At 52.6% G+C, this 61,693-nt stretch overlaps 2 protein-coding genes across 2 annotated transcripts; one reads left to right on the top strand and one right to left on the bottom strand.

Annotated features, from left to right (window-relative positions):
- The first annotated feature begins 20,472 nt into the window (after nucleotides 1–20,472).
- On the top strand, nucleotides 20,473–39,985 carry DMBX1 (diencephalon/mesencephalon homeobox 1). The gene is made up of 5 exons (XM_036257181.1): nucleotides 20,473–20,509; nucleotides 35,158–35,323; nucleotides 38,023–38,201; nucleotides 38,466–38,814; nucleotides 39,531–39,985. The coding sequence occupies exons 2-5, from the start codon at nucleotides 35,170–35,172 to the stop codon at nucleotides 39,983–39,985; spliced, it is 1,137 nt and encodes a 378-aa protein (XP_036113074.1). The 5' UTR covers nucleotides 20,473–20,509; nucleotides 35,158–35,169.
- A 15,642-nt stretch (nucleotides 39,986–55,627) lies between these two features.
- Nucleotides 55,628–56,167, bottom strand: TMEM275 (transmembrane protein 275). Its single transcript, XM_036255297.1, has one exon. The coding sequence runs from the start codon at nucleotides 56,165–56,167 to the stop codon at nucleotides 55,628–55,630; it is 540 nt and encodes a 179-aa protein (XP_036111190.1).
- Nucleotides 56,168–61,693: the final 5,526 nt, after the last annotated feature.

The raw sequence follows: 61,693 nt of genomic DNA, 5'->3' as shown, positions 1-61,693 counted from the left end.
AGGAAAGCCTCTCAGCCTCTTTTCCTCTATAAACTGTTCAGTGTGTGTGATCAGTGTGTGTCCAGGGAACATACATGGTTTTATGCTTGGTGCATGTTCACAGTCTTTGTGTATATCCATAGTAATATGTATGCTTTTGGACAGTGTTTGCTTGTGGTCATTGGTATGTGTATCCCTAGCCTCACATCCCTCACACAAACATCACGGCCACACAGTAACTGGGCATATACTAACCACAGAAAGGTATTCATCCTGGACACACAAAGTGCCCATGGACATACACACTCTTAACACACACACACACACACACACTCACAGGCCACGCCTTTGAGAGAGGCCAATCCTTTGCACAGACAGACAGTCAACACTAAATGGAATCGCTTCCTCAGTCCCCACAGCTGCTGCCAGGGTGGCAGAAGGAAATTGTTGGGGTATGGAGAGCACCCCACCCCATGCCCTAGGCAGTGATAGAGTAACCCCATGTCTGACTCAATCAATGGGGAAGAGGAGTCAGAGTTAATGAGTCTTTAGCAAGCAGAGCACAAGCTACTGTCCCCAGCCTCTGTGCTGTGTGTACATGTGTGACTGTGTCCATCACATTCACTATTGTTATCACTGGGAAGAAGGTATGTGTGAGAGTTATCCTCCAAATCTGGGATCCACCTTGAGGTGGTCCAGACTGACCCCTGGTCAATGTGAGGAGTGGGGTTTTAAGGTAGGCTGAAGGTATGCTCTGGTACTTCAGGCTGCTGGGGATGGTGGGATATTCTCCTCCCTGTGTAACCATGTCCAAGCCCTGACCCTGACTGAGCCTGGTTCCCTCATTGGCCTTCCTGCTCCAGCCTTTCTGGTCCTGAATCCCTTGGGGAAGAAACTGGGGCAGTCAGACCCTCAAGAAAATACTTTCCTGGATATCTCTGATCCACTGAACAGAACAACAGGCCAGTTGGCCTGGTCCCTTGCCTGCCTTCTTCAAGGTGCCTGGCTGCCATAGGGCAGTCAGGTCTGATTTGACACTCAGGGAGGATTCTCTAGCCACCAGTGGGGCAGATGTGATTAGCTGGCTGCAGGTCCCAATCTGCAGCCAGGCTGTGAGGAAGGGCCCCCTAGGCAGGAGCCCCCCCTTGGCGTAGTACAGGGGGAGGCCTGCATGACTAGAGGGAATGAGAACTGAAAAAAGCATCTCCCTACAAACACCCAGGGGGCCTCCAGGTTGGGGCTCAGAGGCATCCCAGTGGTCTTTGCTGGGCTTGGCCCTTCTTTTCTGAAGCCTGCTCTCATCCAAATCCTGCTGTCCCACTTAATAGATGTGAATTCTTGGACAAGATACTTAGCCTCAGTATACATCAGGCCTCATCTTTAAAATGGGGATAAAATAATACCTTCCTCATAGGATCTATACAAAGGAAATGAAGCATGTAGCAGATAGTAGGTGCTCAAGCTGTGGGAACTTCTACTGTTGTTACTATTATTATTAGTTCAGAAAACTAGTCTTTCTAGGCAGACCACAGAAAGAATCCAACAGCTAATGATATCTTGACACCCCATCCCCCAAAGGAGGGGGCCTGGGGAGAAGGGAGACCTTTGGGAGCCCCTATAATTTCCCCTGCCCCATTCAGGCTTATTACCTAGGAGAGCACAGAGGGGTTGGGTAGTTAGTCTGGGCAGCCTGCCCTCAGGAGAGGGGGACCTGAACTCCCCTCCCACCCTTCTACCCCAGTCCTCCAGCCCCCAAGTATGTGTGTATGAGGAGTGGGTGGGGAGAGGAGAGGCCAATCTGAAAAGGCTCAGTGGCTCAGTTGTTTTAGGCCAAAAGCCATTACCTTCTTGGAGAGAAGCCCATGACCCACCTGTGGCTGGGGGCAGAGGCAAGGGGGGTCCAGATTGAAGTGAGACTCCAGGTCTGCCTGGCCCTCCTTGCTTCCCTCTTTCTCCTCTTGACCAGGTGAAGAGACAAAGTCCAACCTGCGTTCTCTAGTTTGGACATATTCTGCACTGGCCCTTGGGGTAGGGGTGGGGACCAATAAAGAGTGAAGGGTCCCTGCCCACAGTAACCCCATAATTGATGGCACCTACTGTGTGCTGGGCTCCCAGGGGTCTCCTGTTTACTTTGTACTATGGACACAGCTGGAAACCAACAGGGATCTTTTCAAGAAAGTCATCCAATTATCTAGCCTGGGGTGGGGGTGGGGGGCAAGACATGGTGGTGGGAATCAGAGGATTTCCATACAGGGGAGGGGGCTACAGGGGTGGCTGACAGGAGGGAAGGAGGGCTGGAGACCCTGCCAGGTTTGCACAGCAAGCATGCTGTTCTATGAAAATTGCCTGCTTATTTAGGGTGGCTTGGGGAAGCTGGTGATTGAGGAGAGGCCTAAAGCGTCGAGCCCAGGGAAGGCATTCAGACTCTACCAAATTCCAGGCCTAGAGCCCACTTGAACTCAAGGTGATGATCTCCTGAGTCACCTCCAAAGTAGGTAGAGGGACAGAGATGAGCTTAAGCCCTGGACTTGGGCGGTGTGCATATTCTTACCCAGAAAAGGAAGTGTGCCCAGCAGACTCTTTTATAGGGCACCTAGAGCATCCTGGGAAGGGCTGCTTTGGCTTCTTCAGTAAGAACCTCCCCCACCTTTGCCCAGTACTGTGGATCTTTTGAGTTGGGCCTGAACAGGTGCTTCCCTGCCATGCCAGAGAGTCCTCTTCTACCTCATGCCCTTCCAGCTTCTATTTCCTGCCTGTGCTGCTCTTGGTCTCTCTGTACCTCTATTTCTATCTCTGTCTCCCCATGTCTGACTCTGTCTCTCCATGGGCCTCTGAATCCATGTCTCTGTCTGCCTCTGTATCTCTGTCTCTGTCCCTTGCTTGTCTCTCTTTGTCTCTGTATCCTAGTATTGCACAGTCTGTCTCTGCCTCCAGGCTTGTCTTTCAGTCTTGATAAGTTTCTATGTGGCTCTATGAGGTTTTTATGCTCAGGTTTGAAGGCCACGGTAGCGCACAGCTGAATGGAGAGGGGAAGTTGGCCTATCCCAGGCTGGGAGACAGCGCGTCCTGGATGCTCAGTGTCCCCTCTGGTGGGCTTTATCCTCCAGAGCCTGCACTTGGACTCAGTCTGGGTCAGGCCAGAGGCACTCTGAAAGCTTTCAAAGACTTTAGATTGTTTCAAGGGCAGAACTTCATGTCTATTTAGACAGGTAGTCATCTCTCTGTACCTTCCCACCTCCCCTTTCCTCCATTTTTACCCCATGAGAAGCAATAGACATAGATTTTGGAGTCAAAGAAACCTAGGTTCAAGTTCTGGATCTGTTCTTAACAAGTTCTATGATGATGAGTAAGATTATTATTATTTTTATCTCTCCCAGCCAGGGATATCCTCCTCATCTGTAAAATGAGGATAGGATCAATCCCTATCTCTCAGGATTGTGGGGAAGATAAAATGAGACCATAACTGTAAAACACCTAATACAGAGCCTGACCCAAGTACTGAAAGTCACTTTTATTGCATTTCCCCATTTATTTGTTTGCAGAGCTCAACACAGGCCTAGGCCCATAGAAGTTTTGTTGAACAGATGCAGATTTCTCTTTTGTTCTTTTCCTTTCTGGCTCCATCCCCTCCTGTATTTCTTCATCTCTATGCTTGGAAAGGGGGGATAATAAGAACTGCTTGAACACCCTAAATGTGCCTTGATCCTGGCTCTGCAAATGGTGACAGGCTCTGTAAACCATGATGAAATCTAAATGTAGGGTTTGGCTCTGCAAATAGAGATGGTCTTTGTGAAGTCTTGGGCTCTGAAAGTACTGTAGTAACATACTCTGCAAATTATTATGGGATCTGTAACAGTGACAGGCTCAGAAACTAGTGATAAGATGTGCTCTGCAGATGGTAATGGACTCTGCAAACTCTGATGAGCTTGGCACATAATTTAAGGCTCTGCAAACAATGATAGACTCAGCAAACAATAATGAGCCTTGTAAATAGGGACAGACTCTGCGAATGATAGTGGGCTTTGCGAACAGTGATGGGGGTGGCAAGTTGTGATGGGCACTGGAAAAACTGAAGACTAGTTCTTACCTGTAAAGGACAAGAGGGAACTTGTGGGTCCCGAAAGAGCAAGGCTGTCTCAGTACCATGGACAGCAAGACCCTCCCTCCCCTTCCAGCCCCAGCTAGAGCTCATCTGTCCATTTATTCATTGGTGTACCGGAAAAGAAGTGGAACAAGAAGAGGAATGAGGCTGTGTCCCAACCCTTAAGGCTTTGGGTAGGTTGAGAAGACAGATTTCTTAGTAGCCAAATGGGGGGATTGTGTCTGTGTTGACAAATCTGTCCTCACCTCAGCTATTTGTGAGATAGAAGGTATCTTTCCACATCAGAAGCTCTGGGAATGCTAAAAGGGTATTTAAACCATTCTGGGCTTCCTGGGGGGGAATTGAGAAGTCAGCTTTGAAAAGCACATCTTGCAGGCTCCAGCCAACCTGAAATTCTAGCTGGCACCTGAATAGCTCTGTAGTAATTAAAATTTCTCTTTCTATCCTTTCCAGATCTAGCCACATGAACAGGCCTGTATCACAGGGAACATTCACACCTCTCAGAACACAGGGCCTAGGAAGACAGAAGCAATCATCTGTTCTGGGTGAACTGTGAGAAACAGTGCTGAGACTCTGATGGTGGTTGAGAATGGCACGATGAGGATGGTGATCATGGAGCCGGAGAGAGCCATGGAGGTGGTGCTGGTGCTAATATGCTAATGGAGGTAGGGAGAGAGCTGGGGTGTTGATAGTGGTGGAGGTGATGGGGAAATGATGGCAATAGTCAAAAGGTGGCAATACTGTAGGCAAAGAAGAATTTGGCCTGGATTTGACTTCTGGTGGTCTGACATTGGTTAGCTGTATGACCTTAGGCAAGTTATTTAACTTTTCTGTGCCTCAGTTTCATTATCTGTCAAATAGGATTAATAATAGTGCCTACCTCATAGAGTTGTCAAAAGGGTTAAGTGAGTAAGTATATGTAAAATACTTAGAACAGTTCCTGTCATCTGGTGAATCCTATGTAAGTGATAATGGCTATTACTATTAAGGAAGGCCCTGGAGGAGGTGATGATGAGGGTGGAGCTGGTGATGGTGAAGTTGATGGTGAGAATAGGGATTATAATAGTAAGGGTACAATTTATGGAGCACTAACTGTATGCCCTGCACTATTCTAAGCACTTCATATGTAGTAACTTGTTTAATCATTTTTTTCTTTATTGCTTTTAGAGAGAGAGAAAGGGAGAGGGAGAGAGAGATAGAAACAATGATGAGAGAGAACATCTACTGGCCGCCTCCTGCATGCCCCCACTGGGGATTGGGCCCAACCTGAGCATGTGCCCTGACTGGGAATCAAACCAGTGACTTCTTGGTGCATGGGTCGACGCTAAACCACTGAGCCACACTGGCCGGGCTTGTTTAATTATTTTAACCTTATGAGTTAGCTAATATTATCCCCATTTTAAGATGACGAAACTCAGGCACAGAGGGGTTGCAATATGTGATAGAAAATAACACTCTCGTAGTTGGAGGTGCCCCAGAGCCTGTGTTCTTGACCATGTGCTGAGTGGTGATACTGATGGGGCTGGGGACAGTGAGTGCTGTGTACTGTGGAGGCTGGTGATGGAGGGGGCCTGAGCAGTGATGGTGGTGATAACAGAGCGGAGGGATGGCAGCAGCGGTGGTGGTCCTGAAGGAGCACAGGGGCAGGGAAGTCCTGCCCTATGAGTGTCCACTGGCCTCGATCTCAGCAGGCCTTGTGCCTACCGAGAGGCAGGCTCTGCCAGGTTTTTATGGGCAGGGGTGAGGGTTCCTGGCCTTCTGTAGGGTTCTGCTCTGAAGGCAGGTAGAAGAGCAAGGACCTCCCTTTTTGGTCAGCAGCCGGGGCTTTCGGTCCCAGGCAGTGAAGTGGGATGGAAACAGGCAGGCTCTTGGCATGGCACAGAGTGGCAAAGGGGTGAGCTGGTACTTCCCATTTGTCCTCCACCCCTGCACCCCTGGGATTTGGCATCCTCTGACTCCATCACTACCCGTCCTCCAGGTCTCTGCCAGAGCCTGGCCTGCACGAATGCAGCAGACAGCAGCAGGGGCAAGCCCCACATTATGGAACTCTCTGGGCCTTGCTCTCCTGCCCGGTGCCAGCTCTGGCCTGCCTCCCGTCTGCTGCTGCGCTAAGGGGGGAAGCCTTAATAGAGAATCCGCCTCTGCGCCGCAGCTTCCCGCCCGCCAGCCTGTCCCTATTATCAGCACCATCAACAGCAGCAAATGACACTCTTGGAATCTTGACTCCAATCTGATGCCTGGTCCCCGGGGCCGCGGAGAGGCGCAGGCCGGCCAGGCTGGGGGGGCTAAGGAGGGGCTGCACGGTAATAGGATGTGGCCGCTGAGGGTCTATTAGCAGCGTTGCAATTGCTGATGAGTCCCCTCCCCAGCCCCTTGGCATCACCATCCCCGCTCAGCCAGGCGAGGCTTAGAGGCCTAGGGAGGAGGGGTGGCTGGAGGGGGGTGGCTGGGCCATCTTTAAACCCAAACAACAGGCTCCCTTGGGAAACCTGGGGGTGGGGGGGAAGAAAGTTGGAGAAATGAGGCCACTCAGACACTTCCTTTTGACCATGTGTCTGGGGAGAAAGAGGAGTAGGGAGCAAGAGGTTAGTCTGAGGGTGGGTGAGTTTTCTCATTCTTATCTGGGAGCGGCCTGGGACTCCAGGTCTGAAAGGATCGATCCTTAAGGAGCATCCCATCCAGCCTCCTTCTCTAGCATCTTCTTGAACTCTGGCAGGCACGAGAATCTCAGCACCACCAAAGCCACTTGTTTCATTGCTTAGTGCTTCCTTATTTGGAGACCTGATTGGCCTTTCCTGGTGCCAGGGCCCTGAGACCCCTTAGGAGAACTTGCCCACCACCAAGACCACCTCATAGGATTTGGAGACAGAGGGCCATTTCAAGTCTGCTTACCCAGGACCTCACCCCTCCTCACAACCACAGGCCTTCTGGCCTTTGTATAATGTTTGTGTGGAAAGGGTCTAAGAGGCTGGGGGTGGGGGAGGGCAGATAGATAGGCCTCCACAGGACCCTGAAGAGGCAGGGGAGTTAGTGGGCAGAGCTCTGGATGAGTATAGGTCCTAGCCCAGCTTGTCTGCTGGGTGCCATGGGAGGGTTCCTTACCACTCCCTCTAGCCTGTCTCCCTGCTTCCCCCCAAAAGGCCCTTGCTAAGAAAAAAAGATAATGAAGCTATATTTTTTCCCCTCAGGAGTCTGGGCAGGAAAGTGCTTTGGGAGACAGAAATCATGAATTTGGGACTAGATAATCTGTAAGTATGGTCTGATTAATACCTCCTCCACCCATGCAGGCTAAGAGCCTGAGAACTCTGGACTCCAGCCCAGCAGGATGGGATTCCCTTCTGGGCTTCACAACAGGAGAGAGTGGCTGGGCCTGCCTGAGTGAGAACCCCTGGGCCAGACAGATGTGCAAAGGAGAGGAGCCCAAGGCTTGACTGAGAGCTACAGCACCCCCCACCCCAGGTCTGGGCCTCTGACCACAGCAATGAACTCAGTCTGTTCTGCCACTGCCCACCATGCGCCATAATCCAGAGGACAGAGAAGTCCAAGCTATTTGTCTCTGCGGAGTGCTTGCCCTCAATGCCCTAACAGGGTCCTGGACATCAGTCACAGGGCTGGCTGGACACTTAGGTCTGGGTGTGCATCAGTGGATGGTAGGCGACAGGGGGCACCGAATCCTGCTCATGAGCCCCTTGGTGTCCTCTGTTCACTCTGTACCTTCCCTGCCCCTATTGCTCTTCCCCAGTTCACCTGTGTCCTCACCTGTGCACATCTTTCTCCTCATCATCTGTGCCCACCTCACCTGTACTGTTCACCATGTCCTCCCACCTGTGCCCCTTTGACTGTCCCCTCTCTCCTTCCCATCAGATTCCTATCTCCTGGCCCCTCCTCTCCAGTCTCTGGGTTACAGTCTTCCCTTCTCTTTGCCAGTTTTCTGTGTTAGTCTCTCCTGCTGCTCAGCCCCTTGCAGACTAAAAAGCCAAGATTCAGCCTGTGATACTCCATCAAGCCTACAACTGTCCCAACCAGGACACCCCCTTCTCCAGTCAGCTGCCAGTGGGCAGTTGGGACTCCAAGGCAGAATGGGTTCTTTGATCCAACCAAGGGCATCCGGAGGTGGGAGTTGAGAGGAAGAGGCCTTGTGTGATTAGGGGTACATAAAGATCCTGGCCAGGGCACCCTGAGTAGAGACGCAGTTCTGGAGGTCAGACAGCAGGGGGAGCTCAATCCTTTCTCTAGTCTCGGGAACCAAGGCTGGAATTACCCATAATTGGAATAACCCACAGAATCTTGAGTACATTCTGGGTGGGAACCTAGAGGGTCCTCAGGAGCCTGGTATTCTGCCTCTAAAATAATCCCACTGGGGGAGATAAGGAGTGAGAGTGTTCTGTCCAGCCCCATGAAGAGTTCTCCCCTCTTATCCATAGGCAGTGTCCTCCCTCCAATGGACTGTCACACCTACACCAGGGGGCAAGGTAATGGCATCCCCAGATCTGTCTGGTGCTCAGTGGTACAGAGGGGAGGGAGGGGGCCGAGTGGGGTGGCCCTTTCCTGGGTGACAGTGTGATTGTGTCTGTAACATGTTAATAAGTAGTGTGTGCATGGGAGAGAGAGAGGTTTGTTTTGTTCTTTTTGTTGTTGTTGTTCTTTTCTTAATAAACTCTGAGACAGATGCTGCAGCCCCCACCCCAACACACACACACATGCACACACACACACATACAGAAGGTCTGAGCCTGAGCCTGGGTGTGAGGTCAAAGCAAGAGTGTGTGACATTGACCTCAACTAGATGGAGTAGCTCCTTGGGCCTGCACCACCGCCCTCTTTGTCCTCAGGGCCTAAAAGCTCATCATTAAATATTTTATCCTTAGGAATGAAGGCACTACTCCAGACTTGAATAATATCATAGTTATAGCTGGGATGGGACAGCATAAGGGGCCCAGAAGTGGCTTGGAGAGAACCCAGGCATCTGGAGACAGAAGGTGGCAGGACAGATTTCCTGAAGAAGGCTGGGGAGGGGTCTTTCAGATAGCCTGAGACCTGGGGCAGGCAGGAGGGATGGCCTAGTACAGTCATTTCAGGGCCCATAAATACCTTTCTGGGCCTCCAGTTATATTGGGAACTGGAACTGAGATCCTCAGTGTAACACCCCCCTCTCCCCCAAGCAGGCCATGGGAGGTTGGTAAATATCGTAATCAGATTAGTGGAGTGGAGACAGCAGAGGCTATGGTGGGAAAATGCTCTGGGCTAGCCTGGCCCCCACCCCTCTCCTGGGAATCTAACCCTCTTGCCCTGCCATACTCCTCCCCTGTGGGCCCAAAGCTATCCTGGCTCCTTAGTGGCCTCTGCTGGCCTGGGTGACCCCACCTGGCATCTGGTTGTCTCTGGGTCTGGTGGAGATTTCTGCATCTGGGGTCTCAGCCTTGCTGCCCTCCCCCTCCCCGAGGAAGCTAACCCTCTGGGCTGCTTTTCTCAGACCAATGAGCCCAGCAGGGTCCCCTGCCCTTCCTCTGGCTATGAGGATGTGCTTACCTGTGAGACTGGGATGAAGCATCAGGATTCCAGGGTGATCACAGCTGGAGGGTGTAGCTGGAGGGTGTCTCCGGTGGGAGGTGCGGTTTTACTCAGGATTAAGTCAGAATCATTTTCCTCCCCAGTCTTCTCCATAGCCAAGCTGAGTATAGGTCTGGGCAGAGCGTTGCTGGGCAGCCTGCTCAGATGGAGTAGAATGGGGCAGAGACAGCCAGATGTAACCTGTGGATGAGAAGTTTCAGGTCAGACTGGGAGGGGAAGGGCTGGGAGGACAGGAGTTGTTGGTGTTCTGTGGAGGCTGGAGGTGGGGCTGGGGGTTGGCGCTGGGGGCCTGGGAGACTGGGGAGTTAAGGATTGGGGCTGAGAATCTGGAGAGTGGAAATTGGGAAGCCGAGGGCTTGGGAGTCTGGGAGTTGGGACTGGGGGTGAGAAATTAGGAGACAGAAGATTGGGAGCTAAAGGATTCGGGTCTGGGATACTGAGGATTAGGATATTGGGGGGCTGAGAATTTGAGATATTGGGGAACTTAGGGGATGCAAGTTAAGAAGCAAGGTGTTGGGGAACTAGGGTATCAAGACTGAAATATTTGGGGCTGAGGAGCTAGGGCTCCAGTGGAGCTGAACATGGGGAGAAAGGAAGTAGTGAAACACATCCCCATGGACAGGACGAGGTGTCCCTGGGTGGCCAGGAGGAAGGGCCCAAGGTCCCAGGCCAGGCTTCCTTCATCCCCTATGGCTGAACTGGGGCCACTGGATGGGCAGTGAGCGTCTCCTTTTCAGGCTGTCAGAGTGGGTTAGGCTCCAGGAATTGGTTCTCTGGATCATCTCCCGGGAGCCAGCCCCTCCTGGCAGCTTTGTTTGGCGAAAGCACAGGGATTAGTGGGGCTGCCCCCACACTACCTCCCAGCCGCCAGCTCCTGGAGCTTTCATCCCTGAAGGTCGCTAAAGCCTCAGTGCTTTGAGATTAGGCCCCACAAAGGGGCCCCTTGTGCTCAGCCAAGCCTTGGGGGCAGGGCAGGAGGGGGTCCCAAGAACTCAGAGTAGACAAATACTTCTCTCCTTCCTTAGTACATCATGAAGGTCCCCCTGGCCAAAGGCCCAAGACCCCTCCCATCTCCCTGCCCCCAGCTTAGACTATGTCTCTAATGGAGCCTGGTGAGGAGGCATTTAAGGCCAGTTAGAGGTGAATCCCAGGCCTAGCTTGCCACCCCCAGCATATCAACACCTACTTGAGGTCATCTCAGGGTGGGGATGGGTGGGGGAGTAAGGCAGGGAGAGCTGGGAGGGAGAGGTCCTAGGGTGGAAGCCAGAGCAGGTCTAGATCATAGAAAGAAAAAGAGCATCTGTTCAGTCTGCTCATTGAGCAGATGGGACCAACCAGGGCTGGGGAGAGAAGATGGCCTGTCCTGAGTCCCACCACGTTGCTGGCAGAGCTGGGGCAGGAATGTGGTGAGCTCCCTTTTTCACCCTGTGACTGAGCCCAGGCCAGAGATCAGCAGGTACAATTGATAAGGTGGGGATGGTTTTGTGTTTCCCGCATAGAAGACAATGAGATTTTTAAAATGTGGGTTCCAGCATAAATTTGCCAGCTACTAATTTTGCCATATAAGAGTACTGGGGGAAAACTACCAACTGCGTTTGACATCATTTCATAAAAGCGAGGATATGTTAGTGTCAAAAAGGTTAAAAGGACATAATCCTAGAATAGAGAGGACAGAGCTTCAACTTTAATAGATGTAGCTTTATGAACAACACTCCACAAAAACCAAAGTTTTGCCTGGCTCAGTGGATTGAGTGTCATTCCATGGACTGAGAGGTCCATGGTTGATTTCTGGTCAGGGCACATGCCAGGGTTTTGGGCTCAATCCCCAGCTGCGGTGTGCAGGAGGCATACGATTGATGTTTCCCTCTCACATCAATGTTTCTATCTCTCTCTCCCTCTAAAAAAAAAAAAATCAATAAAAACATTTAAAAAAAATACCTTAGTTTTCTCTTTATTTGATGTTTGGGTGAAATGACTTGGGACTCCTAGACCAGGATGTCTGCCCCAAGGGACTGCAGGTCTTAGGTCCTATGCATCCAGGTCTGCCTACTCCTCTGCATGGGGTAATTGTTGCAGGTCTGGCACTGGGGAGGTTGAGGGAAGAGGCCTTGAGACCAGGCTGCTCCTGCTCTCAGGGACTCTGCTCAGAGGGCAGTCTACACAGAGTCCCCGCCTTGTCCCTCTCATCACCAAAGAGACTTCCGAAGAGGAGGGGGAGGGAGCAGACCTGACTGCGGTCGATAGAGAAAAATTTCTTTTTGTCCTTTTGCTCATAAAATGTTTGTGGCCAACATATTGCACAACATTCCCAGAGAGGCCACAAAGGCAGTGCTGGGCTGGCAGGGTCAAATGGAGCTCATGGAGCCCAGCCTGCCTGCTTGGTCCCAGCCTGTGGGGGTGGTGGTGGTGGGTATATGGGGTTAGCTTGAGGAATATCACAGGTGCTCAATAAATCCCTCGTGAGAAAGTGTCTACAGGAAGGGGCTGCCAATATGAGGTAGGAATTGATAATGTTTATTAGCTGATACTTACATGGCATTCACTACATACCAGGCACTATGCTAAATGTCAACTCATTTAATCTTCATACAACCCTAAGCAGTTGGTACTGTTATTTCCCTTTATTAATGAATTAAAAAACTGAGGCAAAGAGGTTAAGTGACTTACTCAAGGTCACACAGCAATTCAGTGGCAGAGTCTGGATTTGAACCCAGGCAGTCTAGGTCCAGGGCCCATGCATTTAATTACCGAGCGTGTTATACTTCTATACTGTGGTCCTCAGCAAGGGTTGCCTCTCTCCAGCATCACCTGGCCATCCCCTCCCCACTTCCAGATGCTCCATGGTTTTCTTGGGATTTGGAGTCATTAAGAGGTACCTATTATTTTGCAGACCCTGGGTAGAATAAAAGTGTCCCCTTGACTAATTGTGATAGTTTTAAAATATGTGCACAGCCCTGGCTGGTTTGCTCAGTGGTTAGAGCATTGGTCCATGGACCAAAGAGTCTCGAGTTTGATTCTGGTCAAGGGCACATACCTTGGTTTGTCCGGCCCTGGTCATGCAAGAGGCAACCAGTCGATGTGTCCCTCTCACGTTGATGTTTCTTTCTCTCTCTTCCTTCCTCCCACTCTATCTGAAGATAACATATCCTTGGGTGAGGATAAAAAAAATAATAAAAAATTAAAATAAAATATGTCCACAAATTCTTTGACATTTCTTTTGAGTGGTGGAGCTTAATTTCCCTTTTGAATGTGGATTGGACTTAGTGACTTGATCATAATGACAAGAGCATACCAGAAGTGATGGGATGTTACTTTTGAGGTTAGGCTGTACAAAGACTATAGCTTTTATTTTGACCTCTTCTCTCTCTCTCTCTCTCTCTCTCTCTCTCTCTCTCTCTCTCTCTCTCCGGCTTTCCTCTCTCTCTCGGATCTCAGCCACTGTATGATGAAGACCAGGCCATCCTGCTGACAAGGCCACATGGAGGAGAACTGAGGCTCCCCAGCGGACAGCCAGCACCAACTGTCAGCCATGTGAATGAGCTTTCTTGGGAGAGGACCCTCCAAACTCAATCACAGATAATGTAGTTCTAACCAATGTAACTGCAACCCATGATGGACCCCAGGCCAGAACCAGCTAAACTGCTCCTGGATTCCTCACCCTCAGAAACTCCGGTATATAAAAAAAAAAAAAAAAAGAAACTCCGGTATAATAAATGTTTGGTTTAAGCCATTTAAGTTTAGGGGTAATTTGTTAAGCAGCAAATGATAACTGATACACTTGGCTAGTCTCATGTTTGGAGTCTTACCATCAGAGCTTCACCTGTGGTGGGTTAAGTCACAGTTTCCTCCACGTTTCTCCCCAACCCTGAGATAAATAACAACTGGCTAAGCTGATTTGCTGAATCGGATAATGGCTAGAGGACACCTCCAGGCTCCTTAAGTAATGCCATTCTAGGACTTGTGTGTGGCCACTTAATCATTCTGAACCCACCCAGGCCAGGGGTGGTCACCAAAGAGCAGTCTTGGGACAGTTAAATGACTCACTCACAGCTTTCCTACATGGTTGGCTTCCAGAAAGACCATCCCCTACTTTAGTTGATAGAAAAGGGACAGAGCTGTCATAGGGATAAGGGCTTGAGGAGAGCTGAGTACTGACCAGAGTAGGGCCCAGTTTCCACAGATCCCATCTATGGGCCCTGACATCCCTTGGTTCTCTCCATTCTTTGCTCAGTAGTGGCCATAGCTACATTCACGAGACCCTCTCAGCATCTTTCAACCCAGTTCAGGATCCCCACAGTTGGCTGGCCATTGACCTAGAGTCAGAATTTAGCACAATATGACTGTGCACATCTCAGTGTCAAGGTGTACACGTGTGTGAAGGCATGGGGTGAAAGATATTTGGGTGTAGAAATGTATGCTGGTGGCTTTCATGTATCTTGCACTCATGCCCATGCGCATTTGATTTGTGGGTTTCTGGTTGGGGAGGAGTGTGTATGCTGCTATATTTCTATGAGTACTTGGGACACTGTATGAATACATGTATGAGAATCTGTGTACCTGCATGATGGCTTTATCAGAATGGGGGTCTGCACACTTCGGTTAGTGTTTGTTGCAATTGGGATGTGTGTCTGTGTGTCTGGCTTTCCACAAGCAGGTACCAGTGCTAGGAGGGCCTGAGCTGCGGTACTTAAAGGGTTAAGGGAAACAGGCGCCGCCATAACTCTTAATCATAGCTTTGCAAGCTTAGCCAGTGCCCCTGTTGAAAAATGTTTCAAAAAGCAAAATAAATGATCTTTTAGTTACAGAAGTATTGATTTTGCCCACATCTAGTAATAAAGAGCAAGTCACCTGTAGCTAAAACTCTTGTAAAATATATTTTATACTCTAATAGTCTGCAGATAGAGTCACCCGCTGAGCACAGATGACAAATCTCCCCAGCGCGGCCTGCGCCCCCCATATTTCACGTCAGGGACGCAGTGGTGGCACAGGCAGCGAAAGAGCTGGGCCTCCCCGCGGGTGAAGACAGGGCCTGTTTGACCAGAGGAAAAGAAAAAAGCCAGGTTCCTGGCACATGGTCCATTCCCCTGCTCCTACCTGGGCTCTTATCACCAACCTGGGTCCCGGCAGAGGTGGAGGCTCAAAACCGCCTGCCCTGCAGACAGTGCCCCCTCCTATATCCAGCTCCCTCAGAAGGCACTCCCCCAGGCTCTCAGAGCAGGACCATGTCTCTCCCGCCACCCAGCTTGGAGGATAGCAGTTTGGGAATGTTCAGTCTGGATCTAAGAGAAGAGTGAGCAAGGGGGTGGGAGCTCCTTCCTGTTTTGAATCCCAGTTACCCTGGGTGAGCACAGACACATTCACACATGTGCCACATGCTGGCCCCTCCCAGGCCTCCTGTACACACAGAGGGACACACTTAGCCCCCAATGCACATGTACATGTAGTAACCTGCACATATATTCAGAGAGAGACACTAGACGCTTCCCTGCCCTCCCACTTCATCTGTGCAAGTACACACAGTGCAACACTTGGCTTTATTCATGCACCCAGATACACACTCGGGAGCTCACCTAGTGCACAGTCAGGCCCTTCACACACAGACCTGCCATGTATCTAAAGAACCAGACCACATCCACACTACCCAGCGAATTCTCTCAAAAAATAGACTTCTGTCAGAAATGACCAAATAGTTACTTTGCTTTTGGAGATCTGAATGTGTGCCACTCTCTTCTCCCTTACTATCTATATATATGGAGGAAGAGAGAGAGAGAGAGATCCAGCCAAACACACCCCCTTGCACATATAGCTCTCCCCACCCCTCAGTGCTTGGTGGGAGGCTGGGGTGCAGCCAGGGATAAGACCAGGCCTGGGAAGTCACACCTGGTTCCAGTCCCTCCTCTGTCCTGACCTGCTGTGTGGCCCTGAACAAATCCCTGCATTTCTCCGAGCGTCCCTTTGGACAGGGTCCACCCTTTCCCCTGGCATTCATAGCCTTTCCTCAGAGAGAGTCCACCAATTCACCATGTCACATCACCCTTGGAGAAGCCAGAGTGTCCTCCCACCTCCATAACCACCCAGCTGACCTTGGGCCACCCTCCCTTTTATAGTAAGGTCACCTAGGGGCCAAAGTGGAAACTTGGGCTGCTCAAAGGCACTGTAGGAGAACCCCCTACCCCCAAAGCTGGACATAAACAAGGTTTCCAGTCCTTGATGGCAAGGGGGTGGGTATGGAGGTGAGAAGGGTGGGGAGTAGAAGTAAGGGGACCTGCTGGAAGTAAGAAGGTAAGGGATAAATTAGGTAGTACTGGGGGACAGGCTGAGAGATGGTGGAAAGGGGCCAGGAGCGGGTGGGACATTTAGGGGCTGGTGGGTACAGGAGTGCACTGGAGGGAGGGGCTGAACAGGTAGCCACCCCAGCTAGGGGAGGAAGGAATTCTCTGGGCAAAGAACGGGGTATAGGTGTGGGGATACTTTGAGGTGGTCAGAAAGCGCCAGCGACACGCGGGGTATCTCTGAGTGGTGTGGGGCAGTAGTAGTCCGAGGGAGGGGACAGAGCAGGTAGCTGCCCCGCACTGGGGTTGGGGCGAGGGGAGGGCTCTTTAAGAGGCGGCCGCGCTAATAACCTGTCCAGGAGATGGCTCGTGGCAAATTGCTTTGTTAGTCTTGTCAGCGCGGCCGGGGCCGCCGTCAGCGCGCGCCATGGATCAAGATGATGAATCGCCGTGGACCGCGCAGATGCGGGCGGCCCGCGGCCCTGCCCGGGGGTGGGGGTGGAGGGGGCCGCGGGGGGCCCGGCCGCGGCCATTAACTCTCGAATTAGCTCTAAGCCGCCCACCACCTAGTCACTGCCGGAGGGAGTGCCAGCCGCCCGGGCGGGAGCGGGCCGGGGATGAGGAGTTGGACCCGCGCCCCCTACCCCGAACCAGGACTCGGAGGAGAGTGGGCCCCGGGGAAGGATCGTGGCGGAACACGGTCTCAAGTGTCCTGGGCAAGCTTCTACGGTGGCAGCCCGGCGTTCTGCAATTCAAGGGTATCTCCTGCCCCACGGGGGCACCTGCGCCCTCCCCTCTCGCGCAGGAAGCGGCGAGGAGGCTGCGAGTTCCCTTTCAGACGTGTGCAAGGGTGGGGGTGGGGCGGAATGGGAGGACTGGGTTTGGCCCAGTCCATTACTACTCGAAACCTAGTCCAGAGCCCAGAAATGGCAGGGCTGGGGCCTACCCTGGGACTCTAGGGGAACCACGGACCCTCACTTCCCAGATCTTTCCGCACAGACGGCTGGGATCCGGTGGTCTAGGAGTTTCCAGGCCTGCCTGAAGCCCCGAGAACATCCGGTTTTCCCAAGTACCCAAGTTAACTCATCCCTTGCCTACCACCACCTCGGTTCAATTTAGAAATGTCTCCCCAATCCCCCCGCCCCCCCCATACAATTTACATCGTTACCGGTCTAAATTCACATATTGCATATTTAAACGTGTAGACACGTGTCACACACAAATATAGGAGTATATAATGTAACTACTCATGTACATGTACCTCACAGAATAATGAATTCGCATAAACATACAAACACATGCCGAAATGCACCGCTGCCTCCTCCAGGGCCCAGCAGTCCAGGAAAGTCTATTGGGGGCGGGTCCCCAGCCAGTCTGGGGACGCTTTCTTCTTAAGCCCTTTGAAGGTGTCAGCCTCAGCCCTGGGGCAATGGGTGGGGAAGCTCTAGGAGCAGGATGAAGAGGGAGGCCCTGAATTATTTCCACATAGTGCCTGTCTAGACGGTGGCACCATCAGAATCTTTTTGTTAAATCAGTAAAACCCACCCAGCTTGTGGCATGCCAAACTCCCTAAAGGACACCTGTCCCTTACCCCTTCTACCCTGTTTTCCTCTTTCCATCCTAGCAGGTGCCAAGGATTTTGCATCCCCCTCTCCATAAATATCCACAATCAACCTGGAGCCCAGCACTGTGTTGCAGTGACCGTGGAAGTGCACCAGGATGGGAATGTGGCTCTCTGCTCATGGTGTCCCCATGTATGGAGGCCTGTGCATCCTTGTCAGAGTGGATGTGGCTGGTAGTGGGGACTGCTCCAGGTGTCTGGGAATTCTAGTCTATGGAGGCCCTGTGTGTACCATGGGGCTCGAGGCATTTTGGTCACCCAGCCATCACCTCCAGATTTCTGGCACTGGGACAGCTGGTGCTGACAGGAACCTGAGATAGGAAGCAAGCAAGGATTTCTTCAGCTGGGCTCAGAGTCTGTGTGGCAGACAAGTTTCTTCAAAGATCAGATGCCTAGTTATGCCCTGTGCCCCACAGCCTGGAGCCCTCAGTAGCCCTTTAGCTCACCAGCAGAACCTGCAGTATTCTCAACAGTCCTACCCCCACCCCCAAGTCTCTGCCTGGCAGGCCTGGCCCCAAATTAGGCCCAGACTGGTCGGGATCCTCATCCCTCCAGTCTGCCCAGCAGCCTCTGTCCTGGAACTGGGAGGAACTGGGGAGGAATGTGTTGGAGTTGGACTCCTGGACCAAGAAAGATGATGCTCCTTTCTGCTGGAAGGGGAGCTCCAAGTGAAACCGAATTCCTCTTGGGGAGTAGGGGGCATGCCCTCAGCACCACCAAGCAGAGATGGCTAAGGGTAGGGAGGGGCTTCACATCTTTGCTACCATGGAAGGAACGTCAGTGACTCCTCTTTTTTGTGCATCTCTAAATGTGAGCCAACATTTGTGCATCTGTATCCAGGTCTGTGTGTGTGTGACTGAATGGCTGTGTGTGTGTGTGTGTGTGTGTATGTGTGTGTAGGGGGGTTACAATTTTCTCCAGGATGATCTGTGTACATGTTTGTGTGTGGAGGGAAACCAGGTGGGGGTGCAGTGTCCTTTTCACCATTTCGCCAGCATTTGGAGTGCCCTGTCGCTGTCCAGATTCTCTAAGCTAAAGAGACAGCCTTCGCTGTTCCCTTCCCTTCCCTTCCCTTCCCTTCCCTTCCCTTCCCTTCCCTTCCCTTCCCTTCCCTTCCCTTCCCTTCCCTTCCCTTCCCTTCCCTTCCCTCCTCTTTGCTCCCCTCCCTCACAGGGCCAGATCTCTGAAGGGAAATTAAAAGGTTATTTAAAGCCCCCACTCCACCTTTCTTGTCCCTTTAAATGGAGCCTAAACGGTTTTGCTTTGGCAGAAGAAATCTTTTCTGGAGCTATGGTGTGGGGGTGGGGGACCCTGGTGGGAGAGAAGGGTCTAAGCTGCCTAATCCTCTTACCACCTCCTCCTCTCCCCTCCCTTCTGAGGCCCACCACTCCCCACTTGTCCTGAGGCGCTCAGCCCCTAACACTGTCTGGGGATCGACCTTCAAATCTGTTTATGGCCCTTTCTGCCCGCCCAGGCCAAAATTCCTGACCTCTTTAACCCAGGCCAGGACTCTAAAACCTACTGGCAGCATGGGCCAGACAACACTTCGCACCTCTCCATGCCTTCGTTCCTAAGCAAAGGACCAGCTCCCAGGAACTAGACCCAGGAGCTTTACTTACCAGAGGGAATGTCAGAATCAAGGTCCAGCTGCCCTGGTCCCCAGTGTAGTACCCTGTGCCTGTCCTGTGTCCATCCTGTACCCAGCCATCTGAATTCACAACCATACTTGAACTTACAATTGCACAAAGATTGGTTATACACACAAAAAGAACTTACAGTCATATGAGGCTGTACAGGTACACACGAACTTGTGGGCATGGGAGCACTGGTCACAAGGACACACTCCACATATAACTCACACTCGCTGCCACCGTGGCCAAAGGCAGGCTGCACAGAATCCCAGCCATACAGGGACACACACGATATGCACCCCACACATGTAACACATTTGGCTAAGTCCCTCTCCAGTCACCTCCATATAGCTACGCACACAGAGCCTCAATAGAGTCACTTGCCACTTTACATCCTTGCAATGTGGGTATTAACCTATCCCTCTGGCACACACCTCAGATGCCTCTCAGGAGGTGGTTTCCAGCACAGCATGGCCCCAGAGCCAGCTCCAGAACATAGTCTTCTTGTGAACCTGTGAACCGGTCCTGACTGGAGAGAGTGGGGCACTGGCAGGAACTCGAGGTACCAGGCCCAGGATTTCCCCTTTGTGGGCCAGGCACCGTGTGTCTGTCCCTCTTGAGACAGGTGCCTGTGCTGCCTGTGAAGCTGAGTGTCACACCTGCAACCTCTCCAGAGACTTCTAGCTTTCAGACAGGTAACCGGCTGCTAGGAGCGCCATTCTGTGTAGGGACTGAGTGTGTGGGCAGTGAGCTCTGATTTGGGGTTGTGGGTGGTTTGGTGGTGTGGGGCTGGCAAGGCTGTGGGTGGTGTGGGACTGATAGGGAGTGTGTGTGTGTGTGGGTGCGTGGGCGCGCGCGCGCGCGCCAATCTTGGAGGGATGGCGAGGTGGGAGTCAGTCAGGGAGCCCCACACTGTCGCTACGGACCCTAATGCTAAACTCCACTCCCCCAGCCGCGGGTGAGGCCTTGGAAGGGAAAGGTTTCTCAAGACCCTCCCTCGCCTCAGGGGTCGGCCTGTGGCTTCTGCAGACACGAGAGAGGCAGAGATCCCGGTTGGGAGAACGAGAGACGGGGATTCGGAGGAGGTGACAGACGTTGGCCGGGCCCAATGACCCACCAACAGTCGGACCCTAGCTGCCTAGGCCGAGAGCCACTCGACAGCACCGGTGGGGCGGGCCGGGGGCGGGAGCTGCGCGTGATTGGCAGCCACCAGGGCCATTAGGGAGCGCATGGGCCCGAGCCGGGCGCCCGGGAAACGCTGTTTAAAACTCCAGCCCCGGCTTTGACGCGCGTAGATGGCAGCGGCGGCAGCGGAGCTGGCCGGGGAGACCAGGTGCGAGCGGGCGGGGCCCGCGGGGCCCAACTGGGAGGCGCGCCGGGAGGGAAGGCCGCGGGCCGAGAGCTCAGGAACTGCCTCCCCTCTTGCGGTCCTGCAATCCTGTGCTAGCTAGAAGGATCGGAAAGTTTGCTTGGGGCCAGGGACTTGAAGATAGACAGGCTGTGCAGAGACAGAGGAAGCGGGGTGGGGGGGTGGGGGGAAGGCCAGAGAGACAGGCAGGGAGACACCGAGGGATACAAACAGGGAGAAGCGGAGGGAACGACACCCAGAGTAGAGAACGGAGTCAGAGAGAGCGAGCAACCCAAAGACAGAAAGAGCGAAGAATTCTAAATTCCGAGGGGAGAGAGAGGAGAGCGAGCAGTGGGCAGAAACTGCGCCGAGGCCGAGACAGGAGTCTCGGCCCGCGAAGACGCAGGCACCCGCAGAGGACGCTTCGGATCCGTCACGGTTTTGCCTCATTTGGAAGATATTACTTCGCCCCTGAAAAAAAAATAAATACAAGAAAGGTTTGGATATTGAGCGGAGACAAATCCTTCTCGGTTTGGAGGGGGTGGGGAGGAGGTGGCCGGGGTAATGCGGAGCAGATGCGGCCCGTGGCGTCGTGGAGCCCGGGGCCTGGGCTGGGGAGAGGGTGCCGCCCGCCGCCCAGGTCCCCGCCCGGGAGCGCAGTGGCCGCCCATGCCTCCCCAGCTTCCGAGTTCACACCGCCTAGAGAACCCCGCGATGCCCGGGGCATTGCCAGGGATCTGGCTTGGGTCCCGCCAGCACCGCTCTCGCTCAAACTCTGCCGCCGACGAATGCGCCTTTTCTCTCGGTTGGTGATTCCGCACGAATTCTCCAGTTGTGGGTGGTTCAGCGCTCAGCCAGCCTCTGTTCTCGTAAATGCGGCCTTGGACTAGGGTCCCCCAGGTGGGTGTTTGGAGCCCAGTGGACCTAGTCCCCTGGAATTCGTTTTACGTCCTGTGACCTCGGCTGGCGTGGGTTAGGGGAGCTCGGGTGGGAACCCGCAGGCCCGGGCCAGCCCTGGAGCTGCCCTCGCAGTGCACCGGGTATTGCGGTCAAGGGCTGGGGGAACTGCGAGGTCTCACTTCTCTGGCCCTCCCACCCCTGGTGGCTGTGACCCCGCTCCTGGACGGGAATGGGCAGTGTCTCGGACACCACCGGCTGAACTTTCTTTTCCGTCACAAGTTTCCGGACTCTGCTCAGGGTCCGCGGCCGCCCTGACGGTGCGCGCGGGGGAACGCACGGAACTTCTCCAAATTCCCTTTGAATCAGGAGCCCGAACTTCCTTGGATTCTGGTGGGGGAGGCGGGCTCCTCAGTGTTGCGATTTGTCGGACGTGGGAATCCGGATTGGGTGTGGGAGAAGGCTGGGATCCGCGGCCTTTTCGCCCTCTTTCCTTGTTTGAACCCCCCACCCCCACCCCTAGGAAACCCACGGAGCTTCGACCGCGGACTCAGGTCCAGTTCTGCACGGGATTTTTCGTTTTAGAAAAATCTTTAGAGGCTGTGGGTCAGCTGGGCCGGTGCTGGTTTTCTGGGTGGCTCTAGTTTCAAGGCGTTGGGGAGAGAGGAGAGCTTTACTGACTCATGGGCCTTGGGGGACAGAGGCTGTTCGCACTGCGGAGGTCGTTGGAGCCGCAGCCTTGGAAACTATGCAGGTTCCCAGTTTGTCGCCGAGAAGGCCGGTAGCTGGTGTCTCTTCCCCTCACCCGAGTTCAGGATCCTGTGCGCTGCAGGCAGGTTGGCCAGACTGGTGTCTTGCTGGGAAGTCCTGTCGCCTATTAGTGTTAGGTGAGGTGAATTAAGAGTTGTTTTAAGGTTTTTTTTGTTTTGTTTTGTTTGGGGGGCGGGGGGTCGCGTTTCATTTCTCAGCTTTGCCAGTCGTCCCCCAAAGGGGAAGGCACTCTGACCTAAGGATCAGTGAATTTAGTCCCTACCTCCCCTCTCTGCGAACCAGCTGGGTTAATGTGTGTGTAGGCGATCAGGAAGAAAAAAAACAAAACAGAATTTGCTGCCTAGTGAGAGCAAATTATCCGGATAATTGGTTCAAATTCTTCTCCTCTGTGGCCGAGATAGAAAGTCTTCGGATAAGAAGCAGTGAATCGCTACTCAGGAGGGGGTAAACACCTTTCCCCCAGCCCCGCATACTTTTAGGGGCACGAACTCCTTCGAGGACTCTCGGGAACCTGGCTGCCGCTGCAGAGATACCTCTCAACACCACCCCTTCCGAATCGGAACAGAAGGGCAAAGGTGCAGAGGAGTGGAAACCCGCCCTGGGCGAAGGCAACCTCGAAGGTGAGCACACTGGCCTGAGGATGGGCTCCTCCTAATGGCAGGCTTTCCAGTCAGCTTCAAGGGTGATGGAAGTATTCGGGGGGTGGCAGAACCTGCGTTCCTGCCACATGTGGTCTCCCCTGTCTTGGAGAAATTGAGCCATTTCTCTGTTCCCATATAAATATAACTTGCACTGGGGACTCCATCCTCACCCTCCCACTTACCCCTGCCCAGTGGATCTTGAGCAGAAAACAAAGTTTCTAGAGGAACCGGGGCTGACAGTAGTCTGGCCAGGTCAGACCAGGAACAAGGAATCATCCACAGCCCTCTGCCCGCAGATAGGGTTTGTCAATTGGAGAACCTGAAACTGGTGGAAGATTTTGGGGCAACGGAGAGAACCTGGAGGGGCACAGCCCTCATCTTTGATTTAATCCTGAACACACACCCATTTTTAGGCAGTCTAGATTGATGAACACACTGGGACACACACAGACGCACAAGCTGGCCACCACACAGTCAGATGCATGGGTTAATCACTTGGACTATGGGTAGCTCACTCAGGTACAACCAGGTGAAAAGTCACATACACATAGGAGCACACAGGCAGATCTGCTGGACACACACTCACAAATCCTTCCAATAGACACGGACGCTGACAGAAATCACACGCAAACACCCCTTCCCCGCCAGGGCAATGCTAGGAGGTTAACAGCCCCACCTCTCACACTGGCCCGGCACAGCCCAAAACCCGGCGCCTACAACTCCCGCCTCGTCTCTGCGCTCCGCATCCCCGAAGCTCTCTCCCGGCTTCTTCGCTCACTTTCCTTGTCGGGTCTCTGGTCTTCCAGGAACCAGCCCCCCCCCTTCCCCATTCCCCATTCCTCTTCTCCCTCCTCCGCCCCTCCTTACGGTCCCGCTCGGCCGCCCTGCGTTGCCCATGTAAATGACAGCAATAAATATCTAATCAAGGCCCGGGGCGACGCCGCCGCCGCCCGCCAAAGCCCATTACCAAGCGGGCGGAAGAGTAGGGAGGGGTGCTGGGAGGACGTGTGAGCATCCAGTGGAGCTTGTGGTCCGGTCTGGACGTTCGTCTTGCACTAAGTACCCCTCATCTCTGACCTTGGGTAAGTCAGTGCTCTTCCCTCGCCTCAGTTTCCCCTTCGGTAAGAAGGGCACCGGGCTGGGTTCTTCGTTATCCTGTTCTGTCCTCCCGTCATCCAGCGATCTTTTTCGTTTGGTCACCCGTCCATTCTGCTGACAGCCTATTTGACTCGGCCTCAGTGCTGCTAGATGCCCCAGATCACACAGACCCGGGACCCCAGCTCTGGCCCCAAATGTTCTTCTGGCTATAGCCGCCTTACCGGCCGCGGCAAGTGATAGAGTCCCCTGGATCCGCAGTCACCAGCCCAGGGTGCATTTCCCGGACAGGGTCACTCCTTGTGGCCAGTCTACGGCCGCCGAGGATGCTGCTTCAGTGTTCCCCAAGGTCAATGGAGCCCTCCGGGTCCCGCGGCCCCTTCCAGCCTCCACAGATTTATCCGCCAGGGTTTGTTTGCGTCCCCGCTGCCGCCGGGCCCTGTATCTAACTGTAAGTTTGTCGGCGCGCACTGCAGGGACGAGGCTCTCGGACCCGCACCACACGCCCCTCCGCGAGTTCCTCTAGCCGTCCGAGGCCCGCACCGGGGCCTGGAGCAGCGACTCTGCAGGGACTCCGCAGTCCCTGTTTCCTGGCTCTGCCCTGCCTGGGTCTGGATGAGCCTGAAGTGACTCAGCTCGTTCCTGCGGGCGTCCCCGGCCCGGGCGAACCGAGCGAGCGAGGCTGCCTCCTCCACGCCGGTGAGAAGCCAGGAACATGCTGGTGCATCACCCTGAGCCCTGCTCCACCCTGGCTCCGTCCGACTCCTCCTTCTTCGTCTCTGGCACTCCAGCTGCATCTATCCTGGGAAGGGAGAGGAGAATCAAGCAATTATCTCGACAGTTCTACTCCTTGGGCCTGGGGTCAGGCCTCCTTCAAGAGCCGATGCTGGATGGGATTCGAGAAAAAACAAAAACTGGCCTCTCTCATCTTCTCTCCCTCCTCCTGCCTCATTACACTGTCTGGAGAAAAAAACAAAACAAAACAAAACAAAAACTCCAGCCGCCTGATTTCTTTGCACCCCCAAATCCCAAATTAAGGACCGCGAAAACCCGAAGACGTAGGCGGAGGAGCCTCCCTCAGTCTCGGCCCATTAGCCTGCGGGGGGCTAATTACCCCAATTAGCGGCTGATTTATAATTAATGGCTCGGACCGAGGGATAATTGGATGTTAATGGATAACAGTTTGTGTAGAGAACTAAGCGCCTGGGCTCCTCAAGAGGGTCCTTGGGGGCGGGGTCTGTCTTGACACCCACCCCAACCCAGGCGCTCTCTCTGCAGGCGGCCCCCTCCCCTTCATCCCTGAGCCAGGACGGGAGGTAAGAATCTACTTTGAGGAACTGAGCTCTAGGTGTTCCGAGTCTAGCACCCCATCTAATCTGACTCTTGCAAAGCCACTCAACTTGAAGCCCACCTGTCTGAGGTCCTTGGCTCCAACTCCAGGACCACTTTGCCCCCCCACCCCCAGTTCATTCCCTCCCTGCATGAATCAGGCAGTGTGGGGTTAATGGCAGCAATGTGGGAGTCATGGTGCCTGTATCAATGTCACTGAGGCATCAGTGGGACACCGCCTGGGTGAGAGCAGTAGCCAGGGCTCAGTTGGGGCTCAGTCTGTGTTAAGGGCTGCAGCTATGGACAGGAAGAGGCTTGGCTTTTGGTGGGGACATAGGGTCTTCTCTGCCTGCTAGGGTAGGCAGGGCAGGAATGGCGAGGAGGACACTGGCACACTCAGCTCTGGGCTCTGCTGCTCTTCACACATCTCCCAGGGCTAGTCTCTCCTCATCCAGGGCATCTGGCTATCTGCATTTCCCCTAGAATCTGAGCCCTGGAGCTGGAACTCATTACACTATCCCTGAGTCCGTTGCCTGACAAAAACAGTGGCTCTAGCTTTACTTCTGGAATGACTGTGTAATGTTCCCTGTGCTGGGTATAAAGTACTGGCTGTGGAGCCAGGCTCTGCCCTACAGAAGGTGAGGTTAGGTGAGCACTGAGTTCACGCTTCGGAGTTAGACTCCCTGGATTCCCTTGGCTAAGCTGCTTGGCTGTATAGCAAGTGACTTTACCTTTTTGGGCCTCAGCTGTCTTATCAATCAAATGGGAATTATGAGGTTGTTGTGAGGATTACATGAGATGCTACCTATCAGGTCTCTAACAGGATGGCTGGCAAAACTGCTTACTATGTTTTAGGCAAATGGACAACTACAATTTGGTGAGGTAATGCTATGATAGGAGTTCAAAGAAGTCACCTGACAGCCTGGGGTATATGGGGAGGCTTCCTGGAAAAGAGGGTGCCTAAACGTAATGTAAAGGATTAGGAAATGCTGGTGGAGGGACAGTGTTCCCAGAGCAGGAGGCAATAACCTGATGAAGTTGGAAAGCTGTGTCTCAGTGGAAGGGGGTAGGGGAGGAGGGTGGTGGCGTAGTGGGTTAGGAGTGAGCAGGAGGGGAGGAAGTGGAGATGACTAATTTGGAAATGCCTGTCAAGAAATTTGATTTGAAGGGACCAGAGATAACTTGTCTGAGAGATAAGTTCATTTGTTTTAAATGGGGGAGATGGAAACAGGTTTAAACATTCACTGATGGAGCAGTGGGACAGGTTTGCAACCCAGGGGGCTGAGGATCTGAGGAAAGTGGATGTGCCTCAGGCTCCCCGCTCTTAGACACTCAGAAGTAAATGATGCCACATTTCCAGCCTTTAGCCCTTATATGTGTTTAGACTGTGTCCTTGGTTATTCTCTGTGGCCTTGCTGGCCACACTGAATCACTGAGTTGTTGGTGCCCTTACCCTCTGGCGGGATATGGCTGAGAGCAGTCTGGTCTCTGGCAGGGGGAGGAAAAGGCTTTTTTTTTTTTTTTTTTTGGCTTTCTGCACTTTTGAGAGCCTGATACTGACAATAATCTGAGAATGGAACTGGGGCTCTTGGAACTCCTGTAAAATAAACAGGATCTGAAAGGTTGCAGCTGGGATATCCTCATCTCCAGTCCTCCCCAGAACTTGTGCCTGCAGCATCCTTGGTCTGGGTAAGGCAGGGCTCTGGGTACCCCCTTACATCATATACTCTCACTGCTGATTCTTGGAAATTTAGGACTAAGGACAGATGTGGGAATAAGGATACTTATTGGGATTGGGACTCAGCCTTCCCTATTCCCAAACAGCCAAGGGTGACTTGTTTTTCTTTAGCCTCAATTCCTCATCTGTAAAATGGAGATAATAATACTGCCTCCCTAATAGAGTTAGGATAAGAAATTAATGAAATTACTATAGTTGAGTCTCTGGCATGTGCCAGGAACAGGCTTCTCTCAAAATCTTGAACCAACTAGCTCAGAGCTGGAAGAATTCTAGGTTGTCTCGTTCAGTTATCCCCAACACACACACACACACACACACACACACACACATGCACACACATGTGCACACACATACATACCCATGAAGGAATCTCTCCTCCTAGGCTTCCCTCAGCTGTCTGGCCAGCTCTGGGTGACACCCTTCTCACAACACAGCTTTTTCTCTCTCCTGGGGCAGCCACTGGGTCAGTGTCATCGCAGAAGCCAGAGATGGTAGGACTCTTGCCAATGTCACATAGCAGCCTGGAGTTGGGCAGAAGCTCTGGCCTTTCTCCTGGCTTCATGTATTCTTATTCTTCCCACTGAGCAAAAGTCCTTTTGGTATCTAACTGCTGGTTAGGAGGGGCAGCTGCAGGGTCCTTTTCTCCCAGGTGGTTGCTGGGGGAACATCTAAGGCTGAAGGATCTGCAGCATTTCTCGGGGAAGGAAGCCCATGGCAATGGTCTACCTTCAATCCCTACTGCTACTATTGACACCCATGACTAGTCCTTACCAGGGCCTATCTCTTGACCACATCCTGGAAATAAATACCAGATAGATTCTCAGTGACCCGTGGTTCCCATCCTGCCTCTACCACTGACTCACTGTGGGACCTTGGGCAGGTGGCTTTAGTCTTTAGTCTCAGTTTTTGCATTCATATAATGGAGATAATAAGTCCTATCTAGTAAGGTTGTTTTGAGTGAGTAGAAAAAGGCTTGGCTTATGGTAGATGTTCAATAAAAGGCAGCTGTCATTGTTAGATAGTGTGTCTGGGACCACGTTTGGAACAGAGGAGGCAGGCTGCTCAGAGAATTTTGGTTCCTTCCCCTCCTGCTTCCTTTCCTTTCCTTTAAACAAAGTTGTTCTGCCTTGTTCCCACTGTGTGTGGGAATGAGAAGGGACTGAGGGGAATTAAAAGTTCGGGAAAGGTGAAGAGAGATGTGGTAGGCTTGTGAGGTGACTGAGCCCTGTGTGACCAAAGGAAGGGTCCACTTTCCTTTTAATCAAAGACGCCTTGTTTGTGGTTTCCTAGCAGTGCTGCTGTTAATTTATAAAAAATGCCCCCTAATAAAATTCTGCTTGATTCTTCGATTGGCTGGGCATTAGGCCGCAGCCAGCAGCGACGCGGGGACATAACGGATGCATTTGCAGATTTGGAAAATTAAAGCCATCTATATGGCGCCTGTGGCGGGAGATCCGCCGATCTGCTTGCTTAATGAAATATAAAGATTCTTTTAACCAATGTAAGCACAATTCGACAGCTTGTGAAACGCGGCCGCACCATGATGGATGGCTCTCCTGGCTTGCCAGGAATTGCGGGGCGGCACCTTTTAAATATATAATTGATTCTGTTTGGAGTGTGCAGTGGGCTGAGCCCACGCAGGGCCCGGCCTGGGGCCAGGAGTGCAGGGCTCTGTTTAGAGGCTCCCGCAGGCCCTGCAGGACTCCAGACTGGGCAACTCTTGGCCTCCCTGTAGAACCTACAGCCCTCAGAACTGGACGTGGTTGGAGCCTCAGCTGCTGGGCCTGGCTGAGGACCCCAGGGGCAGGTCTGGACTGCCCCTATTGCTGGAAAAGGGCCCAGTGGGTGGGTTCGACCCGAACCCAGGCTTATAGTCCTAGGGACAGAGAAAGTGGTGGGACCAGGGCTCTGAGTGTCCGTTCTGCCCCGAGGACCGTACTGGACTGTGGTGGCTCTGCCTCCCTCACCACCTCTTAGCCTATTGTTCTTTCTCATCCATTCAACATCTATTATTTACTAAGCACTGCCTGTGTACCAGGCTCTGTGCTAGTGCTGCAGAAACAAACAAATGGATGAGGTAAATCTATTTTCTCGGTGTTTATTGGTCTTTCTATCACTGCATCAACTCCATCTCCTTGCTCTTTTTCTTTCTCTTTGTATTTCTTGTTCTCTCTCAGATCCTTTTCAGGGCCACATGATTTCTGAAGGTACCATTTAGTGTACACTCCTCTGGTCACACACACACACACACACACACACATACACACACACACAGATATGAATAACCAGATACCTACATAAACTCAGACGCATACATGGTTATGGTTATGTGGCCAATCGCAGTCAGGCTGCATGCAGACATGGCCACACATGAACAGTGAGACGAGCTGCAGACAGGTGACTGTGTAGTACCACATGCATCTAGCTCAAGTGATAAGTAGCATCCACATACAAGGGCCCCTCTCAGACCTCAGAGGAGGCCTGGGACTCTGATGTCCACCTGGAGTGAGGAAGAGGAGTGTGAGTCTGGAGAGAGAGGATCTCAGATGGGAAGATTTGGGCTCACACACACACATAACCTCATCTCATAATACCCCCCACACAGGTACCCACGAATATAGACACCAGGGACATGTGCTTTTTCTTTGCTGTTGTCCTATTGCCTTGGGTAAAGTCAGAGATGTTAGACATCGGAGAATGGAATGTGTTGGAGTAAGAGCCTGGGTGACTGGGGTTAGGAAACACTAGCTGGAGGGAAGAACCTCAGAGTGGAAACATGTTCCGCAGCTTCCTAGCGACGTGGCCCTGATGTAGCAGATCTTCCAGTCTTTCTCACCTTCCACTTCTGCATCTGTCAGATGGGGATAATAATAGTTCCTACTTCCTAGGGCATCGGGACAATTGATGGCGATGTCTGATCTATCTTAATAAATAGTTGTTCTTAATTAATTCATCTGATCCTCATTTCCGGAGCCTGCCTATGTGCCAGACCTTGTGATTTGGGCTGAGGTGAGGAGTCCAGAAATGCATCAGATACACTTTCTGCCCTCAAGGAGCTTTGTCTTGAGAAGGAGAAAGCAGTGTCATTACACTACTCTAACTCAGGTGCTAGAATTAAGAAAATTCATGGAAGTTGCTTTGTGTTCAGTAAATGGTAGCTATTATTGTTGTTGTCACCATCATTTCTGTGATCTGGAGCCTGGAGAGGGGAGAGATGCCTTCTTACAGATGACTTAGGGAAGGCCTCACGTCTCAGGAGGTATCAGTTGAACTAGGCCTTGATGGAGAGGGAGGAACTGCTCAGGTGAAAAGGGAGGGAGGGAAATGGTGTTCCAGGTGGGCGTCCCAGGAGGATCAAAGGCATGGAGGTGGTAAGAGGGAGGGGCAGGTTATCGGTGTTGCTGCGGGCTGGGGATGGGCAGAGCATCAGGCTGGAGGGGTGGGCAGAGGAAGACTGCAAACTTTCCCAGGGCCAGTGGGCTGGGGGAGTTGTGGGGTCCAGAGAGGTACCTCTCTTGGCCTCAGTTAATAGACGTGTCGTGCATCAAAAAACCATGGGATCAACAATAATGAAGCCAATTAAAATGTTACTACATTAACAGCAGTGAGTTTCAAAGCAACAATGCCCCAGTGTTTGGTGGGAGGGGGGCATTCCAGCCTAGTAGGGGTCGGGGAAGGGCTGAATAAAATTACTTCTAAACTCTGCTCCCTCTTCCCCACCTGTTTTGGAGTCTGGCTCCATCCCCACATCCACTGGATCACAAGGATAACCCTCCGCATCCCCACCCTCAAAAAGGGAAAGAAAGGATATAAATGTGAAAATCACCTGTAATCCTATCTGCTCTCTCCCTGAGATAACCTCTGTTAACATTTCAGGGTATAACCTGCCAGGCTTTTTTTCCCTATGGGTTTTTATACATACATTACAAAAATGGGATCACATCATGCATACGGTTACCTTTTTCTCCCACTCAACAATGTATTGTGAGCATCAGCACATACAGATGCACATCATTGTTTTACACTGTGGCACCACAGTCCACTGCTGGCATGGCTGTACCCCCGTCTGCTGAACTAACCCTCTCAGTGGCCAGTGAGGTCTCCAATTGTTTGCCATCATAAGCAGAGCCGTAATAAATATTCCTGTACACACATCTCTGCATACTTGAAGGAGAAATTTCTAGAAATGGAATCGTTGAATCAAATGATGCTCTCTCTGAAGGCTTTTGATGCAGGAACTAAAGAGCTCTTTTGTCAGCAAGGTAGGGGACGGACCATTTTCCACCCCCCTAGATAACGATGGGTAATAATTTTTCTTCATATTTGCTAATCTGATTGGTGAAAAATGCTTTATTATTTCTATTTTTATTTCTTTGGTTACAACTGAGGCTGTGCTTTTTGTCATATATCAGATGGCTGTTTGTGTTTCTTGCTTAATAAGTTGTCTATTACACAGCCATCTTTTATCCAAGGTGATCATGTGTTTTGTTTCCATATAAGAACTTTTTTTTTTTTTTTTATCCTCACCCGAGGACATTTTTTGTTCAGATAGAGTGGGAGGGAGAGAGAAAGAGAAACATCGACGTGAAAGGGACACACCGAGTGGCTGCCACCCACACAACCCAACCAGGGCCGGGGACAAACTGCAACCGAGGTACGTGCCCTTAGCGGGAACCGAACCCGGGTCTCTCTGGACCACAGGCCAATGCTCTAACCGCTGAGCCAAACTGGCCAGGGCTCCATATAAGAACTTTTATATATTATAGATAGTCTCTTTTATTTTTATTTGCACAATTATTTTAAAATCAATTTTGGTATGTCATTTATATGGTAAATATTTTTCCAGGTTTGTTGTTTATGGTATACTCTATTATACAATTTTTAAAAATTGATTTTAGAGAGACAGGTAGGAGGGAGAGAGAGAGAGAAAAAGAAACATCAATGTGAGAGGGAAATATCAATCAATTGCCTCCCATATGCACCCTGACTGGGGATGGAACCCGCAACCTGGGTATGTGCCCTGACTGAGAATCGAACGCACAACCTTTTGGTAAATGGGACAATGCTCCAACCAATTGAGCTATCTGGCCAGAGCTGTTATACAATGTTTAAACACCTTATGTTGCTACATTTGTCATTCTTTTCTCTTAGATCTCTACCTTCGGGAGTCATATTTATGGTGCATAGAGTAGGCTTCTGTAAGTAAAAGTGTTTTCGTAGCTGTTATGTGTGAGTGTTGACTCAGAAATCTGTAAATCTATCCCTTAGCTCCCGACTTGTATGTCCAACTGCCAATTCAATATTCTTACTTGGAAGTTGGATCCATATTTCACACTTACCATGTCCCCTCAAAACCTTGATTTCCATCTCCTCCTCCCAGACCCAGACCCACTTCTCCTTTAACCGTCCTTATTCAGGAATCGACTCATCTTTACTCAGTTGCTCAAGCCAAAAGCTTGAGTGATCCTTTTTTGTCCTCTTTTCCACACACCTTATAACTAACCTACCAGCAATCATGGCAATTCTGCCTTCAAAAGATGTCATGAATCTGACCACTTCTCACCACCTCCACCCCACTGCCCTTCAGGTACTTCCATGGGTTGCTGGCCTTGACTTCTGCAGGGCCTTGGTCTCTCTGCTCTTCTTCTTGACCCTCTGCAGTCTGTTCTCCATGCAGCAGCCGCAGTGAGCCTTTAACAACAAATAAGATCATGTTACTCCCTATTCAAGACCCTCCAGGAGCTTCCATCACACTCAGGATAAAATTCAAACTCCTTACAAATGGAGCATGAGCCCTCTGGGGTCTGACCCCCTCCTCTCCCTCCAACCTCTCTCTTCCACTAGCTCCCTCCCTCTGCTCCAGCTCCCCTGGTTTTCTTCCTGTTCCACATATATTTCAAGCTGTTCATGCCTCAGGGCCTTTGTCCTTGCTGTTCCTTCTGTCTGGAAAGCCTTTCCCCCAGAGCTGCTCATGGCTTATTTCAGATATCAGAGAGTCCTTTTCTGACCACGTGTTCTAAAATAATCTTTTCTTTTTTAATTTTCACCTGAGGTTATGTTTATTGATTTTTAGAGGGAGAGGAAGGGAGGGAGGGAGGGAGGGAGGGAGGAGAGAGAAAAGAGAGAGAGAGAGAAAGAGAGAGAGAGAGAGAGAGAGAGAGAGAGAGAGAGAGAGAGACATCGATTGATCACTTCCCATATGCACCCTGACTGGTGATTGAACCTGCAACTAGATATGTGCCTTGACTGGGAATTGAACCCACAGCCTTTTTGGTGTACCAGACGATGCTCCAACCAACCAAGCCATCTGGCCAGAGTTTGCCTTTTCTTCAGAGCAATATTCCTGTCTGACATTATTACATATATTTATTTGTTGTTACATAGCCCTCCTCCCTTGGAATATAAATTTCACAAAGGCAGGGGCTTTGTTTGGTACTTAGTAGATGGGTGCTTAATAAATATTTGTTGAGCCCTGGCTGGTTTGGCTCAGTGGTGGAGCATCAGCCTGCGGTCCAGAGAGACCCGGGATCAGTTCCCGCTAAGGGCATGTACCTTGGTTGCAGTTTGTCCCTGGCCCTGGTTGGGTCGTGTGGGTGGCAACCACTCGATGTGTCCCTTTCACGTTGATGTTTCTCTCTCTTTCTCTCTCTCTCTCCCTCCCACTCTAGCCGAACAAAAAAATGGAAAAATGTCCTTGGGTGAGGATTAAAAAATATATATATATACTTGTTGAGTGAACATGTGCAATATGTGAATGTGTGTGACGTTGTGTGTAGATATATCTGCTGTATTGGTAGGTGTCTGTGAGAATGTCTGTGCGGCACTGTGGGAATGGTGACACTGAATTTGTGACTGTTGCTGAGCTTGTGCGTGAATGACTGCTTCTGTGAATGCCTTGCCAAGAATGTCTGTGTATGTGTGTTTGTGCATGAAATGTGTGTGTGCTTGTCTGTGCATTTGCACACAAGCACTGCAGATGTTTATCAAATGGACCTTCCATTGCCTTCCCCCACCACACCCAGGAAACAGGAGACATTTTGTGTCTTTGGGAGCCTGCAGACATTGAACCATAGTCCAAAAATGACAGTTCAGGCCAACACAGGGTGGGTGCTCAGACCAGGACTGTGAGGGTCTGGAGGTGACTTGGTGCTGGTGAGACATTGGCAGCCTCATGCAGATCTGAACCATCTCAGTAGGAGGGATGTATTTTCTGATGAATTGGCTGAATGAGGCTGAAGCAATGTGGGGCAGGGCAGGCCCTGGATTGGCTGTGTGGTTTGGACATGTCACTACTCTTTCTTTAAGCCTCAGTAGACTCATCTGTAAATGGGGTTCATTGTTTCTGGTTTGCTTACTTCTTGGGAATATGGTGAGAATGGAGGGAGGGAATGGTAGTGAATGTATAAAAGCCATAACAATAGCGTTCTTATGTTTTGCAACACATTAGGGTTTTGGGGTTTTTTTTTTTTGGTGGTACGTGCCCCTAGCAGGAACTGAACCCGGGACTCTCAGGTCCGCAGGCCGATGCTCAACCATTGAGCCAAACTGGCCAGGGCTTACACATTAGGGTTTTAATCCATTATCTCATCAGAGCAAATGCCTCAATGTCCCCCATCTAGCTCTGGTCTTGGCCCGATGTAGGTCTCAGGGTATGTTTGTTGACTGAATTAATGAATGTTCAAATGATTAAGTGCCTGGGTGGGTAAATGGGGTGGAGACTGCATGAAACAGCAGGCAGACCGACAAATCATGAGTCACATTTCTGAGTACATGCTGTGTGCCAGGCCTTGTTGTAAAGGCTTCTCTTCATCTTTGCCACAAACCCAGGAGGTAAGTACCATTATTAGCCCCATTTTGCAGATGGAGGAACTGAGGGTCAGAGAGGTGAGATTCCAGCCCAGACACTCTGAGTCCAGAGCCTAGAGCATTAAACAGTGCACAAGCCCTGCTGAGTGAACCAATGAATGAGTGGGTGAATGAAGAAATAAGTGCAGGAACCCTCACACTCTTAGCTGTGGGCAAGACAGGCCACTTCCCAATGGGGAAGCAGAAACTCTTGGGGGTCAGGTGGGCATTCAAGGTCTGGGCTGGGGGTGGCGTCTCCCCCAGAGTAGTGTGTGACACCCTGCCTTATGTCACCTCGCCCTCTTCCCTGTCTGCAGGTGCATGCCACGATGCAGCACTATGGAGTGAACGGCTACTCTCTGCACGCCATGAACTCACTCAGTGCCATGTACAACCTGCACCAGCAGGCGGCCCAGCAGGCCCAGCACGCCCCCGACTACCGGCCATCAGTGCACGCACTTACGCTGGCTGAGCGCCTGGCTGGTAAGGGCTGTGGGGATGGGACTTTGGGGACCAGACTAGGAGGGTTGGGGGTGGAGGAAAGGTCTGGGGAGGAGGCTCTGGAAAGCAGAGATAGGAGGGAGGGAGGGAGCACTGGGAAAGTTTCCTCTGGGAGGTTCGAGAAGATCCAGGTCACTTAGCAACAGAGAGGGATGTCAATTCAAAATCTAGGTATGGCTATCCAGAGCACCCCTTGTTGCCGGCACTGTGCCGGAGTGGCCCTATGCCTTCAAATTCCCTTGGCAACCCTGAGGGATTCAGTAGCCTACCTCACAGATGAAGAGACTTAGGTAGGAGGGTAAGGGGCTAGCCCAGAAGTTTACAGCTAGGAAGTAGCTGGAGTGCCCAGGGGAGGATATTTCAGGCACAGGAAGTCATAAATGATGAGGACTCTCATGTTTCATATACCCATGTGCCAGGCACTGTGTGAGGCTCTCTCCCTCTCTGCATCACACTGTTCAACCCCGATAAGGAGAGGTTATTATCTCCATTTTATGGACAAGGAAACTGAGGTTCATAGAGGCTAAATTTAGACAGGGGTGGAGTGGAGGGTTGGAACATAACATATGGCAAAAATAGGAACTTTGAAGTCACAGACTTGCAGTCATTGCAGGGTCTGCCCACTCACCTCTCTTCTCTGAGCCTCAGTTTCCCCCTTTGTAAACAGGAGCAATGACAGTGATCACCCATAGGATGTTTGGGAAGTTATCTGAGATAACTTATGCAAAATATTCAGCAGAGACTGGTAGGTGCTCAGAGGTCATTGTTACCCAAGTCCCAAGGGAAGTGCCCATGAAGGAGCTGCAGGCTGTCCCCCAACCCGACTCCTGGTTAAACTGATTGTTGTCCTGTCCTGGAAGGACATGAGAAAGATGTGATGGGGTAGGTGAGGACTGTGATTTACTGGGAGGTGGTGTCACCCCCTTCCTGTCCTAGGCCAAACCTTAAGGAGCTGTTGACTACATGTGGGCCCAGCACTGTGCTGGGTGATTCTCCGAGGATTTGGGGCGCCCCTAAGGAGACCAGGTGCCTGTTGACCCATGAGAAGGCATGGCAGGATTGTGGCCAGGAAACGGTGGGGCTGCTCAGAGCACAATGATCAGCTGCTGCAGTCAGGGAGGGCTTCCTGGAGGTCATGGAGCAGAAGCCAGGCCTTAAAAGGTCAAGGAGTGGGGACTGTCTCGAGCATAGGCACAGAAATGGATGGGATATGTGGGCGCTGCTTGGGGAGAGGTGCGGCCTTGGAAGGGAGGGTGAGACAGCCACTCGCACTCTTTTAGGCCCTGCCAGGACCCAGAACAGAGGGGTCAGGAACAGAGGCTCACCTCTGCTGGGGGAGGGGGCACTGAGGATCTGGGAGATTCAGGACTCCCCCCGATTCTCTAATTCTTAAGCAAGAGGAACATGAACTCCATATGGGCCTTTGTATAGAGGCCTGACCTTCCAGCAGGAGGTTTTGCCTGGCCTCCCAGGCTGCAACCACTATCCCTTGTAGTCCCTGGAGCCAGAAACAGGATGCTGAGATGTCCTTTCCCCTCCCAGGGCTTGGCTTACTGAGAGGTCCCCACTGCCTCCCCTGTCTCAGGGTGCCCATGAGCTCGGGGCTCAGTCCAGTTGGTGATGGGTTCAGGGCTTCCTCTTGAAACTGAAGAAGGAGCAGCCCCAAGTCTGAAGCTTCCTGAACACCCAGCTGCCTCCTTCTTCCTCATCGAGAGTGTTGTGGATGACTCTCCAGTTCCTGGAGCGCAGGGCCGATGCAGCTCGGGTGCCCTTCAGCATGGGCAGGTGATGGGAGGCAGGGGGAGAGAGAGGTTCCTGTCCATCCTCCAGCAACTAGTCAAGCAGAAGGGCTGGAGACTAGCTACCAGCCCTAGGCAGACATCTATCCTGGGTCATTTCCTTAAATCAATAGTGCACCAACCTTGTCTCCCCTCCAAGCCTGCAGCGGTTAGAACGTAGGCTCTGTCCTTTTCTCCTTGAGGAAATAGCCAGAAGGGTCAAGACTGGATGCAACAAGCCGTTCCTGTGCTCTAAGGGCCCTGCCAGAGATCAGGCTTCCTGTTGACGAGACATAAGAGAAGGAGCTTCAGGCCCTGTCATCAGAGAATCATAGACCAACTAGGAAGACGAGATTCGTACCCAGCAGAGAGAGAGTCAAGTGCCAGGGAATGCTGTCTACCCAGCAGACCTTTCCCAACCAGACCTCGCAGAAAAGCCCCAGCTTAGAGCCTGGCTTCGTAAGGTCAGGGGCCAGGGTTCTGCTGGGATCCAGACTCTCAGGGTCATAGGATATTAGAACCTTTGTGACATGGACTTAGAAATTATTGGCATCATGTAGACTCAGAATATTATACCCAAAGTATCCTGGGACTTAAAGGATCTTAGAGCAATGACCACCTAAACCAAATAAGAAAGACCCCCCTCAATCACATCCCTGACAGCTGTTCATGGAGATGAATTAGGCCTCGGTGGACCTGATAGTGAATGGTGGGGTGGCACAGTCTTGAAAACCCAGCCCTGTGGAGAGGGGATGGGTGATTTCCAAGGGGAAAGGGCCAGGGCTCAGCTCTGGCAGGAGCCTGAGTGTCCACAGCGGGTCAGAGCAGGATAAGATTTAAAACCTATTTCCCATAATTAAATGGGCCCCCTCTCCTTGCCCTCCAACGGCTGTACATTTCAAGACATCATCTTGGAGGCTCGTTATGGCTCCCAACACCGCAAACAGCGTCGCAGCCGCACAGCGTTCACTGCTCAGCAGCTCGAGGCCCTGGAAAAGACCTTCCAGAAAACTCACTACCCAGATGTGGTGATGCGCGAGAGGCTGGCCATGTGCACCAACCTGCCTGAGGCTCGGGTGCAGGTAGGGCCCCGCTCCTCTAACTAGACCTTGCAGACAGGCACCAGCCCAACAGCCTGGCTTCCCATCGTCTGGGAGCCAGCAGTGCAGCCCTCAGTGCCGTCTGTGCTGTCTCCATGGACACCCTCATGACAGCAGGGGAGTCTTAGCAAAGATTGAAGCTGTTTCCTGGAGGGACGGGGGCAGTGTTGTGGTGCACACCTCCCAGAGCACCCAGACTCCACTTCTTTCCTCCCCCGTCCCACCACTGCTCTCCCTGTCCCCAAGGTGTGGTTCAAGAACCGCAGGGCCAAGTTCCGGAAGAAGCAGCGCAGCCTGCAGAAAGAACAGCTCCAGAAGCAGAAGGAGGCTGAGGGCTCCCATGGGGAAGGCAAGGCCGAGGCCCCAGCCCCAGACAGCCAGCTGGAGACTGACCAGCCCTCCAGCCTGCCCAGCGGTGACCCTCCGGCTGAGATGCACCTGAGCCTGTCTGAGCAGTCAGCCAGTGAGTCAGCCCCTGAGGACCAGCCAGACCGGGAGGAGGACCCCCGGGCAGGAGCCGAGGATCTCAAAACTGAGAAGAGCCCTGGGGCTGACGGCAAGGGGCTGGGCTGCAAGAGGGGCAGCCCTAAGGCAGGTGAGGCTGGGCAGGTGCTGTGAGTGGGCTGGGGCCCACCCCAGGGAGAATAGCTGGGCCCACGAGGTGGGTCAGGGAGGGGTAGAGACAGCCTTTAATACCAGGCACTTGGGCATGGCCCATTTGAAAGAACTTAGCAGGCCCATGCCAGGTGGTCACCCTTTAGTTGCTGAGTCCTGGGAAGGTCTTGGGGATTCTGGAGGAGGGGATGGGTGGCAGGGGAGGGGTACTCGGGGAATTCAGGGCAAAAGCCATTTATCAACCATTCTGGAAATATTCCTGTATGTTTACAACCCGTGCGTACGTGGTGAGTACCTTATCGGTACCATAGATTCCCACGGGCGGAGAGCTGGAGCCATGTTTCTGAGGGAACAGAGCTCTGGCAGGAGGCATAGGCCAGGCAGGGAGGGCGGGTCTGTGAGCTGAGAGCTAGGGGGGGATGGGAGCCACCGACAGAAGAGGGGAAGGGGAGGTGCTGACCCTTGAAAAGAAAAGCACTCTTCCCAAGAAGTCACACATGGGAGCCTTGGCAGGGTCCCTGGGGTTCCTCCGTCCCCAGATTCTGAGGGATGCTTCAGGAGCTGCCCTGGCTGACATGGTGGATATGGTTTCAGCCAAAGCCTGTTTTGTCATCAGTGCCAGGGGGTGGGAGAGCTAGGGAGCCTTTCCTGGCCGACCGAAGCCGCTGTCCTGAGTCCTTGGTTCTCTACTTACAGATTCCCCTGGCAGCCTGGCCCTGGCTCCTGCAGCTCCCGGGGGCAGCCTCCTGGGCCCCTCCCACTCCTACTCCTCTTCCCCCCTGAGCCTCTTCCGTCTGCAGGAGCAATTCCGCCAGCACATGGCGGCCACCAACAACCTGGTTCACTATTCATCCTTCGAAGTAGGGGGCCCGGCCCCTGCTGCTGCTGCGGCCGCTGCGGCCGCTGTGCCCTACCTGGGTGTCAACATGGCCCCCCTGGGCTCACTGCACTGCCAGTCCTACTACCAGTCCCTGTCAGCAGCTGCGGCTGCCCATCAGGGCGTGTGGGGGTCCCCACTGCTGCCCGCGCCCCCGACAGGCCTGGCACCTGCATCAGCTGCCCTGAACAGTAAAACCACAAGCATCGAGAACCTTCGGCTTCGGGCCAAGCAGCATGCAGCCTCCCTGGGACTCGATACCCTGCCCAATTGACTGCTGGCCTTCAACCCAGCCAGGGGTCTTAAGTGCCCCCCTCCCAGCCCCAAGGTTATCCCCAGGCGGCTCTCAAGGAATTAACTCAATGAGCCCAGCGATCCTGGGCCTGGAATCCTGATCCTTGCCCCCCTCCCCCAGAGTCCTAGCCCGAGGTGAAGCCCGCACCTACACACCCTCTGCATGGCCCTGCTTGGACCCCGTGGAGGCTCAGTGGGAGGAGGCCAGAGGCTGGGGTAGTGAGAGGCTCTCACTGGCTAGATCCCCACCTCAGTGTTGCCTTCTCCCTTCCCTCCCTCCCGTCCCTTCTGCCCCTTAGTAAGTTGATGTGTGGAATGTGATATATAAATATAAATATATAGAACTATATTTTCAGGCACTTGCCTGCCCCAGGCCCCCTGCCCGCTCTGTCTCTTCCTTGCCGCCACCGCAGCTCCCGCTTCTCACTCTGCCCCTCCCCCATCTCTCTTCTTCCCTGACCTCCTCTCCCTGCCCCTGGCCTGTTCCCTCCAGCCTCTCTCTCCAGCCTGTCTCCCCCAGTCTGGACCTTCCCTCATGGCTCTTGTCCCCACTCCCTCGTTCCTTCTTTGGTGCTAGCTGTGTTGGTGTCATCAATTCCCAAGCTATGTTTTGTTTGGGGTTGTGGCTTTTTAGTTTTAGTGATGTTTCTTCTGCTTCTTCCCTGCCTGCCTCTCTCCTCCCCATCAGCACCCTCTCCGGGCAGCTGGTCCTTTCCATCCCCAGTGGAGGTGATCAGGCCTTTGCTAGAGACCCTGTAGCCCCCACCCCACCCCAGGGCCTGGCGTCTAGAAGGGGTGGGGAGTCATGTTCTCTTTTCTGTCTTTTCTCAGCTTTGAGCCCCCACTCCCAAGATTGAGGTAGAGGGGTGTGAGGGCAGGAAGCAAGCTGGGGTAGGCATTAAGACCTCCAGGACAGAGGCCTGCTGCCCTGCTCATCCAGGACTGCCCACAAGGCTCCAGACCTCTCTTTGGTGAGACTTTCCTGGTTGGAATGCGGTGGAAGGGGAGCCGGTGCTCTCAGAGAGAAGTGTCACTCCTCTGCCACACCCTCACCTCCAGGCTCAGCCAGGAGGGAAGGTTGAACTCTAGCTCCTGATCACAGTGAGTGCAACCCACACAGCACCCTAGTCTCGAGCTTCTGTCTCAGGCTTCTGCCAGCATCCTGTCCCAGAGCTGATTGTTAAAGTAGGGGCTTCCCTTCGCCTAGTCCTTGATGTGTTCTTATTTATGACCCAGAACCCAGCTCAGCAAACTCCTTTTCGAAGCAGTGTGACCTTGAACCAGCCCATAGCCTCTCTGGGCCCGTGTCCTCATCTGGCTTAGATGGCCTGTGCTGTCCTGTCCATTTACCATAGTCTGCATGTCTGTGCCCAGAAGGTTTTAGTTAAACTCACAGCAAACACAAAATGGCTCTCCAAAGCACAATGTATGAATTAGAAGCGACTGTGGCCTTGCTGTGGAGCAATGGGTGTTACATGTCCAAGCCTCTCCATGGTTCAGCCACGCTCTCTGGGCCTGTTTCCCAGTAAGTATTATGTATGGGTCCCTTCAAGTTGAGACAATCTGGATTTGATCCTGCTTTTCTTAAGGTCCAGTGCTGCCTCTGTGGTCACTGCATCTCCGCGTGGTTTCAGGGGTGCAGGGCAGGGGGAGGGGCTGGCTTGCACAGATTCTCAGTCATGATTCCCAACCCTCTGTTGGTCACCATTGAACCCTCCACCCCCTGCTTAGAGGAGGTGCACCTGAAATTCCTAGGGTTGTCTCCTCTCCCAGGGGGAGTAGAAGGGGGTCAGTTGGTAGGATTGGTCTGCAGAACAGTTGATGCTCGCCATCCTTGGGGGTCTGGCTGAGGCAGATGGAAAGGCTCTGAATGGAAAAAATAAAATAAAAATGAGGAGGATGGGAGCCTGGGCCAGGAAAGCTGTTTGAACAAAACAGTGGATGCGACTCAGCAGACAGCAGGGAAGACGTGGCTGGCTTCCTGAGAGGTGGGGCTCAGGGTCTTGACTCCACACTAAAGATCCCACCTCCATAGCAGGCTAGGGTTTCTGAACAGGGGTCAGATGAAGCAGGATCTGCGATCCAGAATTTGGAAGGTGAACCCAACAAACTACAGGAACACCAGAGGTGGAGACTGGGGTGGACAGGAGGGTGGCACAGACTCTAGGAGACAAAAGGAATTTTTGGTTCGTCCTCTGGGATCAACTCCAGGAAGGTCTGTTTCTGAACCGAACAAAATCTCATCTGGATCAGGCATGGGGACTGAAGCTCTTTGCCTGTCCCTGGATGCAAATGACTGTCACTGGGCCTTGGAGTCCAACAGCTCTAAACATCACCTCCTCTAGGTAGCCTCCCCTGATCTCCTAAGGGGCACGTCCATCCCAGAGTCCTGTTGTGTCATGGCTGGAGCCAGGCCCGCTAGGGCTCAGCCCAGCTTCCCTCGGATCCTTGTCAACATTTCTTCATCCAGTTGACCCAATTCTACCAGCCCGGAGAAGGCAGGGCAGATCCCTGAGCCTGGGCAGATCTCCACTAGTTTAAGGGACCAGCCTCAGTTACTGAAAGCAGCTAGAGAGCCAGAGGAGACTCGAGCACTAAGGGTCTCCTATGGGATCAGAGGGGATGGGCTTGGGGTGGCCCCTGGCCCCTGGCACTAAAGCTGAATTGGCTGTGTCACCCTGATGATGGAGCTTGGACTGTCCCTTTTGGGAAGGCCGCATTCCTCACCTCTCCCTTCTATTTGAGGTCTTCATTTCTCTGCTTCCTCACTTCCCCAGAGCATGGTTCAGAGGGGCCTGGGCCCCCACTCCGACCCCACGGCCTGCAGGCTGTACAGACTGCTTTCCAAACCAGCTGTTTTGTGAGCATTTGTGCTTAGAGTTTGCGCCAGCCTGTGGCAAAAACACTGTGTACCGTATTTATTTATTCTGTTAGTTGAAAAAACAGGACTCAGACCCCCCCTTCCCTGCCCTGCCCCTCGGTAGTGCAGCATGACACTATCCCGTGTATCGGTCCGTCTGTCTGACTTCCTGTGACGTTGTGACCTATTCTTTGTCTTACTTGGCTAATAAAAGAGAATCTGGCAGCACAGCCTTCGTCCAGGTTCATTCCCAGAGATGCCTGCAGTGGGCGGGGCAGCTGGTGGGGGAGGGGGCAGGCCTGCCTCATGATTGGCGGCTCGGGGGTCTCTTCATGGCCCTTACCCACCTGCAGCTGGTGTGTCACTCTGCAGTGGTCATGGGAACAGAGGGAAGGGTGGGGAAGAGTTCCATCTACTCTGGGCTGTGTGGACCTCAACCAAGCACACAGCAGGGTGGCCAGGGACAGGGGCACCTGGGGGTCTCAGGGAAGCCTGGAGGGTGGTTCTATAGGATGGAGAGGGCAGGGGCTTCTGTGGGAAATAGCAAGGAAGCCAAGGCTAAAGGGGCCTGACAGGAAGGCACAAATGGATCTAAGGTAGAACTGTTCCCCAGTGGGATAGGTGGCCTCCGGAGAGAGCGCGTTGTCCTCCAGGATGAGCAAGCAGAGGACGGAGAAGGGGCTTCTATTCTGGGTGGCAGCATGGATTTGAGAATTATGAAGGACCTTCTGGGTGAGGGTGTGTGTGTGTGTGTGTGTGTGTGTGTGTGTGTGTGAGATTATAGCCTATACGTACACGTGAGAACCTGTGCCATGAATTCTTAAGTGTCTGCTTGCATTTGTGTATGTGTCTGCTTATGCATGAGCAAGAGAGAGGGAGACTGTGAGACTATATGTAGGCAATAACTGCAGAAAAAGGGTACAACTAAGTAGTTATTCTTATGAAATCTCAGTTCCTTCTGCATTTCAAGAAAAAGATGACATACCCAGCCAGTGTGGCTCAGTGAACTGAGCATCCTCCCATGGACTGAGAGGTCCCGGTTCGATTTCCGGTCAGGGCACATGCCTAGGTTTCGGCTCGATCCCCAGTAGGGGGTGTGTAAGAGGCAGCCGATTAATGTTTCTCCCTCACATCGATGTTTCTCTTTCTCTCCCTTCCTCTCTCTAAAAAACAAAAATCAATAAAAACATTTTTAAAAAAAGAACAAATGACAGGCAACCTCTCCTGCTCAGCTTTCACCACCCTTCCCCCAGAGTTCCAGGGTGTCTGCACAGGGCCTCTGTGCCAGCTTGAGGCTGGGGTTTGGGAGGGGTGACTGTCACCTTTGGAGATTTCCTGGTAGCAGAACCCAAGCAGTCTGAATAGAGTGCAGGGAGCTGCCTGCTAGAGTCCCCAAGGGTGGTGGCAGACCCCAGGAGATGCATTCCTCTCTCTCCAGTGGGGTTGAGGATTAGGGCGGAGAGCACACCCCTTCACCTTGCCATCCCACCTCCCTGTCAGGGGCTGACAGATCAAATGTCTGCCCAAATCTCCCACTGATCTTTCGGGGACCTGAGCCACTGTGCCTCCCACATAGCTCAGCACCACAGTGCACACCTTTCCTGGTGTAGAGCGAGCCAGGTAGCCCTGCAGTTCCAATTACTTATGCACACTGAGCACCTGCTGTTTGCCTGGCCCTGTGCTCGGCACATAGAAAGAAGTAAGGAGAATACGGTCCCTGCTCTCCAGACGTTACAACATAGGGCAATTGGGGGTTCAAAAATAGAGAGTGGGAGTACAGAAGAGGGAGACCAGGAAGGTCCTTAGGTAGGGAGACTTTTGAGCAGTCCCATAGGTTCAGTGTTTATCAGGAGGGTAAGAGAGAAGTGTGTCCTGGGAGAGGCATGGTACACACAGTGCTACAGCACCCGGTAGGCTGAGTGAGCCCCTGAACCCTGGAGGATCAGGGAGCCTGTCTGGGTGGGGCTTAAGGATGGTGGGGTAGTGTCAGGGGCTGAGGGTGGAAAGGGAAGTTAGAAGCTTGGACTCAAGCTGGAGGGCCTGGGGGAACACATTGGAAGCTATTTTCAGTGGGGAATGGGGTGGTCAGCCTTGCATTTTATAAATCCCACCCCTGTCCTATAGGTTTGCGGCATGGTGGTTCATGAAGAGGCAGAGAGGCCAGAGAGGAGGCCTGGTTGTCATGTCCTGGTGAGAGGAAGGTGGCATCCAAGTGGAAGAGGAAGAGGGGTGGGGAGAAGGAGTCATGTTGATGAGAGATTTAGAAAGTAGCACCACTGTGGTGACTGCAGCATGGGAGGGGTCAAGGGTGCTCCCGAGTCTCTGGCATGGCAACAGGTAGATGGGGACCCTTGGGCTGGGGTAAGAGTTGGGGGATGAGCCTGAGTTCAGGCTGGTCATGTTCACTGCACTGGAGGAGCCTTCAATTTATTCAAGAGAGATGTTGGGATGTACTGGATCAGCACTGCTCACTTAGACTTTAATTTATGTAGCAAATACTTATATAGCACTTTCTCTGTGCCTTGCACTTTACAAATATTAAGTCACTTAATCCTCACGCAACTCTATGTGGTAGGTACTATTATTATCCCCATTTTATAGATGAGGAAACTGAGGTACAGAGAAGTTTAATAACATACCCAACACCACACATTAGTAATGGGTGACCCAAGGTGTGGACTTGGCTAACCTCAGAATCTATGCTCTTTACCTTGCTGGTTGTCAGCAGAGACATGGTGAATGAAGCCATATCTAAATGAGGTCACACTGGGAAATGCTGAGGATGGAACCTCAGGGAAACACTATGAAGCAAAGAAGATTCTATTATGGGGTTGGGACAAGTTACCATGGGCAAATAACTGCCCCTCTCCGGTCCTCAGCTTCCTCTGCTGTTGAATGGGAGTCGTTAACCATGTCCAGCCTGGGAGGCTCCCGTGAGATGAGGAGAGGGTCTGGAGGAGGCAGGGCGGGGCGGGGGGCGGGGTGAGTGGCTGTGTCTGGCCTGCTGTGTGTGCTCAGACAGCCCTGGTAGGTGAGATGAGAAGGCAGGGGCTCCCTGAGACTGCTCCCCAAACCCTCCTGTTCTGAGGCCTTGGCCAGGAGTCTAGTTCCTTAGGTGCCCTGGGGAAGGGACACCTGCTGAGAGGGTCTTGGGAGATGTACCCCATTAGGGCAGGGAGAGCTGGGCCCTTCCCTCCCTCCCTCTTTCCCTAGAGCTGCCCAGGGCTGGAAGTCCCTCCCCGCCTCCCAGCCCCCTCCCCAATCTCCCCTTCTCCTCTCCCTTCTGGGAAAGCCGATTAGGAGGCAACCTCCAGCCCGCCTCCCTGACAAGTTTGTCTGAACTTCCAACAAAGGTCCTCAGAGGGCTGCCCAGGGAGAGCCCTGCGAGGGAACCCGACACCACTGGCCCAGCATCGCCCCAGCAGCCCAAGAGGCAGCTCTCTGGCTCTGCATCCTACAGCAGGCAGGGATGTCTCCGGGAGGGCGCCTGACTCCATGAAGGCCTGGGGCAGGGCCAGGGCAGGCCAGGGGACACCTTTACCTGGGAGCCCTCACAGCAGGGAAGGCAGCACAGGCCAGCACCCAGGAGGGTAGGTGGAGATGAGCTTACATTTTCCCACTCACTCCCAATTACACACATACCCTCCCCCTTCACAACCACACAGTCACACATGTATCCTCTCAGACACATGGAACATGGTGACCCCTACTCATACCCCCCCCACCCCCCTGCCAAGTCCTCAGACACACAGCTCGTGATCTGTCACCTGGATGCTACACACACACTCGCCCCATCCCCAAGATGCACATTTTTCCTGGCTTACTCACACTTATAGATAGTGGCACACCAATTCCCCCCTACATAGGGGCCTCTCCAGCCACACTGCCAGTTTGGTGCCCAGAGACACTCCATGATTGCTGCCCTATGTCTGCTGAGGATACTGCCCACATTACCCACACGCGAGTCAGACCTGGTCCTAGCTGCCACCATCCACACATCCGTCCTCACACACTGTTCTCCCTCTTGGGACCATGTTCACGGGTGTGTGACCTGTGCAGTTACATAGGACACTGGGCTCAAGCCCCATAATGTTCTGATGTCTCTATCTTGACATCCTTAATTGCTTAACCAGGAGTCCTGCATTTTCATTTTGCACTGGACTCCACAAATTGTGTAGCTGGTCTCGCTCCTTCATCACAATCTCCCTAGACTCGCCTGGCTCTTCTGTTGCTTCAGAGACTCAGAGTCTCCAGATAGCCCTCGGCTTCTCCCACCTGTTCAAATGCCTCCCCTTTCTCTTATAGCTGAGGCTTCCCAGTCCACACCCATCCCTCACTAGGCAGCTGAGTGTGATGGGTGGAGAGAACTACTAAGAGCATGCTATTCTTTACATACCTCTTCCTAGTGTGACACTGGAACTCAGTGTCCCTATCTGTAAAATGGGCTCATGACAATATGTACTTCAGGCTGTTTCGGGAGGATTACACGAGATAACATCGGGACAACACTGAGCATAAAGCCTGGCATTTAGTAAATGCACAATAAATGCTTGTTATTATTGCCATAATTACACTATTGTTAGTGCTTGTAAACAACAACAGACTTAGCCCCTAGCCCTATAGTTAGAGATTATTAGAATAATCACACATATATGTAAAGTAGCAGGGGTGAATGAGAAGCACAGGTCTCCGACCTCATGGGGTTTAAAGCTAACAGGAGAAGCAATCTGACGCTAGGACCAGGGATCAGTCTAGTGTAGGTCACAGCTGTTAGGGGCTCAGAAGGGCACCAGGGTCAAAGCTTTGTGTGTGGCTGGGACCAGGGATCCGCTGGGGCGAGGGGTAGGGCTCAGTCTAGGGCAAGTCACAGCTCAATTGGAGGTCAGAGATGGGGTTCAGAATGGGGCCAGGGCTGAGCTAAGTCTGTTTCATTTCTAGTATTAACTCACGGTGGGGCTGTTTAATAGGTGTTAGGCTTCTGTGAACCTCCGTCTATCATCTGTAAAATGGGGAGATCTTTGCCTACCCCCAGGCTCGTGGGAATTGAGTGAGTGAATAACGGAAGTGAAGAATTAAACTGCTGCCCTACTGCTAATGCTCCAAGCCTGGCCCCCCGGGGCTCTCCTCCCCCTCTGCCAGGCCAGGGAGGCTGCGCCTTCATCACCCACATCTCCAGCTGTGGGAAACCACCACCGCAGCCTGGGATCCTTTCCAAGACAGAGACTGGAGATTTCGAAAAGCCCTTTGAACAACAAAAGGCACAGGAGCGATATTTCCTCTGGTGGCTGACCGCCCAGTGGCTCCTTTATCTTGGCAACCAGGCTCGAAGAGTCATTCTTGGAGAGAACTTGTGTGGGGCGTGTGCGGTGTGTGTGAGTGTGAGCGTGAGCACAAAGCTGCTCTTTGTTGCCAGCTCCACCTGACAGGCTGGCAGACCTGGAAGCCTGGGTCCTTCACAGGTCACCCCACCCTCCCTTCGCCTCCAGCGGGGAGGGGACATTTTCTTTCCACACTGTTCTGAGGTGTCCAACCTAACTGGACCCTCACTGTGCCCTTTCCCCTCTGTCTTTGCTCTTGCTGGTCCTTCCTTCTGGGAAAAGCCTATTCATTCTTCAGAACCCATCCACATGACACCCTCTCCAGGAAGCCTTGTTTGGTTACTCTTGGGGAGAGCAAGCCCCCTCCCTCTCTTGATCCCTCTTGGCCACCATGTACAGTTCTCATCCACACCCAGATGGAGCTCCCTGAGCAGGACCTGGCATGGCCCAGAGCCTGGCCCAGAGCTGGTGTTGAACCAATACCATTGTTGAATTGAGCAGGAGGAGAAGTGTGAGGGCCAAGCTCTGTCTAGGTCTAGGACCTCGTGAACCTGCCTCCTGCCTGGTCCTGCTCTCTGGCCTCGCTGTGTGGCCCTGGCTTTTTCTGGGCCTCTAATTCCTGTGCAGAGGATAGGTTGGAGGGTCATCTGTACAGGCCATCTGCCTGCTTCAGACAGACTTGATTTCTGAACGTCCTTTAGGGTTTTTATTCTGTGTGATATTTGCCCCCAGTTTCCTCAGTGGTTCCATCCAGGACCTCTTCCTATGCTGGATGCACCCAGCTGTGGGTGCAGATGTGGCTGAGGCCCAGCAGCGGCCCAAAGAAATGGGACGAAAGGGCCTCCAGGGAAGGCACCCAAGGATAAGTGAGCACCCTCTGGCCATGAAGGGCTTCTCTCTTTTCTGGTCTGTTATCGCTGGCGTCCCTTAGAGATAAGGCTGGGTCTGAGGCAGAGGCCTCAGGACGTGGCTCTATTCAGGCACAGGCTTTAGCTCCCTCCTCAGTCTTGAGTATCAATGTTCAGAGTTTAGGGACCACATCCCGTCTTTTGAGGTGGGTGGGAGGGGGCCTCAGTCAGCTAATGTTTATTGAGCACCATCTCTCTGCCAGGCAGCCCGGACACTGGGGGTGCAGTACTGAGGAGACAGTCCCTGTGCCCAAGGCACTTAGTGCTACTGAGAGACAAACAGATAGATAAGCAACAAAACAAATACATTTGGGATACTGATTAAAGGTTATAAAAACACACCAAAATAGGGACTGGGGTCAGGGGTCAGGGTTCAGCCAAGGAGACAGATGGAATGATCAGACCAAGAATTAGGACAGAGATGACCAGAAAGATCGACAGACAGGTGGACAGGAGGTAAGGAAAGAGGTTGGTTCAGGCCTGGAGGCAGGACCGAAGGCTCCCAGGGGAGAGGGGGTAGGGAGAGGAGGCATCTATTAAACTGATGACTTCAGGCCCTAATCCTGTGCCAGGCCTAGGCGGGTAGTGTGTGTGAGGGGGGGAGGGGAGCACCCCTGCTGGGGTGTAATTTCACGCTGAAGGGCCTGATGGGGCGTCCCAGGGACTGATCCTTTCTGGATCAGAAAACTCACTTCCCTTTGTCGCATGCAGGGCGATTAACGCCTTAACCCTTTGGGGGCTGGCCTAGGGCCAGCCCCGCCCCATCTCACCTCCAGCTCCTTGGGACCTGCCCAGAGCCCATGGCCTCCAGCCCAGCCATCTCCTGAACCCTGTCATGTCTGCAGGGAGGGAGAAGCTGTAACTGAGGAAAGCCAGGGTATAGATTCTAAGACAACTTGTTCACGTCCCTGTTTCCAGCTCCCCCAAGCCCTTGTGTCCCCAGGGAAGTGAGCTCCCCACTCCATCTGCAGGTTCTCTTATCACTCAGTTCAAATCCAGTCTCCTAGAAAAAAAAAGAAATAAACAAATTTAGTCCCCTTCAGGAAGCCTGGGGTGGAGATTGACCCACCACCACAGCCTCTCACGTGTCCTGTGATGGGGTGCTCACTGCCTCCCAGGGGAGCCCCTCTGACTGCCAATAAAGCCATAACCTCCTAGTCCCACTGACCTCTCAATGAGGAATGAACATTGGCTGCCCCAGGAGGCCAGGTCCCCTAAACATTCACCAGCCATGCCTCCAGTGACACCGCAGAGACATCCCTGGCCGTTTTGTCCAATGGTGGCATTGCAGGCCCGGGCAGGTCATCACAGTCAGCCCCTGCCTCCATGCCCTGCCTTGCTCACATCCTCTCTGTCTGTTCAAACAGCCCAGGAAGTTGTCTAACCTTCTCTGGCTCCCGCCCTTGCTCCTCCTGCCTAACTTCATTGCACCCCTCTGCCTCTCCCCTCCCAAACTCCCTTGAGATGGGGGAGAGGGGCAGGGACTGGGCTGGACCTCCTCTAAGCCCCCAGGTCCCTAAAACCCCAGTCCCATTAAAAGAAAGCCCCTAACTGTTATTTACACTTCGGAGTCTTAAAAACCATTAACAAAAGCCACTTAATTCAATTATCTTTCGGTTGGCTCGGTTCTCAGCGCTGAGCCCCAGCCTCCCCTTGTTGCCCCCTCCCCCTGCCCACCCCACCCCCGTCATTGTGTCGGGCTAATGAGGTAAACTGAAGCGAGCCCTGTCCCCCCTGACAGGTTTATGAGAATTTAATAAAGCGTGGCCGGGACCAAATGAGTTGCCTCAGCCTCGGAGAGCTCATTGTCTTCAGCGTCAGCGTTTTTTGACTCGAGCCGCCCCCTCCCCATCCCCCGCCTGGCTCCTGCCTAGCTCAGCCCTCACCCTGCCCTGGGTGCCTCCCAAGGTGAGCCTGAGACCGGTGGGCCTGGTGGAGGCCAGCCCAGTCCTGCAGGGCAAGGCACCCAGGCTGCCCCCTGGGGAGGGCAGAAACGGAATTGTCAGTGAGCCAGGGAAGGGCTGTGTGGTACCTTGTGGACCTTCCCTCCTCACACACGCTGGACCCCGGGAATGCACAGAGACCTCTGGGACTTCTGCTTCCCGACCCATGCCACCTCCAGGCTCCTGTCTCACTAGCTGCTGCCAGACTGAGGCCTGGCTGGTGCCACCTCGAGCATGAGTCACTTGTTTCTTGCCCGTTTGGAGTGACCAGCCAGAGTAAGCTCCCAGGGCAAGGAGCTTTCACCTCCTCTCAGGACACAGGGTGGGGACACGGGGGCACTGTGATGGCCTGGTTCCATCCTCTTCACGGAAGTTTACCTGCTCCTCACATTATCCCTAAAAGGTAACAAGGGGTGGAGCACAGCCCGGTGAGCAGAAGGGACTTGGCCCAAGTTCTGCAGGAGTCAGAAGTGCAGATGGAAGAGGTTCCCAGCCTGGAGGCCCCGGCCACACAGGCAGGCAGGAGGCCCCACTCCAGAGCCCCGGGGTGCCTGGAGAAAGCCCAGCTGCCCTTCCCTTATGTCCTGAACAGCCTAGAACCGGCCCTTCTCTGCTTGGCCAACATCTAGGACTTTCTGGAGCATTCAAAGACCCAGAATTCCTTCTCTCTCCCTCAAAAGTAGCTCCAGGAGTTACTTCCTTTTGGGGCTGAAGGCTGGACTGACATGGGAGCCTCATCTGAAAGAAAGATCCTTACGTCAATGGGGGTTGGGGGAGCAAGGGTTAGATATCAAGGCTCGGTCTGTGACCTTGATGAAAGTTCAGTCTTTGTTCAGGCTCAGGGATCAATGAATGGATCAGGGTTAGAGTCCAGGTTAGGACCAGATTCAGGGCTCTTTGACCAGGGTCAGGCTCTGTCTGTTACCAGAATCAGGACTCAGTGTTTAGATCACAGTCAGAGTTCAGTTTGTGACCATGATACGTGCTTAATGTGTCCAGGATAAAGGCTCAGTCTGTGTCTAGGTCAGTGTTCAATCTTGGATAAAGGTCAGGGTTCAGTTTATGGATTGAGTTAGAAGTCAGGGTTTAGTGTATGGATCAGGCAGGGTCAGGGCTCCGAGTGTAACCAGGATCAAGCCAGGCCCGAACTCAGTATGGACTTGGGAGACAGTTCAGTCTACGACGCCTCTCGACTTACCTCTGACCTTGATAAAGGCTGGCTATGTTTTGGGTCAGGGCTCCCTCCGCGATAAGATCAGGTTCCAGGGTCGGGGGTGTCATTTAGTAAATTTGGGTGACTTAACCCCTCCTCTTCCTTCCATGAGTATACCAACTCCCCACTCCTCGGGTTCCACAGAGCCTTGACTCAGAAAAGGAAAAGGCCAGGTTGTGCAGGCTGCCCGAGCCGAGTTGTCCCTATCCCATCATGTACCCAGGCTGCCCTCTAGTGGCACTCTATAGCAGTGCCGATTTCCTCAGGCTTGGCCCGTCTCTCTGGCCATTGCCTAATTTTGGGAGCCTGGCCCTCGGCATGCTCACCAGTGCCCATCTGGCCAGTTCTACATTCCTGCGATCTCCAACCTCCTCATACAAAAGTAGAAAGCAGGAATTGGCCAGGGGAACTCCCACACACAAAGGGAGCTTTTCTCTTTTCCTGTCCAGAATTGGGCACCTTGATAATTTTCTATTATGGGGGACCTAGAGTCTCAGCTGTGGGATAAGACTCATATCTTTTACTTGTCCAGCAAATATTTGTTGAGCACCTACCTTGTGCCAGGTAGGCACTGAGTGCACAGCAGTGAACAAGACAAGTCCCAACCTCTTGGAGTTCACATTCCAACTCACTTCTTCCTAATCCCGAACTCCTAGTCCACAGACCTCATCGGCAAGGCATGGGCACCAGCAGAAGGGTGGGTGAGATTCAGAACTGGGCAACTTAGGGTACCTTCTCTTCCCTAGACTCAGAGGTTGGACTAGTCTAGATTCTGAATTCGGTCTTCATTTCTCTCCAAGCGCCTGATCCAGACTCATGGCGTAGCCACCACCCCAATGCCAATGACTTCTACATCTGCTGCTCTTTCCGGAATTCGGGGCGTAAGGGAAGCTCCACTGGCTAACAGACCTTTACCTTACCACATCCTTTGCCCTTCCTCCACCGTATGCCCTGCTGCAGAAAGTTCAAAATCCTAGGACATTCTCCCAGATTCTTCTCTTTCACTCCCCTTAAACTCAGGAGTTTTGAGGTCTCCTACAGGGACTTCTTCACAGCCGCCACTCCAGCCCCCGCCCCAGCATATCCTACTGCAATAACCTAAACCACTCCGCTTTCCTCTTGCCCCTCAACACTATTTCCCACACGGCAGGCGGGGCAGTCTTTTACAATAATAAACCAGATCATGTCACTTCTCTGCTTAAAATGCTCCCATCTTGCCAAGAATAAAGCCCCAGCTCCTCACCCTGGTTTACGCAGCTTTATGTGAGCTGAGCAAGGTGTTCCTTCCCTACCCTGGCCAACTTCACCTCCCGCCGCTGTCCCCACAGCCCTTTTTTCTCATCCTGGAACGTGGAGGCCAAGTTCATTCTCACCTTAGGGCTTTGGCATTGGCTGTACTGCCCAAAAGGGGCATGAAGGAGTGTGAGGGGGGAGTCCCCTGGTGGGGCAGGCCTGCGGAGATTGGAGGACGGGGGTGAGGGGATGCTAGGGTGGCTGATTGGAAACTGGGCCCTGGGCGGCACAGAGTATCTCCTGGTGTGCCTATGGAGAGGGAGGGGCCACAGATGGGACAAATGGAAGGGAGACTCCAGGGAGCTAATGTCTCCCTCTTCCCCCACCCTACTTCCATTCTGTTCACTCACACCATGTCTCTGTGGCCCACTGCCTTGAGCTCTGATCACCTGTTACTCTTCCTCCTCAGCAGCCAGGCTCCTAGACAGGATCTGGAAGTCTTCTTGTGGGGGGAGCAGAGGAAGATGGTGTGCAATTCCAGGCCTCTGCCAGCAGGTGGGAGAGGGGTCTAGGCTGAACCTAGCATCCCAGGGCTAGAATCTGGGGTGTCTCCTCCTAAAAAGGTGGTAGGAGAAGGGAGAGCCAGACTATACCTCAAGGCAGCATCAGCAGTGGCCCCTCTCACCTCCTACTCTACTAGGGCAGCAGGTGGCGTCTGAGGCTGCAGACCAGTGAACCAGAAGAGACAGGGCTGGAGCCTGGGGTGGGGGTCTTCCTTACACACACACACACACACACACACACACACACACAGTGGGGGTGGGAAAGTGCTTTGAGATGTCATTAGCTTTAGGGGCTGGATACTTCAAAGGTTAGGGCCCATTGACCCATGTGAATTCATAGAGGTGACCTGCTTAGCACCTACTGAGATAGATTTACTCTTCTCCAGGTCAGTGGGAGGGGGAGACAGCAGGAGAGGCAGAGGCAGAGAGAGGGTCAGAGGAAGTAAGACAGAGTACAGGGCTGGTGGGAAGAGCTTGGACCCAAGCAGAAGAGCAGCAAAACCCACTATGGAAAGAGAAAGGGAGGCTGATGAAGCCAAGGGTGGACGGGCAGAGTCATGGTCAGCACGAGGTGGTGGTCCATTGTGGGCCTGGGTCCTTGCAATGGGGAGGAGCTGATCCAGGGTTGCAGTGTCTTCCCCCCAGACCCCAGTTCACTTGTTTCTTCTTGCAAGGCAGCCTCCACCCCTCTACCAGCTGCTCTCACCCACCGAGACAGAACACATACTAAACCCAGACTCTGCAAGTCCAGCCAGGTCAGGAGAAAGGTCTAGGATTTGCATAACCCTGGGGAGCCCTCCTTTTCTCACTGTCCGTGCTGGGTGACCCGGGCTCAACCACCACCATACGCATGTGTGGTGTTAGTGTCACCCACACTCCCTATCTCACACACACAGCCAGCAGTCTCATCCACGGGAACACTCACATGTTCATCCAGACCCCATCCTGACACACCTGTTCCCATGAGTTCACAGGCACCCCTAGTCTCAGTCTTTCATTCCCAGTCACACACTCCCCTCCCCTAGGGTCCCCTTCTAGGTCTCCAAGAGGTGATGGGAGAACCCCAGAATCCAGGGCCCTGCAGTCAGGACCTCCTTTTAGGGCTGCACAACCACAGAGGACTTGACTCCAAAGGTGTTTTATTGAGGAGCCAGGCAGAGAGAGAATGCACGATGAGGAGCCCTGCACCGCTTCACCTCTGCTGGGGCCCCAGCCTCAGCTCCCCCTGCTCTACTCTGGCAGAAAGGGTAGCTGGAATCAGAACTGATCCCTTCCCCCCAACTTATCCCAAAAGGTCATGAGGTGGAGACAAGGAGGGGTGAGGAGCAGAAGGGGCAACTGGTGACGTTTCACAGTGTGCAGGGACAGGAGCCGGCTAGGGCTGATACTCCCCCTCTCCTCCCACCCCTTAGGTGTGTAGGACTCGCTGGTAGTTAGTCCCTCTCAGAGTAGCTTTGTTCACATTGCCCAAATGCCATGCGTAATGGTGGTGTTAGGGACTCAAGGTCTAAGGCCGCCGCCTTTTTCTTACATGGCACTGAATGCAGGGACCTCCGCCAGGGGAGTTCGGGAGGGCCCAGGCCGCTAGGGGGCGGCGCGCTCCCGGGGCAGATTGAGCCGGACCCCGTTCGTGCGCGTCGCGTAGGTGGCTGCAGGTGCCGGGGCGTCCAGGGCGAAGGGGCCTGGGCCCGGGCCTGGGCTGGAGCGGCCAGAGGACGCGGCCGAGGCGGCGGGGCTGAGCTGCACGGCCGTGGTGTCCTGCGCCGTGCGCTCGCTGCTCTCCATCTCCAGCGCCACCGGTCCAGTGTCGCCACCGCCCTGGCCCAGGCCCTTGGTTGCCGCCGAGCGCGGGCGGGACGCGGGGCCCCGGCGGCTACACGCGCAGCAGGCAGCGAAGAAGCCAAACGCCACCACCAGCAGCGTCGGCCCCACGATCAACGGTGCGTTGTACCTGGGCAGGAAGGAGGCGAAGGCGCCCACCAGCGTCACGTTCACGCCGGCCAGCAGCGCGCACAGACCGCAGGCGCAGCACAGCGCCGGCGACGGCAGGCCCGGCAGCCAGCCCCGGGCACGGCCCGCGGCCGCCCCTGCAGCCGGTCCCTGGCTCTTCCTTTTGGGAGGCATCGGTCTGGGGATGCCGAACACTCATCAGGATCCTTCGTGCCGCCGGCCCGGACCAGCCCGCATGTCAGCGGCCGAGCTCCCAGTCGTCCTGTGGGCACAGAGCGAGAGGGAAGGGTCAGCAGGGCAGCTCAGCTTCCAACCCTGCTGTCAGTTCTGGCGCTGCATTTAGAGCCTGGGAGTGCAGAGACCGTCTTGACCAGCCCCCTGCTTCTGCCTCTCGGAAGCAACATGGGAAGTGTCCGCCCATTGTTTCCCCATCCAGTACCTGGAGTCCCCCTGGCTAATCTTGCCATCCTCCTACCCTCCCTCCTCCGGACAGACACAGCCCCTCCACCCCTCTCCTCCAGGAAGCCTTCTTGGGCTAATTAAATTGAGTAGTTTTAAAGTGATGAAGTGATCATCATTATCAGTAGTCCTAATTAGAGGGCAAGTGGCCACTCTTGGGATTTGGACAACTCTCCCCAACCCCCAGTGATAGAGGGCCTTATAAATCATCTGGTATGGCCCCTTCTCGGCCAGATGAAGAGGTCTATCAATTTACCCAAGATCCAGGACTAGGACCTAATGACCTGCTTCCTGGCCTGCATGTCCCCACTTTAGGCTCTGGTAGGCATAGCAGTAACATTAACTTTCCTGAACATCTGATGATGATGAGGCCCTGGAATGAGTGACTGTGTGGGAGTGAGGAGCTTCTAATTTTAGATGGCCAGCGAGAAGGGACAGTTCCTACATAGGTTGGGTGTGGCTGAAGCAGACCCAAGGGGTTCTTTCTAGACTGGGAATTTTATTACATTCCAATCTTACCTCCATCCTGCCCCCCTTCCCTGGATTCTACTGTTGAACATGGAATCACACGCCTCATCACTGGATTCTAGAATTCTGGGAATGCATGCAGAAGCAAGGGTAAGGTATGCAGAGTCTAGGGATTTAAGAATTCTAGTGAGAATTCTGTCCTATAACATGAAATCACAGGTATGAAGGCCCTCAAAGGATGAGATCATAACTATGGAGCTGTGTTAGAACTGTGGAAAAAAATGTCAAAAGAGGGCCCTGAGTGGGGATGAGAGGCGCATAATCAGCTGGTACCACACAGCTGGGAGCAGAGCACGCAGGATAAGTAATGGAGCATGACCTGGACAAGTGGCCTGTCCATGCTTCATTGCTAACACCTGTCATGTGGGCCTAATAAGAGAACCTACCTCATAGGGTGCAGTAATAATTAAATGCTTTAAGCTACATTAGATGCTTAGAACAGATCCTGGAACATAGAGAGAATTCAATAAACATTAGCCATGTTATTGTGATAGCTGATAGACAAGGGCGCTATAAAGTCTCAGATCTGGGAGGTTGGTCTTGTTGAGTTTGCAAACAGAACAGCTGGTCTGTCCCTCAGGTGGAAGTGCCCTAGGAACAGGCCCTGAGTTGTCCTTGTGGGTGTCCAAAGCCTGCACACAGTGGGGTTGGAGAGAATTTAATGACTTGTGAATGAAAATGAGGTGCCAGAGAGGGGCAGCTCAGGCCCTTGATCTGGACACAGGTTTAAACCAGCCTGGCCCAAACAGGTCAGAGAGCCTGGGGGAGCCACCTCTATGTCTACCCAGATCTGATGACTCCACGCCTCCCTTTCCTGGCTCCTTAGTGAGAGGTGGCAATTCTACTGGGACTCCAGCCAGAAGCGCCTGGCTGGCACTCTAAGCTGGCAGGAATTTAGAAATCCCCAAATCCTGGCAAAGAAAACACGTGTTAGCCCTTGAGGACATTTACAGATCACAGACTCCTCAGCAAGCCCCACTTTGCATGAACCACCTGCTCTCTTTAACCTGCAGCTGTTGGTTCTGCCAGGCAGAAATAGTAACCACTAAAGGGGTACAGCAATTTCCAGTTTGCAAAGCACTTCACATTCATGACATCACTGAATGGTACAACTGCTTGATACTTATTAACAGCTACATTTCACAACCAGAGGAAATTGAGGCTCAGAGAGGGAAGTGGAGCTGGGCTTCCGTGACTGAACTAGAAGACAAGCTATTTGGAGACCAGAGTCAGAGAACACGTCATCTGGTACACACCGTATGCAATCTTGCTTCATCTTAATTTTTTTTTCTTTATTGATTTTAGAGAGAGAGGGAGAGAGAGAAACATCAGTGAGAGAGAACATCGATTGGCTGCTCCTGCATGCCCCTCACTAGGGATCGGGCCTATAACCTGGGCATGTGCAAACTGGTGACCTCTTGGTGCATGGGTAGATGCTCAACCACTGACCCACACCGGCCGGGCAGCTTCATCTTAAAGAAAAGGGTTTGATCCCCTGGGAGCTGATGTGGAGGTAAATCCCAACACCTTCCTGTTGCCCTCAGGAGGGGCTGTGAGATTCCCAAATCCCGCTCCCACCTTTTCAAGCTTCTCTACACATCATGAATACCCAACATTATCTGATAAAGACAGGTCTTCTCTCCTGTGGGGAAGGCTCAGTCTGAGGCTGATGGAGGGAGACCCTGATGGAGGGGATGAAGTCCAGCTCTTCACTTCACCACACAACACTCCTGAAAGCTGACACTGTACAAGGGACAGGGAGGCCCTAGGTGGCTGGAAGGTCCAAGTTTCTTTTCCTTCATAGGGAAAACTCTTTGTCTCTGAGATCAGCAGTTTTATTATGATGTGCAGAGGTGAGATTTTTCTTTGTATTTATCCTTCTTGGGCTTCCTGATGCTTCTACAGTCTGTGGCTTGATTCCCCCACCACCCTAGTTTTGGAATGTTTTCAGCCATTATCCTTTCCCCATTCTCTCCCTCCTCTCCTCCTGGGACCCTACTTGTACGCGTTTCCAACCATTTGATATTATCCTACATATCTCTTACACTCTATTCTGTATTTTCTAGCCTTTTTATCCTGTTTTTGTCTGGTTGTTTTTCTTCTGATTTATCATATTGTTCACTAATCCTCTCTTCACCTGTGTCTTCTCTGCTGTAAAATGCATCTATTCAGTTCTTAATTTCAGTTGTTAACTTTTCAGTTCTACAATTGTCACTTGATTATTTTTCAGATTCCAGTTTTTTTTGTTGACTCTCTCTTCTTATTTTCTTGAATGTATTAAACGCTTTAAAGTCCATGTCTGAAAACTGCAACATCTGGATCTCTTGTTCTATTGTTTATTTTATTGTTCTTGGTTTTTGTTCATTTAGTCTTATCTCTTGGAATGCTAACTAATTTTTTAAAAATATGTTTTATTGATTTTTTAGAGAGAGAGGAAGGGGGAGAAAGATAGAAACACTGATGTAAGAACGAAACATCGATTGGCTGCCTCCTGCATGCCCCGTTCTGGGGATTGAGTCCACAACCCAGTCATGTGCCCTGACCGGGACTTCTCAGTCCATGGGATGATGCTCTCAGTCCACTGAGCCACACTGGTCAGGCTGCCAGATAATTTTTTATTAAATTTCCAACATTGTAGAGATAGCCCAAGGCTCTGAATGATTTCAAGAGATTTACTTTTGCTACTGACAGGCAGCTAAAGAAGGGATAGGCCACCTTAACCCAATCTGGGGTTGCACAGCCTGGGAGCTGTGCTTCAGTCTGAGTCTGGTTTATATATGGTTAAAGGCGAGTACTCTCAGAGGATAGCCCTTTGGGCTCCCCAACTCAAAACTGTTTTTTGTTTTGTTTTGTTTTGTTTTAACAGGGCCTCTTTCTTTTTAAGCCCTAAATTCCGACTTTGACTTCCCAACTCCATAGCCACTGCCCCCTACAAACTGCAAAATGCCTTAAGGGAAAAAGTGAAACCAAATATGACCTCTCTTCTCTCTTGTCTCCCTCAAGTCCTTACTGCCTTGGCAGCTCTTCCATGTCCTTAAACAGAGTTCTTAAATATTTAAGCCAGCATTTTTAGTTATCTTCAGTGAGTGAGTTGATCTGATACAAGCCAATCTATCTTAGCCAGAAGCAAATCTAGGTGAGAATCTGACGTTAGCACTTTCGGATTGCTAAATTAATTGTGCTATGTAGAGCATTTTCTTTTTCTTAATTTTTTTCTTTATTGATTTTAGAGAGAGAGGAAGTGAGAGGGAGAGAGAGATAGAAACATTGATGAGACAGAACATCGATTGGCCACCTCCAGCATGCCCCCCACTGGGGATCAGGCCCACACCTGGGCATATATCCTGACCAGGAATCGAACCAGCAGCCTCTTGGTGCATGGGTCAATGTTCAACCACGGAGCCACACCGGCCGGACATATGTTGAGCACTTTCAATAACATGAGATTAAGTATTACTGTTACAGCCCCATTTTACAGATGAAGGTATTGAGGCACAGAAAGATGAAACTCACCCACCACCACTGGTGGTGGTGCCAGGATTGGAAACCTGGTCCACAGCCTGAGCTCCCCACTTAGCACAGTGCTGGGTCTGCTGAATGCTTGTTGAGGCTGAAGTACAGATCATAGACTCTCCTCAGGGCCCTGTAGATAAACTTCTGTAATTAGCACTTACATTGCTCAACCGACAATAGCAAAGGAGCAGCCAGGGTGTGTTTTGTGTGTTTCTCCTGAAGGTAAACTCACTTTGCTCCTCCTTGGCTTCCTACCCTAAGTTCAACAACAACAAAAAATACCTGCCCAGGGGCTGAGCTTCCAAGTGCTAAATGCCAATGAATCATTCTCATCTGCTCCTGGCCAGCTGACTCTGGAAGGCAAAACTACTTCCAGAGTTTCCGCCTAAGGCAGAGAAAGGGCTAAGGGCTCTTTCTGCCTCCACCCTGGTTAATTGGGATCTGGGGCACACAGGGGTGAGGTCGCTCAGCTGGGGCTGTTGCAGTATTGCATACTCTTTCATTGTGGGAGCTCTGGTTTATCTGTTGTGTCACTGGGGCTGTTCACTAAATCTTTCTGGTTCTCCCCACTCCTGAACACATGTTAAGATTGCACTTCCTGGCCAATGTGTGATTAGGTGGGGCCATGTGACTAGTTCTGGTTAATGAATTGTGAATTGTGTCACTTCCAGGCTGGAATATTTCATTTTGGAAGCAGCACCCTCCCCGTTGATGCTGCTGTTCTCCCGAATCCTTCAAGCTGTTTGTACTTCATCTCAAGCCCAGCCCTCAACTGCCTGAGCAGGACGGAAGGCCATTGCTCTGAATGTGGAGTTAGGATGGGAACAGGCCCTCTCTTTAGTGAGCACTCCAAGCCACTGAGGCCGTAGAGATCACCTAGTTCAATCGCTCCACCTACAGGTGGGGAAACTGAGACTTGGAGTGGGGAAAGTCATGGAGGGAGTCTGTGGCCAAGCCAGACCAGACCCAGCCAGGGCTTTGACCACTGAGGTTAAGCTGCCCGTGACCCTGATCAAGCAGTCACCCCCCACTGCCCTGCCTCTGGCAAGGGAGGCCACATGGTCTCTAATTGGAGTCCATGTGAGAAGCAGTTTGGGGCAGAGGCAGACACTCAAGGCTGGGCCTCAGGTGACCAGGGTTCTTGTGGTCTGGTTGGGCAACTTAGAAGGGTTGGGACCCCTTTCTGGGCTTCAGCTGTCT

This window comes from Molossus molossus, unplaced genomic scaffold (genome assembly GCF_014108415.1).
Source record: "Molossus molossus isolate mMolMol1 unplaced genomic scaffold, mMolMol1.p scaffold_m16_p_12, whole genome shotgun sequence".
NCBI lineage: Eukaryota > Metazoa > Chordata > Mammalia > Chiroptera > Molossidae > Molossus > Molossus molossus.
Note: the sequence above shows the minus strand (reverse complement) of the source record. Positions and strands in the feature narration are given on the sequence as shown.

Excerpts from the sequence above, each read along its gene's own strand:
- DMBX1 (XM_036257181.1), top strand. The coding sequence starts at position 35,170 with ATGCAGCACTATGGAGTGAACGGCTACTCTCTGCACGCCATGAACTCA. Across the intron at positions 35,324-38,022 it reads GCTGGCTGAGCGCCTGGCTG|ACATCATCTTGGAGGCTCGT; the intron begins GTAAGGGCTGTG and ends GTACATTTCAAG. Across the intron at positions 38,202-38,465 it reads TGCCTGAGGCTCGGGTGCAG|GTGTGGTTCAAGAACCGCAG; the intron begins GTAGGGCCCCGC and ends CCTGTCCCCAAG.
- TMEM275 (XM_036255297.1), bottom strand. The coding sequence starts at position 56,167 with ATGCCTCCCAAAAGGAAGAGCCAGGGACCGGCTGCAGGGGCGGCCGCG.